This window comes from Camarhynchus parvulus, chromosome 3, assembly GCF_901933205.1.
Source record: "Camarhynchus parvulus chromosome 3, STF_HiC, whole genome shotgun sequence".
In the NCBI taxonomy this organism is placed as follows: domain Eukaryota; kingdom Metazoa; phylum Chordata; class Aves; order Passeriformes; family Thraupidae; genus Camarhynchus; species Camarhynchus parvulus.
Window position 1 is genome coordinate 88,770,315 of NC_044573.1, and position 72,089 is coordinate 88,842,403.

At 39.5% G+C, this 72,089-nt stretch overlaps 2 protein-coding genes across 3 annotated transcripts; one reads left to right on the plus strand and one right to left on the minus strand.

Annotated features, from left to right (window-relative positions):
- The first annotated feature begins 3,175 nt into the window (after positions 1–3,175).
- On the plus strand, positions 3,176–10,331 carry GJB7 (gap junction protein beta 7). The gene is made up of 2 exons (XM_030944580.1): positions 3,176–3,883; positions 9,417–10,331. Exons 1-2 carry the CDS (start codon positions 3,176–3,178, stop codon positions 9,537–9,539), a joined length of 831 nt encoding a protein of 276 aa, XP_030800440.1. The 3' UTR covers positions 9,540–10,331.
- On the minus strand, positions 10,234–59,454 carry ZNF292 (zinc finger protein 292). 2 transcript variants are annotated; one of them, XM_030944563.1, is made up of 8 exons: positions 59,247–59,454; positions 33,341–33,495; positions 32,782–32,860; positions 31,320–31,455; positions 23,781–23,983; positions 20,882–21,018; positions 19,549–19,690; positions 10,234–17,817 (listed from the first exon to the last, which is right to left on the minus strand). In XM_030944563.1, exons 1-8 carry the CDS (start codon positions 59,406–59,408, stop codon positions 10,648–10,650), a joined length of 8,184 nt encoding a protein of 2,727 aa, XP_030800423.1. In that variant the 5' UTR covers positions 59,409–59,454; the 3' UTR covers positions 10,234–10,647. The 2 variants fall into 2 exon arrangements, with proteins under 2 accessions (XP_030800423.1, XP_030800424.1); XM_030944564.1 differs by lacking the exons at positions 19,549–19,690; positions 31,320–31,455; positions 32,782–32,860; positions 33,341–33,495; positions 59,247–59,454 and having other exon boundaries at positions 23,781–23,920.
- Between the last annotated feature and the right edge of the window lie 12,635 nt (positions 59,455–72,089).

The window sequence follows — 72,089 nt, forward strand, 5'->3', positions numbered from 1 at the left end:
ATACCACAGTCATATTTTTCCTACTGCCCAGCTATGTGCTTACTAAATGATTTTTCTTTTTTCATTGTCTGAATCCTCACCTTGCTCTGAATTTCATACAGCCCACTTAATGCGTCTTCTCTAGCCTGAGCTAACTTGACCCCTCATCAGTCTTGTGCCTGTGCTGTCCCATAAATCAATTCTCTCTTGTTTACCTGTTGAGTAACTCCTTGTCTTTGAAGTCCATTTTCATTTTTTTTTCATTCCATGTGTTCTTTGCAACGCTTCAGTGAATTAATTGTATTTTCAAAGGATGCAAAAGCATCAGTTAACATCCACATCTATAGCAACAGTGGTCATAAAGCAAACATAACCTTTCCAAAGCACATTTGCAGCTCCTTTGAACAGGGGAGCTGTGCTAGTTACAAACAATTCTACAAAAGAGGCTCTATGGTCCTTTAGGTTTGAAGCTGAAGGTTGTTCTCTACAGCCATTTCTCGTTATCAAGTTAAGGCTGCAACTGGAAAAAATATAACCAAAGTTCTGCAGACCTCTGGCTGCAGAAGCACTGTGGGCCACAAGACCTGCCCTGCAGTCCTTCAATAAATTTTAGTTTCTCTTCAACCGAGCACACTGACCAGGAACCACTTTCAGTTCTGTGGAATCCCTGATGCCTCATTACTAAACATCTAGGTAACAGAATGTGTTGCTCTCTTGCAAATTAGCTTTGCAGGAATTTCATCCCTGCAGTCATCTGTCTGGCAGGAATTTGCCCCTTGCACAGGATCTGTTGACTTTAGTCAAATTCCTGGCCCCTGTTTTCTTTGGTCAGGACTTCTTACTCTCCTTTATATTGTTCTTCTCAATGTGGGATTGGCAAAGAAAGTGTAAAGTTGTTCTTTTCTAATTCCTCCTCCTGCTCAGTTAAGGAAGTAGCAGCTCAGCTTTGGGAAAAGGAGACCTTAAGGTAAATTTCTCAATCTGTATTTAGGTATAACCACAGCCTGATTTCCACCAGTGTTGTTTCCCATTGATTTTTGTGCCTTGCTGGTGACCCAGCATATCTTTCATTTCCGTTCACCTGGAGGCTCAGAACTGGTGTAACTCCAACCATGGATTGATAGGTGGAATGAGGCTTTTTTACTTTAGAAAAGGATGGTGCACTTATTGTGGCCACCAGCAAAAGCCCCCTTGCAACCACGCTTGTTTTACATGGAATAACAAAATCCAGAATTCCCTCCAACAGTCCATGTGCACATCTTAAAGCCTTAGAAGAGGCCTCTTAGGCTTTCCTTCAAATCTCCACAGGACAGCTCATCCACAAGATGCACGTGCACGCGCTAACATTGCTCAGTGAATGCTTTTTTTCTTTGCCTGTGATTTATTACATAGTGGAGTGTTCATGTTTGCTGTTCAGCTCCTTTGAGACTGTTGTGACTGTGTATGCTTATTTAGAAGGCATTAAAGCCTTGAAGCTCATGTCTTCAAAAGTTTGATTTAAACTTCTGCTTGAACTCTGTTTGTGGAAGGCAGGAATAGCTCTTTAATGAAAAAGTAACCACACTGCCAAACATATTTAAAAGCATAGGAGCATATGTCTGAAAGGATATAAGCTGGTATTTCCCTGTTGTCTTTTTATAAAGGAGTAGCTTGGTAACCATTCTTGGCAGTATAAATCAGGAATATATTAATTTCTGCAGCTGTCCCTCAGCACCTCAAGCTAGAGCTCTAATGGAATATCCAAGTAACCTTGCTTCCCTGCAGAAGCCTGACCATGGGCAGAGGTCATGAAGGGCTGCAGAACTGAGGGACAGCAAAAGAAGCACTGAGCTTTCCATGTGTGTTGAGCCTTACAGAATCACAGAATCATTTAAGTCAAAAAAGACCTCCAAGATTGAGTCCCACCTTTGACTGATGCCCACCTCATGGTCAACTAGACCATGGCACTAAATGCCTCATGCAGTTATTTCTAGAACACCTTGAAGGGGTGGTGACCCCACCACCTTCCTGGGCAGCCCAGTCCAATGCCTGAATACCTTTTTTTCCATGGAGCTTTGTGATGCTGTGGCCTGATCACTACTCAAACTTGCCCGCAGATGAACTTGTTCATTCCATCAGCAGTACCTACAGCTACAGCAGGGTCAGTGGGATTTGTGTGTGACCCTGCAGCCACAGAGGGGTACATTTTCTCTCCTGCTAGGCAGAGCTTGCAGAAGCAGAAGTTGCCATGAGGACATTAAATGACATAACACATGGAAACTTGTGATTTCTGTCCTCACCTCATGTCTCCCAGCTACTCCGTGTGCCAGGAATACATCCACTTTTTGCTCTTACAAACAAAGGAGCTTGATACCCCTAAGGATCTCTGGAGATGGGCCCAGGTGCAAAGGTGACTGTATATTCTGGGTGGATACCTCAGGTCTTCTTTTTACTCTGATAAGTCTCCCTGCCAGTGGCTCCTTAGGTAGCTCTTCCAAAAGAAGTGTTCTAGAGTTAGGACAAGGGAAGGCTTGTGCAGATAAGAAACTGTAACACACACACACACACAAAATATGCACACATATTTTGGGGTAATGGTAAGAAATACAATAAATAAAATCCAATGAAGCAGAAAAATATTTAAAATATTGCACAAGTTTACCCAAAAGTTAGACCACAGACAAAAATGAATCAATTTGCATTTTTGTAGTCAACTTAGTATGGGACACTTGGTTCCTATGCATAAATTTAAAAGTGAAATCTGACTTGACTGTGTGTAGTATCTGCATAACTGACAGGGCTAAGTTGAGTGCAATTCAGTGGTAGTGCTGGCCTGAACTTGCCAAAGAAAGCCCTACCTGACAGTCAGGAGACCCTCAGGGAGAACAGGCACATTTCTTACAGAGGACAGCTTAACAGAATGATTAGACTTCAACCTACTTGACAAAATGTATTTAAACAGCAAATAAATTTTCTTCAATAGCCTCAAAATGTATCAGAATTATTAAATTATCAGAAATAAGATCAGCTTGTTGTTCTTATTTAAATGCTTAATAATATTAAATTACTTCTAAATGCTTAATAATTTTAAATTGTTTAAACTACTGGTTATATTTCATGTTGAATGAATGTCTCATTTGTCTTCACCCAAGAGGATGCATCTCTCTGATCTTGTGTTTCTTTGATATAGCATTTCCATCTTTCCTTGATGAGAAAAATGAGCTGGGTGTTCCTACGTGATCTGCTGAGTGGAGTGAATAAATACTCAACAGGAATTGGAAGAATTTGGGTAGCTGTTGTGTTCTTGTTCCGCTTACTGCTCTATGTTGCTGCTGCAGAAAACATCTGGAAACATGAACATGATGAATTTGAATGCAATATCAAGCAGCCTGGTTGTGAAAATGTCTGCTTTGACCATTTCTTCCCTGTCTCTCACATCAGATTTTGGGCTTTGCAATTAATCATGGTCTCCACCCCTTCCCTCTTGGTTGTCTTTCATGTTGCTTACAGAGAGAACAGAGAGAAACACCACAACCAGAAACTTTACAAAAATCCAGGAAAGACAGATGGTGGATTGCTGTGCACTTACCTAATCAGCCTCATTTTAAAAACAGGACTTGAAATATTTTTTCTTGTTCTGTTCTATAAATTGTACAACGGATTCAAAATACCACATCTTGTGAAATGTGACATAAAACCATGTCCCAGTATTGTAGACTGTTTTATTTCCAAACCCACAGAAAAAATGATTTTCCTCTATTTTCTGGTGGCAACATCATGCCTGTGCATTGTATTAAATCTAAGTGAACTGAGTTATCTGATGTTCAAATACTCCACAAAATGTTATCTGAAGAGACACGTGAAGAAGCAGCAAGGCTCAAAAGGCAATTGCTGCGAATCAGAACTCATCAGGCACAACAGAGCAGCAGCTGCAGGACGACTCCACAACAGCTCATCATCTTTGCCTCTGAATATGCAAGATGAACATGAAAAACATTCCCCGCTGACTTGAAAGAAGGCTGGAGACCACCCTCCCATTACACAAGCTGTTTTTGACAAATTGCTTTTCCAATCAGTGCTTTGCAGAACTATCCTTTGAAAGGATAGTTACATAGGAAATGCTGTTTCTCTGTTAGTTCCCCATTACTTGAGCTGATAAATTTGGTTACATTATGTATGTTGTACATAGAATCATTGAGACCTTTTCATGTTGAAAAAAGAAATGTAGAAGTTCTGAGAATTCCATGAAGCTTTAATATAAACACAGATGCTTATGATAAATCATGCTGAAACAATTGCTCAAACAGTTGTGTACTGAATATTACACAGAATTGCTTTGGTACAAGAAAAAATAGGCTTTTTATATGCAGAGATAGGAAGAACCTGGGATTGATTAAGATGAACAGCAAGGGGTTTACAGGATTTGTCAGGTGGGTGGATCAGACCTGGTAACTGCTGAAATGGCAATGGGAAAGTGCTGGCATAGAGTGATTGCTGTGCCTTGAAGTGAGCTGGATAGTCACGAGTCCACTCCATTGTACTATAAAACATCTCAAAAACAGAAGAGGTAGACATATCTAGTTTAGGCCATGTGATAAATACAGATTTGGTTATTTAGCTGTTTGTGGAGCACCTCCTTCTGGAATTGAGCCTTTACAGATATTAGGGTGTTAATAATCAAAAAGTATCCTTTAACAAAGGCACTTGCTCAAACTTGTGCAAGCAGCATGTACCAGGGTACAGAGTTAATTCCTGGCCACCTGCACCAAGCAGCTCCCATGTCATTAGACTTGTCTTGTGCTCTGTGGCATTTAAGCGAAAAGATCATTCCTACTTCCCTAGGATCTGAATAGAGAAATGCAGACCACACAATACAGCAGAACAATACAGTAGCCAGTAGTCCCTGGTATTAAGAAGCCTAGAATCTGGTCCCTTTAGGAAGGCTGAAAATATGCTACTCCTTCAGTAGATTTCTCTGCTGCAGAAGAACACATGAAATCTAAAAATGTGAAAAGCTTCCAGTAGAAACAAAGTAAAAAAGAATCACCTGTTCCCTCCCCCAAATTTCAAAGTATCTCATAAACACCACACACCTCTGCTCTTTGTTATCTGTGTTGTTTGGGCTAACAGGAAAGGGACAGAAATCATCTAAGACATGTCTTCTGTTGAACCTAGGCTTCTAAGACAATGGAAAGCAGTGCCTTAAAAACTTCCTTCAGGGTAGTGTTCTCTTTCTGTTGCTGGAATGAAAGACCTTTGGACATACATCTGATACTGAGCCTGATCAAAATGCACTGTTTAGAGAAAAACCAGCTGAAGTGGAGCTGCCTGAATGCTGAACTAATTTTATTGTTAGTGCCAGAATAAGGAGGAAGAAACAGTGGCACAAGCAGGTTAACTACTTTTTTTTTTTCTCTGAGGCCCCCTCCAGCCCCGTAGCTTTGGTTACAATGCATTACATTTAATGAGTAGCAGTTACTGAACAAAACTTAGCAACTAATGAACAAGATATGCACTTTTGATGGTGATTTTCAAGGTAGGATTTGTTGTTTGTTTGTTTGGTTTTCCCATAAAATAAACGAACTTTTATCAAATATGGGAAGACATTTGCTGCTGCTGAAATTAGCAGCAACAGCAGTCCCTCAGATACCAGCTTGGGGCCAGATAGTTTTAACTCTTGATTGATGCTGAGTCAGTGCTTACATAGAGACAGGGCACTTTATATAATTCAGAACATTTTCTGTTAAACTTCTACATACACAGAAGGTGGCTCATGACAGAAATGCAGTTAGAAAGTCTTTTGCAGCTCCTGGACACAGCCCACCAAAGAGTGTCTGAAGCAAAACTGCCCATGAACCCTGTGAAACTGCAACTGCCGCAGCTTAAGTAACTGAGAATAAACCCCAAAATTATCTTGGCCTGTCATGCATAATTTTATAAAGACAAGGGCAAAACTATAAAATAAAAAAAATGTTTCTGAAATATCTGGGTTTTAATAACTGTGGACAGATTTTTAAGAGCACATTAATGAAAAAAAATTTATTGTTTTTAAGGTAAGGTTTATTTGATAGAAAATGAAGAGAAGCAAACACAGTTTAGCCACCACAGGTTTCTGATAAAATTAGTGCATCAGCAGCTCTCTAATAAAAAAAGTATATTAAGTCAGGGCTTGAAGTGTTTTAGAGACCCCCTAAAGCTCTGTGGTTGGTCAGAGATTACCACTTAGACCAAAAATTTTCCCATCAAAGAAGAACTCTAATTCTTTGGAATGGATATTCAAAGTTTATTTTTAATTCTACCTTCCAACAGCCAAGAAATTATAAATAAATTCCAAAAGCAACGTTTCGAGTCTTGGAGGATGCTTCAGATTTGACAAAGCCAGTACCTTACATGAGAAATATTATCAAAAATTATTATGGACCAACTCCACATAACCCGATTCACTCGCAGCAAATTGCCAAGTAGCCCTCACAACGTGCTGCAAAATCTGAGTGTTTGATATGGCTACTAATGAAAAGGAAATGAGCATCCCTTAACCTGAGAGAATAGAAACCAATTGATCTGCCTTCTGAACCCCTGCTCTTGGCAACCATTTAGTCTTTTACTGGCTCCTTCCCTTTCTCTGCTTTTAGATGCCTTTGTTCTCCAGTTTAAGTTTCGCTCATCCATGCACCCCTGAAGGCAATTGCTGCTACATTTTTGGTTCAAATGAGTTTACAGGTCTGGTCCCTAAACTTCTGAATCACTCAGACTAACATTTTAAAAAACTGAACTCAAGTGCTATGTTCTGCAAGGATATAAGCAACTGATAGGAAGCTAATCTGAGCCCATACTGTAATGGAGAAATAACATAATCACTGCATGCACAATTATACAAAAATATTTACCTCATTAGTATTTCAAAACATCCCTGCAAACATCAAAAGATCTGTGTCTTACGTAGACTCTCATTTTCCTTAAAATCCAAGGTTTCTTGCCTTGGGAGAGAAGAGGTTTGAAAAAAAAGACACAGACAAAATATTTCCCTATTTGCTGATAGTTTCTTTCCTCTATTCCCTTCTCCCGTACCAGTGGCCCCATTTCCTATCCCTTTAATTCTATCATCTCCATACCAAATCTCCAAGTAGGGCTGAGCAGCGCATGAGCAGGAACTTCTACAACCTAAACCCCAGTGTAGCCTGCCCCTGTCCCTGTCCCTCCTCCCCTGCACACAGGTGGGAGCCCCAACCAATTCTTTGGCACAGAAACTAATTGCAACAATTAGCCAATTACTTGCCCCTCACCTGACCCCCAACAACTGATTCCAGTGCTGTTTGTACAAGCATTGCTCACTTACTATCCAGCATCCTAAACCAAATGTCCCAGCAGAATGCTCTAGAAGCCACCGTCCCCCCATCCTGCTGAGAAGGACCACCCTGAAACATGTGGGCATAAACCACTACTCTTATTTACACTGAATTAGTGCTCAGGTAATAGCAGATTTCTTTACAGACATGGTTGAGCACCAGAGGCTGACTGTGAGTTTAAAGGTGTCTTTTGATCACAAAACAGTCCATGCTCTGCATTCAGACAGACCCCTCACTTTGGTTGCTTCCCTATCAGCAACACCTGCAGCTGTAGGCAGCACATTCCTGATGGCTACATGGGGCTTCAAAGAAAGGACCTTTGCTTGAATGCTCCACAGTTAATGGGTGACAATTCTGGAAGGCAGAGACACAGAGGAAGGAGAAAGAAAAGGCAGAAGACAGGGGACTGGGCAGTGAGGGCGAGAGCATCTTTGGGGCACCCCAAAGCAGGCTGAAGTGCTGCTGGTACATCTGGCTCAGCCATCTCAGCCCCATCCCACCGAGCAGCCCCGAGGGCAGGGCTGTGGCCTCAGGCCCCAGAGAAGCTGCCCATCCAGGTGTGCTACAACTGCTAGGGTGGGAGGTTCTCTGTATCACCCAAGGTAAAACATCTGAATGCAAACACCAAATTTATCTCCTTGGGAGTTTCTGTTGGTGGCTTTACAAACGAGAGTACCCTCTGCAGTCTGTGACATTTTGAATCAGACCCTGCCTTTGGTACATTTTAAGCTCAAAATACTCCTGTTTGCTATTTAAAAAGGAAACAACAAACCCCATACTAGCTTACCTGTTGGACAGCCTGTCAGTAACCACCTAAAAGGGAGTGTGCCATGGAATGTACTAACTATATAGGTGCAGCATCTGCTTCAATTGGATTGATTGGGATGAGACAATATTAAATATTTTATTCTTAGAAATTCAGATCCAAATCAGAAATTGCTTCCTGAATATTTATGGCATTGGATTTTTTTAATCCTTTTCTCTTTTATTAAATGGCATTCTAGTATAACACTGTGCAGCTAAATAGCTGTATACTATTCTCAGTCCAAGAACTGCAAATGATACAGTATTAACCATTGGGAATGTTGAAGCTATTCAACTTACACAACACAAACATTCTTCTAAAGACTAACAGTTGTGAGGTCTTTGACAGTGACTGAAGTGGTTAGGTACAGCTGAAAACAAGAGAATTCAGGTGAGCTTTGAGGATCCTCTCCTGAGGATCTCTGCCCTCTTCTCCCCTGCAGAAGTTCCCTGTACAATCACCATGGCTGGTATCCAATAGCAGCTCCATCCAGGGGGACCAGCGGCCTCTGGCAGGTAGAAAATGGCACTGTGTACTTGTAATGATTATAATCCCTCTTAGAGTCACAATGCAAGGGTTTGTTTTGGTTTTATCATTCTCAGACTGCACCTTTGATTTACTAACGTGGCATAATAAGAGTTTGGTCACTTGGGAGGGATGGAAAGTGAGAGGAGCTGACGGGCTCTGTTCAAATGGAAGCACGGGCTTTCTGCGAAGATAAGCAATTTAGCACCATGTAGCAAACCAAGGGCTGTGCCCCAGGTCCAATGCTGCTGCTGTTCACACATAATCCTCACTCTTGCAATAAGTCACTTCATTTGGTTGTAGGAAGGTGCCTTCTGCACCGATATTCAGGAAAACTGTCAGAGATTCCAGGTGAATAGCTTATGAGCAGTCAAATCTAGCATTTAATGCAAAAGCTTCACACAGCAAGACAAGTTTATAGAAAAAAAATCAAGCCAATCTCACCCAAGATAAAGACTGTTTTATATTACTGAAGGTAGGTCACATCCAGTAATGATAATAATCCAAGAAAAGTTTTTGGTACCACACAATCCAGCTGGCTGAGTCAAACATAACCACGCATGAAAACCAACACTGAAGATTCCTGGGTACTGACAGCTCCCACCAATGCATTCACACTTTTGGTTACTCAACAAACGGGATACCTGTCATTTCAGTTAGCAGCATACAGAGGAATTGCTCCAGTCCCGGGCACTACAAGCAGCACCAGCAGCTTCTGAGGCTCGTTCCAGTGTGGAAAAGAGAGGTTGTGACTGGTGCCACATGCAGTCAGCAAGAGGCAGAGGAGCGCAAAGGGAGCCCATGCCACCAACAGAGCACGACCACCGAGTTTATCTGTAAGATCACCATCTCACTTCCCTTTCAGAAAGTGCCTTGTTTATTTAGTTTTTAATGGTATGGCATAAGGACTCATGTATTTTATAGATAGATACCAAACTGGTATTATCAAAATAAACCCATCTGTTTTATAAACCCACTATTTACAAAAACGGTTTCTGAAGTTTTTTTGTTTTGTTTTGTTTTTTTAACAAAAATTAAACTATACACCAATCTAAGTTACAGAAACAAAAATAACCTTTATAAGATCACATGTATAAAACAAGAAATGAAATGTGTTTTTATTTAAGGCAATACTGGGCTACTTCACAAATCACCACCTCAAATATATACACTGCTCCACACTACTAATTTTCTATCACATTCACAACGGATTCTTTAATACCAAATATTGTTTTAAATCTTCAATGTAGCAAACTATTTTTATTCACATTTCCATTTTTATTATGGAATCATAAATGCTTTGTAACCAATTAAAAGCAATGAAAAATGTAGCTATAAGAAAACTATTATATTTATGTGTTAACTACATATGAATATCATCCATAGATACTGGATGTTAAAATTTACAAAAATGAGAGCGTGTCAGTACGTTTAACCTATGAAATGTGATCTTATCCAGCTTTTCTTCTGTAAATAAATGTTTTATGCAAAATAAACTGGATATGGCAGACTTAGCTAGATTTAGTTCAAAAGTTCTTAATTTAAAATGATTAAAGGACAGTTTTAAAAACTTGCTCACTTAGTTACAAATTAAAATTCCGAATATAAATGTGTCATTTAATAGTTTAGACTTACAGACTGCTGGTGGCAGCAAATGATTTACAATAATAAATATATACAAAAAAATGTATCTACAAATAAAGAAAACTGTTATACATGAGAAGTAACCTGGTGAAAGATACCAATCACAGACAACTCACAAAGATTTAGTTTATGGAAAGGACAATCTGATAGAAAGTTGAGGTCTTGATCAAGTATTTACAAAACTGAAGCAATTACTTTCTTCAAGTCCCATAGGGATAAAAACAAATAAGACATTTACATGACTCATGTCATGTTTTTTGCTAGATTAAATCACTTCAAAATAAAAGAGCTCCACAGTTACTAGCATGCTTGATGGCTTCCTATTCAAAATAAATTCTATTACAGGTCATGGTTAAACACATTAGGTTTTCAGTGTTTTGATTCCCCTTCCTCAGTACCCAAAACAATTACTTTTGCAGCTATAACCTCTGGATTATCCTCCCAACATCCTTCGAGCTTTCTCAAACTGACCACAGGTTTCATTTCCTGAAGCTGCTTCAACACACGCTCAGTGCAGTCTTTAAGAGTTTTGTCTAACACTATCTTTACATTATCACCACATGGAAGCCGTGATGGGTTGGCAAACGGTACAAGGGTTTCAGTTTCAGAACACAACCCAGCGACGGTATCGCTTGCTACGGGGGCCTTCTCGCTGGCTTTCCGAGAGTTTGAATGGGATCCTTTTTTGGTTCCACTGCTATGGTATTCTCTTTCAGAGTTTTTCTTTTGCTTCACAGCAGATTCTTCAAGGAACTTGAGGAACGACACTTCAAAACCCATTGGCTTGAACGAGCTCCAGTCAAAAGCCGCAGGTTGCTCCTCAGCTGTTTGAATGGCAACAGCAGTCTCTTCCTCCTTGTGCAGGCTACTCACACCACTGGGCAGTGCATCCTCTGTTTTCTCAGCTCTCTTTCTCTTACTCTGAGATACATTTTTTTCTTTATTTGCTCTTTTCAGGTTGTTTGATTTTTGCTTCTCTGAGGGGCAGGAGCTGGTCTCCTGCAAGTCACTATTTACACTGGAAGAGATTTTTGCTTGGTTTTCAGCAGTTGAAGAATCCTCATTAATTAGTTTAGTAATGAATAGTTCTGTCAGTTCATCTACTTCATCCTTCTCACCTTTTTCAGTTTCCTTTTGTGATAAGGTAGTTGTGCTTGAATCATTATTGCTCGCTGTCAAACTTGGTTCAGGCTCTTTCACGTCAGTTTTTTTATCAGTTTCCTCCTGCTCACAAGAGGCTTCCTTTACTTGGGAGACAGAGTGTTTTTTAGATACAATAAGAAGATTCCTGTGTTGGGAAGTAAAAGCTTTGGACAGTTTGTGACATTTATAATGCCTTATAATGTTACTTTCACTTGTGACTACGGACGAGCATCCCTTTATCATACAGGGATACTGAGTTATGAACCTGCTGGTACATTCTGATAAGGCATCATTTCTGGCCTTTATTAAATACACGTACTTGCCGCGCTTCAGTGAATAAGCCTTATTTTCCTGAACCTGTATTCCTTTTGAGTTTTTATTTTCCAAATTCACATTTTTCTTTCGTTTTGTTTTCACTGACAGCCTGTTACCCTCTTTTCCCGATCTGTTTTTGAGTCCTCTCTGTTTAGACCTCAACGGTTTCTCCTGATTTGCTTTGCTTGAAATGTTTTCCTGGCCTGGTGTCAGCCTCCTGGGTCTTATTAGATGATCTTTATGCCTGTCATTATGTTTGTTAAAAATATGCCTCAAGAGGTTAGACCTAGTAGCATAAATACGGTCACAGCCTTCACAGTCACACTTGAACATGCCATCATCTTCTACTTTGTTTGGCTTTATCTCAACACTGTGCTCTGTCTCAAGATGCACAACATAATTAAGATACGCTGTAAACGAAGACTTACACTGAGACTGATCACAAAAAAACCTTCCCACCTCTGGAGCTGATTTCATGCTTCCAATTTGCTCTGGGGTCATGTCATGAAGCTTCATATAATGCTGTATCAAGCTGGTAACTTCCTGGAAGATACGAGAGCAGTCATTCACCTCACACCTGAACTCTCTGACAGCAGGTTTGGTTTCCACCTCCTCGCATTCCTCTCTGCCTTGCTCATTCTCCTCCTCTACTTCAGCAGAGAAAGCAGGGAGGTCTGATTTGTGCACAGCCTGGTAATGAAGAATGAGGTTTTGTTGTATTGTGAAAGCTGCAAAGCAGCCCTGATGGACGCACCGGTACGGCCGGTAAGGGCTGTACCTAGTGGGAAACTCCAGAGATTTTGTTACAGGCTTTCTACCATTCCTCTCCTCTTTCTCCTTCCTGTGCTTCCTAGCCTTGCGTACTTTGGTTTGTTCCTGCATACCATCAAAAGATGCTGGATTGTGCTGCTCCAGTGGAACAGAAACCACCTGGGGAGGTTTTTCCAGTCTTTCAGGAATATTATTTTCTGGTAGAAGTTTTTCCAATACTTTTACAGGCTCTATAGCTTCCTTTATCTGAGTTTCTTTGACCAGTGGAGCTACAGTTTTGTTTTCTATTACTAGTGTCTGCACAGTTTTTATTTCAAGAGGTTGTGGGGCTGTGTTTACAGTTTCATTTTGAGATCTTCTGCCATAAGGCCTCTTAATTTTTAATTTTACCATCTCCTCTGTTGTAAAATGATGTACAAGCTGACAGTGTGCTCGGAGATTAGAGTTTCTTGTGAATGTTTTTGGACAGGTAGCTACAACACATTTGAATGGGGCATACTTCAGTTGATGTTTCTTTATTTCTAGTATCATTTCTGCAGTGTACTGATGGATCTTGCCATAGTGTTTAAATAATGCATCTTTTGTCATAGCACTGTAACTGCAGCCAGGATTCTGACATACAAAAGGTTTATTAACTCTATCACTAAACTGAATGTTACTTGCCTCTGGAGATAGCTGGATGAGGGATTTATTTTCAAGTGAAACAACAGGAACTGCTGGTGCTAGCTTATCTGCTGGAGGACACTGAGAAACAGTCTTAGAGATTGGAATGGGAAAATCATCTTCTAGCTTCAGTTTTTGCAAGCCTTCCAAAATTTCTGACATTTGAGTATCATCCTTTTGAGGTATCTCAGCCTGAGCAGAGCTACCCTTTGCAGCAGTAACATTCCCTGTGTGCACAGCAAACTGTGTAGAAGTGGGTAGTTTTACACTGTGTGCTGAATTTTCTGAAGCAGCCTGGGTGTTATTTACTTGCAAGTTCTGTCCTGAAGCAGCAACAGTATCCTGAATTTCAGTTTTTACCTCAAGCATCTGTGAATTCATAGCAGTTTTAATTATTTCCAGGGTTTTTTCGAAGTTCTGCATAACACTGTCCTGTGAAATCCGTTCTTCCGAATTTGCTTGCACACAAGAATTTGCAGCCATCATTTGGGAATCCCCATTTTCAGTTTTTACTGTTAAAGGGGGCAGAACTGTATGAGCCTCAAGGTTTGTTTTGAAATTATCTTTAATACTGGCCATGAATAACTGATTGTCAACATTACTGAGTTTCTGTGCAAGGTTTTCCACCACCGTTTGAGAGCCACAATTTGCCAGCAAGTTGGACTGAAAACTTTCTCCCTGTATTTGCATGTTTCCTTCAGTGCTTTTGGTTAGAAGTCCCATTACTGTTGCATTGTTTACTGTTAATTTCTGTGATGTATTGGGCACAAGCAGGGGTGTAGGTGTTTTTCTCTTCCTCTTTGAGGAGCTGGTTCCCTTCTTATTCAAGTTGCTTGATCCCGAATTCTTGGGACTACTTATAACTGAAACTCGTGAACTGTTCCCTGCAAAGTTTTGTGCTGCTGCAGCAGTGTTAGAATATGAGCTAGGACACAAGCCATTTTCAACAGTCTTTAGCATTAAGTCCTCTGTTGCAAAACCAGGCAAAGTCTTGCATTCGTTTAGTGGAGGAATTTTGGCATTGAGGGTCCTGTTTTGGTCTGACAGCAGGGTACTGGGGTTGCAGACTGTCTGCAGCAGAGAGGGCGTGGCTGAGCTGGGGAGAATGGCTGCGTTCATCTGGGTTGTACCAGAGACACAGCTTGTTGTAACCACACGTGGAAGTACTTGTGTGTTATCAAAGCTACTCGGGATGCCTGCAGTTTCCAAGGCTTGCTTTATAATTTGATTACCTTCCTCATTCCCACTGGTATTAAAGTTAGTCACATTGGCCCGTGGAAACATAGTCTGCAGTGCAGAACGATTTTCAGCTGCAAGTAACTGGAGGAATGATGGATCTTTAAAACAGGTCTCTGGATTGAAGGCAGACTCCTGAGGTTGCTGCAAGTTTAATGAATTTGAAGAAAGAATCATACTGGCAAGCAAAGACTGTCCATTAGCCTGCAGAGCTTCTGGAGAAATTTCTGATCCTTCAAGAGGCTTACAGTAAGACCTCTTAGATAAGTGACCACCAAGTGATCTAGGATTAGTAAAAACTCTGAAACACCTGCTACAGATAAATTTGCCATCTCTAATTATTGCTGGCCACTTTGCTCGCTTGTTATGCTTTGGCTTCCTTTCTTTCCCATTTGAGCCCCTGCCACGATCTTTTTTCACCTTTTCTGAAGCTGGGTGCTGAGAACTAGTTTCACTGAAGTTATTTTCATTACTCAGTTGTGAAGGAAATATTTGATCAACACTCTCCTCTTTTGGGAAGGCAGAACTAGCGTTTCCTTCTAGTTGCAAAGAAAAGCTATTTGTGTTATTTTCCAGTTGTGAGAAGACTGAATTTGGAGGATTCTCTGCTGATGAAGGAAATAGAGACATTGGACCATTTTCTGCAGGCAAAGGAAGAAAAGGATCTGAACCACCATCAATATTCAGAGGCATAACTGTTTTTGCCAGATCATCCAACTGGGAAGGTAAGGTTGCAGCAGACAGATTTTCCATTTGTGAACACAAAACACTCTCAGGCTCACTTTTAATACGAGCAGACAAATTTGGATTTATGACACTTTCCACTATAGGCAACATAGGATTCGCCAGATTTTCTAGGTGGGTTGGGAAAAGAGTACTTGAGACATGCTGCACTTGACTGGAAGAGGTGGGATTCAAATTTGATTTGTTCTGTGCAATAAAAGCAGCACCACTGGGATTGCCCACCTGTGATGGCATAAGATACACAATCTTCCCATCATTCGGCACGTTTTGCAGATTGCTGGATTTCCGCGGTTTCTTATTTTTGCGCTGCATTTTAAAAGCAGCATATTCATCAGGGTGGGCTGCCTTCATGTGTTTGCCAATGCTCTGTGATGAATTGTACGTTCGAGTGCACCCCTCAACCTGACAATTAAATTTCTGAACTGGGGCTGCTGGTGACACAGCTGGAACTAAAGAGCTATTTATATTAGGCTGTGATGGAATAAAAGTAATACTTTCTAAAGTTTTTAAAGGCAGGTTATACAGATTAGCTGCAGCTTTAATACTGTCTTCAATTTCAAGTTTGGAAATGGGTACACCATTTCGATACCCTGTCTGATTCTGCATGCTGAATGGATTTACGATGCTCACTTGTCTTTCTAAGCTTTTTGATTCAAGGGCTTCTGGTTTTAATGTGTCTGAGGTCACAGTTTGAACATTCTGAGTCTGACTGAGACAGCCTTCCTCATTTCTCTCTTGGAAAACCGGAAGACAAGAGTCAACTGATGGGCACAACTGCTGGACTCCAGGTTTAGTAGTATCTACTTTACTGGCAGTAGCAGCCAATTTACCTCTTTTCACAAAGCTATCTCGGATCTTCTGGTTAACAACAGACATCTTAATGCTGCCTGCTGGAACTGTTTCTTCTGTTTTTATTGAACTCATAGGAGACTGCTCTGAACCAGCATTAGGCAAGGAATTGCTTTGCTGCAGTACACTCACCGATGCATTTACACTTTCATTCCCTACTGGTTCTTCTTTGATTTGGTTCCAGATGTTTTCTTCTTCAATGAAACTGCTTCTGTTTTCAGCTGGAGGAGATGTCAATTCCTCTTTAACTGCAACTCCATCAGTACTTTCATTAGCTTTAGGAGGCTGACTAAGATCAGGCTGATCAGTTTGGTTTTCAGGCTGCTCTTCTTTTTCAGGCTGCTTGTTGTGATCCTCAACATGCTTCTCCAGTTCGTTCTGTGAGCGGTACACCTTCCCACAGCCTGTGACTCTGCAGGTATAGGTATTATAGTGTTGTGCTTCGTGATCATAGAGTAAATAGGCTTCAGAAAACACTCTGCCACATTTGGGAAACATACACTTAGCTCTGAAGACTTGATGCTCTCTCCTATGGGTGAGCAGCTCAGCGTAACTGTTAAAGCCAGCCTTACATTTCATCTGTATGCAGATATAAGGCTTGCTGCCACAGTGCATTTGTAAATGATCATTCAGGTGAGTAACACTTACAAAATGTCGTCTACAGTACTGGCAAATCACTTTTTTGCTCTGCATTTCAAGAAAACGTTTAGCTTCTTCATTATCTTTATGGCCCTTTGCATGTGCTATTAGATTTTTAAAATATTTAAAGCCTTTTTTGCAAAATGTTACAGGGCAAGTGAATTCATTAACAGGGGGTGGCTTTTGAACTGGCACTATCTCTGGTATGTAAGGTTTATCTTTGTCATCATTTTCATCATCTGAGCCATCATTATCATTAAACACAATGAAGTCTGTTGAATAGAGGCTGTTCTTCTTAATGGGTCGCTGCTCCTGTTTGGATACAGAATTAGTTTTCTGATTCTCATTGGCAGTTGCTATTTTTGGAGGTCTTCCCAGTCGCCTCAGTGGTTTCATAGCAGCCAATCTCTCTTTGCTAGATTTTTTCACATGCAAAGTTACATGGGGAACAAAGTTTTCTTTAGAATTAAAATTTTGGGCACAGATAGGGCAACTGTAAATTCCATCTTTATAATGTTTCTGTGCATGTCTAACTATTCTATGACCTAGGAATTCCTTGTCACATAACACACAATACTGCATGTAAGCTTGCCAGTTCCTAAATCTAGCTGATATGAACCCCCTCTCTCTGAGTTTTTTGATTTCTCTCTTTTTCTGCTTTTCATCTCTGATACCCCTAAGAAGGCTGGTAGCCTCATCAATGCCAGCAAGGCCATTCAGAGAAGTTTCTTTATTATCTTCTTGGTCATCCTCTGCCTTCTCATAAACTTCACTGTCGTTTAGTTCGTCTATGGATGACACGATGGATGCCTCCTCTCCCATAAGTGCCAGACACTGACGCTTCAGAGTTTTCCAGTCCCAGAACTCTGGATCAAAAGGCCACTGAGTTTTCAGTACAAGTAAGAGCTCACAGCGCAAAGAATTTGGTATTGGAAGATTCTCTTCATCATACTTCTGGTCAGGCTGATTATATAGCATTTCAACAGCATAATATGCATCCACAGTGGGTTCCAGAAGAAATTCACTCAGCTGACAAGCACGTTTCACCTCCAAATCATCTGGAAGTAAGCAGGAGATAGTCTTGCAAATAGATATCTTGACATCTGCATTTTCACTGGATTCCAAGCGCAATGCTTTCACACACAGTTCAATACATGTTGCAAGTCCAGCACCATCAATCTGCAAAGCAAGACTAATTTTAGTAAGTCATTTTATCTAACTCTTTCTATAGTTTTAAGTAAAAGATGTCATTATTCAATCGTAAGTGTCAGAAAAAATGCACCTGGCGTTAACAGTAGTACTTTTTACCTCAAGAAACAGAATGGATTTTCCTCAGATGCTATTCCTTAAGTTGCATAATTTCTCTTCATGCTACTAAAAATGTTGAAGTTCACATACAACTTAAAGACCAATTAATTGTATGTCCTGTCTAGTTTGAGCACTTTTGGACTGTATGTTAGAGGTGTTCAGTTTATATGAGAACAATATTGAGCCTTTTCCTTGGAATAAAGCCTATCAGTTGTGCCACAGGTATTTGAGATGAGCTTCTATGAAACATCAACTTAACACTGGGTAGAAATCAAATGGCAGAAACTGCTACAGTTAATGAAAAAACACATGATCTTCAGAAAGATCTATAACTTAGAGATCACTTAAAGTAAAAGCTTTACTCTTATTTTTAAAAATTATGTCACTTCAAAGTCAACTGACCTCAACTGCACAAACGGCTTCAGTCCAACTGAAGGCAGTGAGTGTAGTTACATTTTGTTAAATGTTCCATCATTTGAATGTTCTAAAGGTCATGTGGTCTTTACTCATTCATACCCTAAGGCAACACTATTTACATTTATATTGACTTTACAAGCTCTTTATGCTGCCAGGGATGCATGAGAGAGGCTGTGGCATACATGAGAATAAGGTTCAGCAAATTTATGAATGTACAAGTCTACTACCTACATGGTCTCCAATTTCTACCAACAAGTAAATGCTCACTGGAGAAAAATCAATATGGCACAGAGCAGGCAGAGATCTTAATATCACAAGACTCTGTGAAAGTTATTTTCCTCCCCCTCTCTAATTCCAATTTATTTCACATCTTACAGGGCGGGAAAAAATCTTTAAATTTAAAAGCCCATGATTAGCCGTACCAGAACACTGAAAAACAAAACCAGGAATTTTTATTCTTAGAATTAATTTCCCAGCTTACAGAAATCTTCATAGGAGCTCAATTTAGCTATCAATATTAAATATTGCAACTACTAAAGAAACTAAGAAAACTAGATGACAAGGTTGGCTGAGAAATGTAAGCAGAGTTTTAATACAACATTGGACCTAAGCCCACAGGTGACAAGCATTTCATTTATCAAAATAAACTGCATTCATAAGTGGCAATTCAAAAGGTTTTGAGTTGTAGTTTTTGGGGTTTTTTTGTAGTTTCTTCTTTTCTTTCTAATTTCCTGTAATTTTCCTTTTCGTATATATTAACATACACCCTTCATTTCCTTTCCTCATAAGCTGGTCCTCTCAATTTTCTGTAATTTTTGAAATATGGAAAATAATGGTGAGGAATGTTAGGGCCTTCTTACAGAAAACTACCACATTTAGAGGACACAGACAAACCTAGAGGCCATAACCTCACCTTTGCTTCTTTCTTCATCTCAGTTGTGGCATCCAGCTTTTCTGTTTAATCCTACTCTTTTTGCAAAGGAACCAAAGTTTTAATGATTCAAAATGAATCAATTTATAATTTACCTGCAGCAGGAAGTTGCTATGGCCATTCCTAAAACCAATTAGGATTGCCCTGAAACTGATACTATACAGAAAGACAGGATGTCAAAGAAGTTTTCATAAATTTTCCTGATTACCATTCCATTGAAAGTGCCAAAAATATTCTTTCGGGAGTATCCTTACCTCTGAATTAATTACTTTAATCAGGAAGAAAATGTGATAAACAGTCTTAGTTAACACAGAAAGTTGACGACATCTCTCTAGATACACTTGAATAGAAGGCTCTACCCTTTGCTGCAGTTTACTCCAGAAAAGAGTCAGTTCCCTAGAACAAGAGAACAATATTTCAGGGCCATCAATGCAACCACTAGTCTTATAACAAAAAATGCAAGTCTGAGAACAGTTTCCATTTTGTCTTTGAGAAAGGAAAAAGCCTGAAATTTATTTATTTACACCTTATCTTTTATTAAAATATCCACACTACTAAGTATCTAAATTTCAAAATTATGACAATGGCTTAATTCCAGAAGGACAGTTCAGAATAAAACCTGTATTACCACAATTTATGCTACATAGTTTACTCATTATGTGGCCTTGGAAAAAAAGAAGCCTTGTACAGTAATTTACTATTCACAGATTGGAACTGTATACTTCTGAACTCTTAGTAATTACTAAGAGTAATTACTACAGAAGATTGGCTTTTCTCTGTGGTAGATATACTTTTTCTAAAGCTACTCTGCTTTAAGAGCTGGATGTGACTGTGATTTAGCAAGGAATTAGCCCCCAAAGCCAAACAGTATCACAGCATCTACATTATCTTATTTGTTGATTCCTCCTCGGGTGCAAAGAGCCTAGTACCTTGTAAAATGCTGTATCACCCAAAACTTTAGAAGAATCTCTTAAAGCAAAATGCTGCATTAGCAGTTTTCTCCTGCTGCTGCACATAAAACAGAGATGCACAGACAAAGCAAATTCTTCAAGAATTATACAGGTTTGCTAGTGAGCAGAAGGAAATTAAAACTCTAACAGCTCAAATATCTGCCAACAAAGACCAGTTACTTGTTCCCACATTAAGAAAGCAAGCCCTAAACAATAAGTATCTTCATCTAGCTTATTATTGTGGTTATAGTAGTAGTAAAGAGCTTCTTCCTTTCTACATTTGTTAGAAAAAGAAACACTGTGTTATTACAGGACAGAAAGAACAGTACTTACTCATTAAATGCTGACATAATGCTGACCAGTTGCCTGCAGTTATTAAATTTCTTATTTCTATGGAAAAATTATTAACCAGCTATTGGTATTTGCCTCATCATACAGATATCCTTCAAATTCCTGCAATGGATGCTTATCTTGCAAAATCCATTTATTTTTTATTTTTTAGTTTTCCAAGAGTCTTATTATCTCCTTTCTGTTTAGCTCACAGATTTTATCAAGGTAAAGAAAGTTAATTTATGGCTTATGTATCTTCCCCAGACTAAGTTTTTGTTCTTAGATAGAAAATAAGATTCAAACTCACCACGCACAGTACATCTCCCCTTGCTGCAGCTGGCGAGATAGAAATGCTGCACATAGAATTAGAGCACTTTTTTCATCTCCATCAGATTCCAGGTTACAGATCATTTCTAGTGCATCTTTACAATCTACTTCTGCAATCTAGAAGAGAAGAAAGAGAAGAACAAGACTCAGAAAGTGCTTGCATTTTCAAACACACAGTCACATTAGCCTTTGCAAGACAATAATTCAGAACTTTAACAGTTGGACAGAGATGAGCTTGAAAGCAAATCAGTATATTTCTAGTATCAAAACTCATTATGCCACCAGAAAAACTGTCTTATTAGAGTGAACATAAGCCTTTTTCTTAGACATTACTTATTTGTATCTAGTGTCCCAGTCACCTAAAAATTTTAAAGTATATTAATTATTAATATATATCACATACATATGGTAACAGTGATATGAAGACTTATAACTTTAAATTGCAGCTTAACACAAAAAAGAAAATTACTTGTAATTCTAATCCAGTTTACTTCTCAGTGATGTCACTACTGCTTTAACACAATGAGCTGGATGATTAATGAATCTGAGGTTTAACATGACTGTTCTAGTACTTTTTAAAAAACCAAAGATATGAAGAAAAGGAAAGCTGTACAGTAAGAAGCAGGTCATCTGAATGCTGTTCTAGAGGAACACTACAGTCTGTGCAATATAAATTATTTGTCAAGTACCAATGGAAGTACTTAGTTTTATGGCAAATCAAAGGAAAAATCACAGCTGCCCAGTACTACTAGACAGCTATCAGTACTGAATCAGTGCACTTGCTGTAACAATACTGTCTAATTTGATTCTCAGCAGACTGGTTTGATTACATCCATTAGTGCATCTGGCAGGACATGCTGGTATTTTTTCTTTGACACCAGCAGCTGAAGAATAGCTTGACTATGACAACAGCACTGTTGGAAGTGTCTCTTGAGAAATCACAAGACCACCCAAAGCAAGAAACAGAAGTGCTCACCCAAACACCCAGCTGGTCCGGCACTCTGGGTAAGGCGGCAGCACAGCTGGATTGGGTACCACGGCATCCAGCAATCAAACTACAATTTTGAATAGTACAACTACTTATTTTCACACCTCTAAATTGACACTTTGTAAATATACTAATAGCCCTTCACTGAATGTCACTGGAGGTTTAATAATCTCAAAGTCATCTTCTAGAGAAAACTGCATTTCTTAACATGGAACAGTATAAATGTAATAGCAGTTTAGACTGAAGGTCTGCTTTGCTCAGTGCCCCATCTCAGACAGGGACTATCAATTAAAAGCTTAGAGAAGAATACAGCAAACCGAAGTTACAATAAGGGAACTTCATTAAAAGCTTTTCCAGCCTGTCACATTTCCTAAGAGACCCCGTTTCTAACAAAGGTTTCTACATCAAGTTTGTCAGTCTAGCATTTCATATACTGCAGGTCTGAATTCTTCACATTATTGCAGGAAACTATTAGGAAACCATGCTGAAAACTTGCTTAGATGTTACTTTCCTACCTAGTCTGAATGGATATAAAAATTTCCACACCGATAATATACTTTTTTGCACCTTTTTTTTTTTACTATTTTCTTGCTGTTCTCACACTACAAAAATGACAGCCCTTCTCAGTTTTTAAGTCCACCCTGACATGTTAAAGCTTATCTGCCTTCTCTTAGTAAGACATGATCTTTCCAAAACTGTTAGCAATACTGCAAACAGTTACCCGAAGCTGCTAATCTAAGCAATCCAAAGCTCAGAAACACCTGGATTAGGTTCTCTCTGATAACCCAGTATGAACTTATCTGTATGTTATGGCATCCAAAGAAACAAGGTTAACCCATTCCTTTTGTCCAGAGGATTCACAGTTCATTCACTGAACCAGCCCATTCTGTGTTGGGGCTGAGTAATGAAGGAAGCCTGTTTGCAGGGTCATAAATTCAAAGTTCCATTGCATGTCTCCAGCAAACAAAGGTAAGATCACACAGCCCTGTCACAGCCCCTCCTGAGCCTGTTCTGACAGGGTCTGCAGCAGCCAGAGCTGGGAGGAGAGCAAGACTGATCCAATTCTACTGAGTATCTGAAGAACACGCTCAGTGAGAAGCTGTCATCTTAGAATTTCATCTGTATCTAGGGCAGGAAAGTTTTCCAGCTCTAATCAGTGCACAACTCTTTTCCCTCTAGCTTCAATTGCAATATGCTTAATATTTAATATTAAAAGATGACAGCAATAAAAAGCAGAGACACTGGCAGACAAGAAAAGCGACATTTGCAGTTTGTTTTCCTTCAAGAAGGAAAAAGGCTCAGCTAAAACTTTGGAGTGGGATGAGAAATGAAGATGCCACCTGAAAGAATGCAAAAGAGCAAATCTGTCATCTCCTCTCTGACATCTGTATTTAAATTAGAAGGATTTTATATTACAAACCAGATCAAAGATCTGATTTCACCTTCAATTGCACCCAGGAATTTCGGCGAAGTTACATTTATTCTCTGAACTGCAAGCAGCATCTACAGGGCCCCATTCTATGTACTAGGTATACACAAAAAGCAATATAGTTCAAGTAATAAGAGTGGGAAAATTATTAACTTCACTTTACTAAGGAGGTCTGAGGCAGAGTTTTAAAATACTTCAAGTAAAATCAAGCATAAAGTTATGGCACAGCCAGAAAATGTCTATTAATGACCTAATAATACACTCACTTCCATGAGTGCTTTGAGTCATTACTACTCAGCTTAAAAGTGACTTGAATGAAAAAAAAACCCCAAAATATTTTAGATCATATTTTAAAAGAAAAACCTATTCTACAGAACACCAGCTTATGATTAGTGACTTTACTACCATTAAAGAAATAAGTCTAAGACGTCTAAGAAAAAAAGTTTTTTATTATTTACTTACTTCTTCCATTAGCCTTTCATTTGGTGATCCTGAACAAAGACAGACCAGGTAGGTTTGTTTGAAATTGCCTTTCCCACTGATTTCTGGATGGTCAGAGCAGAGTTTTGCCAGGGCGGTAGCTTGTGTTAATTGCTTTGTTTTCATTAGGTGCTTAATACGCATATCCAGCAGGACAGGGCCTTCCGACACCAAAAACTCATTCACTAAAAAAAAAAAAAGAAAAGGGAAAAAACCAACACATTATATGCATGTTACAGAGTTAACAGACTGCATTTACTCATCATGGTTGACCCTAAAATTTACACAAATCAAAACAGATACAAAAGATACGAAGCAAAGATGAAGGAAAAGCTTCTCAGTGAACTGCACTTCTTAATCATAAAGATTCCCTGTCACAGACCTTTTATATACTTGCAGGTTTTAATTCATTCTAAATTCTTGGCTAAACAGCTGCACACAAAACAGACTGAGAGACCATATAAATATTAAAATATTTAGATACCATTTAATTATAGTTCTACAGAAAGACAACACAAAGCCACTACTCTCACATCCTCTGTACACTTGCGCTATGCCTTTGCTAACGTTGCCTTTTAAAGATCTTGCTATTGAAGGATATATGTGACAAGTACAGAAGTTTCTGAACCTGTTTTTATTGGTGTGAAATGTTTCGTATTATACACCCACAGAATACAGTCAAACACTTTATGGTTCTTCAACCAAAGAATTTTCCACATTTGAAAAAAGAGGCATATCTTGCATACATTTGACTGTGCATAGTCTAAAACTCAAAAGAGGTGAGTACTGAACTGGATTTTTCAAACATGCTCCCACCTGAGTTAAACTCTGTAGTCTACACTAACAATCCAACTCTAGGTAATCAATAGAAGGCATAAAAATTTTACAAAAAGGGGAACACAGGTTAATGTTCTGAATCTTAAATATAAATCTCATCCAGATCTTCAAGATCAAAATTGTTTCAGCTTTGAAGCATGCGGTTTAGTACTACCTCTAGAACATTTAAAGTCAATTATTAAAGCTAGATACATAGACAATCACTTTTCTCTAATCCTTTTGACATCATCCCCTCCTTGTTTTCACAAGGTAGATATATACTGCATAAAAAACCCCTTGGTTTTCAATTGCCCTCACTTCAATTTTGTAACACATTCTCACATCTTTTAAAATCAGCAGACTTTTTCTAATGATTTTTGTTTCTTTTGTGAAAACTAGCACATTCATGATATGCTTTCAGTATTAGAAGTAAAATCTTGATCATTTCTGAATAAGATTTTTTTCCCGCCTTTGAGTAGTCCCAAAGTAGTAGTTCTGGTCATCTACAGTGCTCACTTTCTGACACATCTTGATAGGAACTTTCATCATATACCTTTTAATTTCCTCATCCTCAATTTCACCTAAATCATGTTGCCCATTCACTTAATTTATATTTTCTTGACTTTTCAAATCCTGTTTCAATTTGATGAAGTAAGTACTTTCAACATCTAAAAAACTAATTCTCTCTGTAATACTTGAACTAGTATAACACAAAACATGGTTTACTTAATTAAAAAAAAGCTCATCTCATTCTTTGCTTCTTCCCATACTATTTAGTTTGATTCACTACTGTCCTCATTTCACGATTTCTCCTTCTTCCAGCTGCTTATATGGAACACTGCTAAAAGTCTATCTTGAAATCAGAATCAGGTCAACTGTTTTCTTTACCGCTTTAATGCACAAGACTTTTAGGCAGAAAATGTTGCCTTTTGCAGAAGTCAGGCCTGTTAAACCCCATCATCATCCTGCAGGCATTTTCAGATTTATGGTTGAATTTTCATTTCAACCACCTTCTCAGTTATTTGTCCTTATCCTAGTACCCTGTTACAAATGATCAGCACAAATGACCAATGGCTAACTGATGTGTAAGAATATTCAAATCAAATGAGCTCCTTCTTCCTTTCCCCATGGCAATGAAGCTAAGACCAGATTTGTATTTATGCAGGAACAAAGGAACATCAGAGCACACTAACAGACAATGGGTAGACAGTAAACATTTTTTGTTTCTATTAGAGGACATTCTAAACAGCAGATAAATGTTCCTTTAATATCATTACCAATGCATTATAAAAGACATTCACACTCCTGCCAACCCACAAATGACCCTGTGACTAACCACATTCAATAGCCTAGCCTTGCTCTTCCTCTACCAGGTACCAATAATCCCTTCGCCCACAATGTTTAGTCCTGGACAGTCTGCCTGGAATAACAGTGAAACATTTTACCTTATTTCTGTAACAAGATACAGGAAGACCTTAGACTTTAAGATATATTGGTAATCCAAGATGTTTCACTCTGATTTATTACTATAATTGCTGCACTGAATATTGCAAACATTACATTCTATCTGCTAGTGTTCAGTAATCCCCTTCCTTTTGTGTTTACTGCTTCAGCCAGCCTACCTTGCATAAGCATCAGCACATTTTCTGTTATCTTCTCAACAAGACACAGGAAGACCTCAGGGTTACTAGTTACATATTAGCTCTTAAGCCTTTATTCTAATCCCAGTGATTATAACCATTATGTTTAACATCTGAAAGCTCATTCAAAACATGAATTTTAATACATTTGTTTTGTAACTGAACTAAAGCTGACATTTTAAGACAAAAACCAGTGCTGGGGTTACAGGACTAAGTTTATGGTGGGGAACTTCTTCCCAAGGATGAGATTCTGAGGTTACTGAGGAAGGTTTTGTTTATTTTTAAAATATTGGATAAATATATTTTATCATGCAATGTCAATTTCAAAAGGTATTGTGGACAAATTGCTAGCCTACCATAACAATAGAAATTTCTAAAAATGCTTTGAGACAAAAGTGCTTTTCCAGAACAAATCACTTAACTTTTGAGTGTAAACCCTGACATATTTAATGGGAACAATTACTGGAAAAATATTGAATGTAATTTTTGTGCAACGCTTCCTCATCCATTAAAATCGACAAACACGTTTGTGCAAGGTATGGGCAAAATATAAAATTACAGAACATGAGAGAAAATGAAGATTAAAAAAATTTAAAAAGCATCTGACAGGTGGTACTACAATCTACTAAGTCTAGCAAATTAACTTGGACAGACTGGGATCTAACCTTTTCACTCTGAGAGAGTTTCACTCTGATTCCCTTGAATTCCATAGCTGGCATATCAGGCCCTACTACCAATTCCATGCCAAGTTCACATGAAGGATATCAACTTTTACTACAGGTATTGCTCGCACCATACATGGACTAAACCAGAGAAAATGTAATCCACAGATTAGTGGCACATGAGAGCAGGAATAAGCTCCAGGCACTAACAGGCTCTCTGTGGAAGACAGTCCAGATTAATGCCACGTTTTAGCTGACTTAAAGACCACAAAGAATATTTGCCTTACAAAGCACTCATAATCCTACTACCAGACCCCTCATCAGATGTAGCATAGGTACAGATTAATCCACCACCTTTATGTCTTATCAGCCTTGCTTTAGCCAGGGAGGATGAAGCCAGGAGATGAATATACACACGGACAATCCATCTCCAAGAACTTCAGCTGCTAGTCAGGAAACAATGTGGGTTTGGCTGGGGTATGGTTAATTTTCTTCACAGTGGCTGGTACAGGGCTGTGTTGTGGATTTTTGCTGAACACAGTAATGATGATGTGGAGATATTTTTGTTATTGCTGGGCAGGGCTTACACAGAGCCAAGGCCTTTCCTGATTTTTGTACTCCCAGGCTGGTGGGGAAGCTGGGGGAGCTTGGGAGGAGACACAGCCCAGACAGGTGACCCCAACTGACCAAAAGGACATTCCAGACCATGGAACATCATGCTCGGTATATAAGGCAGGGGAGGAAGGAGGAAGGGGAGGACGTTTGCAGCAATGGCGTTTGTGTTCCCAAGTGACCCTGAGGTGTGATGGGGCCCTGCTCTCCTGGGGATGGCTGAGCACCTGCCTGCCCATGGGAAGCAGGGAATTCATTCCTTGCTTTGCTTGTGTGCATGGCTTCTGCTTTCGCTATGTGCGATAATCCGTGGCTCTCTGGGCTTTGTATGGGTCCAATCCAGCCAGCTCGAACCCAAGCCCAACACAGACTTGCACAGATGAATGGATAAAAGACGAGAAGCGCTCTTTCCCACTGGGGACAAGTGTCCAGTTTATTGGCTTGGGGCAGGACACTGCTAGCACAGTGACCACCCAGGCAGAAAAGAGGCTGAACCTTTACCTGCAGTGGGTTTTATACCCCAGGGGAGAGGGGGCGGGGAAAGCGGACCGTGGCCAATGGGATGCCATTGGGGAGCTGTCTTTATCTCAGCTTATGAGATTTCTACCTGTGCCCTTCCTATTCTCTCCCCAGCGCTGCTGGTGGTGGAATGAGGGAGTGGCTGAGTGGGGCTTGGCTGCTGGCTGGGGTTGAGCCACGACACCTCCTCCGTCATCTTCAAGTGTTAGTCCACATATGCATTCACACTACGGGTGACTCAGAACTGACTTAACGCTTTCCATATCTACCAGGAGCTAGGACTCAGAATCCTTCATGCAAACATCTCAGCACAATTCTGCTGAATACAGCATCAATCCTGGATGCTTCTGTGGTGGCACAGTGTCTAGAGAAAGGGTACAAGAAGTTCCAGATGGCTGCTTTGAATATACCCAGGATGAAAACAAGGTTTTTCTCCTCTCAAAACTGAGGCTGCTGGTATCATTCAACCGTCCGGTGACAGGTGCTCTAATTACTGAAAATAGATCCATGCTGGCTGTTACAGTCTGCCTGTTATCCACCTTGACAATCTCTGGATAGTGATGGTTGTATCCAGATCCCCCTTTCAGTGAGATATTCTTTAGATGCCTCCCTACTACATTTAAACTTATGAAAAATTCAAGAACCCAACTCTTGGCATCCAGGTTTAAATCTCTAAGGATAATTAGAATTAGATACCAAAAAAGCAGCAGCAGTCTGGCTTTTCATAAGGTTACCAAAGGTCCTTTTCCTCTAGACAGTTCCTGCACTCACCCTCAGTATCAATAGAGAAGATATCAATGACAGTTTTGAAGGATTATACCATCACTACAAGAAAATTATAACCTCGAGGATGGAAAAGCAGGTTCATGCTAAAGAGCACAAGCCACACTGCCAGAAATTGAGGATGGAAGTGCACTGTTTTTACGTTGCATAGGCTATGGCATAGCCTTAAACACTTTGGTGTACTTCAACTTTCAGTCTTTGGCACACTGAGCAATAAGGCTGCACAGACAGCCACATGACTTCAGGAAATCTAATTTACAGTTGTCATTAATTCAGATCAGTTTTAATTCTAGATTAATATCAGTCCTGATCTCACATTAAGCTAGTTCAAGAAGAGGCAGTAAGACAAAAGATCCATTATGATGTGACAAAATTAAGACAACTTTACTAAGGTTTCCTTCCGTAACCAATTAATGAAGTGGAGAAATGTAGAAAATTCCTCTTTCCAAATACAAGTGCTTCTTGTCTGTCATCTGCAACCTTGAGAAAAAAAATCATGCAGGTGAAACCTGAAGTAATAGCAGGTCCAGTCACCATGCAAATGCAATGCAATGCAATGTCTGACAGCAGTGCGGGACCTGTTCCCATGGGACTCTTACAAGAAATTCCTTAAAGATGTTAAAGATAGCTCTCCTGAAGTCCATGGTCACAATCTTACTTACTGCCCTGTGTCCTCTTCATCCATTCCTGAACTCATGTGCAAGGTCTCAAGACTCAAATACAAGGCAATTAAATATTAATTAAACCTCTCTCTTCCAAGTACATTACAAGTTACAATGGCTGCAGTATGGTTGAGAGGAAGCTAGTAAAGGAGTACTCTGTGAGACTCAGGACTACATACAAATCCAAAGTCTGTATTAGGTGTATAATAAGTAATTAAAAGAAGCAACAAAATGCAAATCTTGAGAAAGAGTACGCCCAACTTCTGGAAAAAAAATTGAAAATCATATTTTACATTTACTGGACTTATCCAAGGGAGCTGTGGTAATTTGAATAAAAGGAGATCCAACTTATTTCCTAAAAGCACTAAAAGAAGTCCATCAAATTCCCAAAGATACCAAGCTCTCTTGGCAGTAAAAAGAAGAGCCTTGTACAGATAAATTATCAGTTAATGAAAAGTTAAAAAAAAAAAGCCAAACAAACTTTCAGTGGGTTTCTGTAGATCTGTACAGGGACAGCCTACATCCAGCATTTTTATAAACATTTGGAAAAGGGCAGAGAGCCATGACAAAATATGCTGACAAAAGCAGGGTAGTAAAAACATGCCAACAGTCCATAACACAGCATAACAGATAAAATTAAAATATTGATAAAACCCCCAAAATTATTTTCATGGAGGAAAAGAATACAAGCCTAACTGTACATACAGGCATGATAGGGGAAAATCCTAACATTGAAATAGGTACTAGTCCTCAAGAAAATGTCTTGTTTAGTTCTGATTTAAGAAAAAATTGGTTCAATGCTCAATCAAGAAGCAAGGGTAATGTTATGAAAGGATTATTATATTATTATTATTATTATTAATAATAATAATAATAATAGTAGTAGTAGTAGTAGTATATATTTTTGAAAGGAATGTGGCAGAAAGCAGAGAATCATATTGACTGCTGAACAAACCTTTAGTTACCCATACAAGGAATGGGACAGTAAATTTGGAAGACATGTAAGACACTACAGAAGAGAGAAGATGAGATATGATAGCAGTCTATCGAATCAGGTCTTGTGAGGCATTCATTAAAAGATGTGAGAAGAGTTACCTTGTTAATAGATAGAAAATATCATATGAAATAAGCAGGCACCAGGCTAAAAGGATGCAGACACTAAGCGGAACTATTTCACTTCATATAAGAACTGTGCAACTTTGGCATAGATGCTTATGTGTGATGCTTTACACAGATTCTAAAACCATTTAGACAAAGAATCAAAAAAACAACTAAGATTTACTCGCACAAGGATACCACTTCTGAATTGCAATGACCAAAACAAAAATAATCTATCAGGGCACTATATCCTTGTAAGCCTCTGCTGATCATATACTCTTCCCTATGCAACTACTGTTAGCCATTCTCAGAACTCGGGTCTAAATGAACTTCAGTAAAGTTTCTCTTGGCATTTCATAACAGAATAAATGACATTTTCATTTAAAAATATATATGCAGGGTTTTTTTGGGTTTATGTCAAATAAATTTTGCAGATTAGTATTGAACTTACCCCACTGTAAATTAGCCTGTATGTAAACTCCCTTCACATGACTTATAAAGAAAATGGCAAAAGAATTTGAGGCATGATTATGTTTTATGCAAATACCAACATTAAATTATTTGTATGTTACCATGAACATACTATCTTAATAGTTCAGAAAATGCTACATGAGTATTTATTTATATAGCTTATAAATTACTACAAACTGTATTGAACAAAAAACTTCCATTGATCATAATAATATTTCAATGCAGCACAAAATTGAAGTAAATAACTCTAAGTTTTACCTTTATCTGGGTCCAACTGTTCCTGGGACAGAATACCACACAATACTGGGTTCTTCCACACTCCCTTCTCCTGTGTAAGTGTTGTTAAAATGTGCAGTTCCTGGCTGCCATTTTCCATCAAGTTTTTATGAGCCACCTGAAAAATATATTTTACAAAACAAGGTAGTGTTTAAAAAAGACATAATGTGTCTTTCATACCCTTTATACCTTATGTTATCACATTAACACCTTACCAGATAGAGAGTTAAATGTGTAACAAAATAATCTTAACATTCAGCCTATACAGGTTTTACTTCTGCCTCTGTTGCCTGAGATATAAGCTGAGAAACCAAAACAACTGAGTGCTTCAAACTCACCTTGAGATTTATTAACAGGGCTACTTCTGAAATTTCTGAAACTAAATTGTGAAATAGGCCTCTCTTTTAAAAATGGATGAGCAATTTCTCTAGTCCACATACTGTTCTGGTACCAGGTGCCTAAACTTTATCTTCTCAAACTCTTCAGCAGCTCAATTTCTATGTACTGGAGACAGTGAAAAAAATATTTTTATAATGTCAAAAGATTTTAGCTGTTAAGATCTCACTGCATAGTTCTATGCAAATATGATTAAACAGGCTGGGGTCTTAAAATCAATTGAAAATATCTTCCATGGCACTTATATACTAGAATAAATTCTGTGAGCAGATGTACACTTGGAAGCAAAACAAATACCTGCAAAAATTTGTGGCTTAAGTAGCAACACACAACTTACACTGGTCCTTTAAAAAAACCCAGCCAAGAAATGGCTCATTTTTCTTTTACTTTTCCACCTGCTCTCAAGGCTGTGGAACTTCTCAGCATCAAACACATCTCTTCAGAATTGATTTATATAAGGCAATTGCTAGTCAAAATTCACTCTAAAATAATCAGCCTTTCATCTTCCTATGTTATTTAGGCTCAGAATCCTCAGGTAACTGTAGCTGTCTTTCCATTATTATTCTTTTCTCCCCCCTCTCCTTTCTTTTTTTAAAAAACTGTATGCTGGACCTCCCACTACGTATTTCTGATAAATACTGAGAAGCAGAACTTGTTCCAACACCCTTCTTTAATGCAGTGCTCAAACCTTAACCAGTCAGTGTCTTGTGAGAGATTTAAAACCCTTCAGTATTAACTGAAGTACATAAATTTCAAACGTACAACAGTATAAAGAATTACTTATATGATAATATTTCATTTCTAAGAGTGTTTACAGTCAACTATATTTTAAAACACAAATTTTATTTCAATAATCTGTAGCTATTTTTTCTCTCCACAGCTGCTGCATGCAGACAGATGATATCACCTTCAGCAATTACTGCAGAGTATGCAGGATTTCCAGCTGAAGGCCTTGCTCCTTACAGACAGGCTACATACTTAATATCCCCTAAGATTTCCAAACCATTCTGAAAAGCTATTCAGTCTTTATTTTATGAACTAAACTCACCTGTACAAAAGCCTGAAATTCTTCCCATTTATTTTCAGGTAAGTCCAGAGGCAGACACAGTAGAAGTTCAATACAGCTTCTGGAAGTCAAAAAGGAATATTATTTGAGGAAATTTTTGACGTTGAAATTGTATAATCAACAATTCTTTATTCTAATATCAAAACAGTTGTTTGAAACACCAGCCACAAAACAGTTTGTTTCCTTGAACACAGAAAGAATAAGAGGCCATGAACACTCTTGCAGAAACTGTAAAAGCAAGCTCTCTAAAAGACACTATAAAAAAAAAAAATCATCAAATCCAACTCTGTTAAAGCCTGTGCAAATTGATGCCCTTTCAGATTGTATGCAGATCAATAATAACAAAGTGTTTTAAGCCAGGAATGTTGGCTTGTCCTAGGTCAGGAATCCTTGCCTTAATTCAAGCAACCAGATATTCTCCCTTACAGACAGCATACAGCATGAGGAAGGTAGGTGCTCATAACTGGATTGGGAAAACATTTAGGCAATGAAAAGTTAATACCATACAGACTGGTTTCAGTAACCAAAACACCATACTCACAGTGCTAAACGTTCAAGCACAAAGGCAACGTTTTCACACTCAGAGGTAAGGTAAGGTCGTGCTTTAACATAACTTCGGATAGCCACCGTGTACACCTCCAACAGAGGCAGAGGATCTTCTGATGTCTTCCACTTTTCTGCATATTCCAACAAAGTCTATTTAGGAAAAGGAAAAAAACAATCCAAAAATCAGGAACAAATGTAAGTTTAAAATTTCAAATTTCTCACTAGTAGATCTCCTTAATATGAATTACATATTCTCAAAGCATGCTTTTTTTTTCCTTAAAATTTACTGTTTCATTAACAACTGACACTTAAGACCCCACACACAATCATTCTCTGATCATATAAAAACGTTATGACTGACACTTTCTCCCTGTGGTAACATCATATGATTCATTTTACATTCCTATTTTCCAAATAGAGAAGCCTGAAGAGCATATCATAGTTAAGGGACTGAAAACTAATTTTTAGACATTCATCTCTACAGTTCAGCTTCTAAAGCAAGTAAACTTGAAAGTTTTAAGTCTTTATTTTAATCTTCTACTTCCAGGAACAGTTTTGTTTTTCCCCTGCCTTGCCACCTTGAAGATACAGGTATCTTCAGGCCATTGCTTTTTACAGGCTCTGAAATTAGTATGTTCTAGGCATTTTAAAGATACCATTTGTGCATCAAAAACTCATTAGTAAAAAAATTGTTTTCCTACTTGCCCCATGAATACCTACAAATCGTGATTTCAAACTAAAACTCATGCAAGTGATGAAATAAACATCAGCAACCAAAGTGCAGAAGACTTCTATTCATTTCAGTCAATGCCAGGGGACTCAGACACACATTTAGGCAAAGTCATCATCCCAACCACATCCCCCATGGATCTTTGCTATCAGGCCTAGGGTAACTTGATGGATTGCAAACTAATCCCTACACCATGGCAGGTTGCATGGAATCTGTCATATTACAATGACCAATTTTGCTGTTTGCTTCTTGAGAGGCAAGTGCAGAAAGTTGAGAGTAAGAGAGAGCAGTTTTGGCTGTCTGACGCCCTGCCAAAAGCAGGGCCATTATGATATATGGTTTGGAGGAATATGTTGATGGAGCTGCGTGTATCCTGAAGAACAGAGACTCTACAGCCTTTTTGGGCAACCTTTTTCTGAAAGTTTAGAATTCCATTTATTAGGATTTTTCTCCACCAGTACCTAGAGAAGCAGTCCCACGGGTTCTCAACAGAGGGATTAATCCCCCTCAAACTGGTGCTAGCACATCTGAGAGTGTAGCAAGTGCTCAGCCAGGGCACACTGGAGCTGCTCAGAACAGCTCTGCTGCCCCAGAGCTGGTCCCAAGCCTCTACTGGTGCATGGGGCTACACTCCCTCCCACCCCCCAGCTTTGTGCTCACCTCGGCCAAACTATGTGTCAGTGCATACCCCCGGATGCTGAGCTCCCTCCCAACAGCCTCTCGGATCTCTCTCTTACCTTGCTTGCTCCCACCAAATCACTATCATCCACAAAAGTGCTGAAGATATGCTCTATCCCTTCATTCAGTTACTAATAAAGAAGTTAAGAGACTATTTGCTCCAGTACTCAGCTTTGAGAGGAAGCCACAAGCAGCTGGCTGCCATCTGGACTTGGTACTACTAAGTGTTTGGGACCCACACTTCAGGCAGTGGACTATTTAATAGATTTGTTTAGAAGAATACTATGGGAGATGAAATACTAGGACCTGTTGATGTCTGGCAGAAAAACATCTGCCATTATCCCCTTGTCTGCACAGAAGGAAATCAGGTTTGTCAGTGTGAAAGCATGTTACAGAGCTCATTGTGTCAAGGACATTTAGCAGAAGTCACAGTTCTCTTTTTTTTTTTTTTTTAAGGTCAGCTGTAATTAAACTGATTTTGACAACATTGTTTCAATTCTGACAAGGTTTGTTCTGGTAAGGAAAATCAGAGCCCTCTGAGCAACAAAGCTCTTCTGCTACAGAGTTTCCCACACATCTAAATAAGAAACAGAATAAAGTGGTTCTCAACTCATTTAACAATTAAATGTTGAAAATTTGTTTAATTTCTAACATATTAGTACAACTATCTAAAAGAACTTGCTATATTTGGGATACAATGCAACTCAAATGATAAAACAGAACTTGGTGCAAATTCATGCATCAGAAAGTAAGAAAACCAATGTTAACTATTTGAAAAATGAAAGCCATCATATTAAAAAAACAAGACAAAACAAAACTAGATTTATTCTTGTCTTCAAATCTAGTTTAGCAAAAAGCTAAGCTTAAGTTAAATTCAGCATTATCTGTCTGTACTGCCTTAGTCAGTGGTAATATTAAGAACATACTTTAAATTCTTATATTTTAATATCCAAATAAATCCTCTCAATAAAAAATGTCAACTATATTGAACTGAATCAGAAATCTGTTTCATATGGTCATTTGCAATTACAATACCATCACCACATTATATATCATTCACCCAAAACAAAAACCCAAAAATATCTCATTCAAGGACATAAAAGGTAAGAAATATGCAAGCTTTGGCAAAGCGCTGCATTAAAGGTTTGGTTTTAAAGGTGATCTTACGTAAATCAACACGTAAAGAAGTTACATACTCTATCTCTCTCCTGCAGCAGAAAATGCTTCTGAGCATCGAGTGCTTCCTACTGGAACCCTTAACCTAACTGGAATATTGTCTGTTTTACTGTAACACTCAATTTGATGCTCTCCTAAGAACAGCAAAAAAGCACCACAGATCACAGCAGAGAAAAGATGGAAGAGCAAAACAGAGACGAAGCATGTAAGAAAAAGCAGAGGAGGACTAGATAAACAAGCTAACAATATTAGCAAACAGTAGTTCAGTACCATTTGGCAATTTTGCTCAATGCACTAGAATAATCAGATCACAACAAAGCAGTTGCCTTCAAAGAATCTTGAAAGAAACTCCAGCAAAAAGTCTCCCTTTGTCTTAATACTCTCATAAGCAGAAGTATACTGTGATTTCCATTACTGACTTGTCATATGCGACATGTTTAAGGATGCTAGTGGCAAAACAGCAAAGTTGAACAAAAAACAGCCCAGGAAAGTATACTTTATATTCTTCAGGTTTTGGGTCTTGGGGCAATGTTTTGGACAGAAAAGGCAATAACTTCTGCCCCTTGTCTAGCTGACCAAAGTAGTCACATTAAAAGAGTGAATAGCATAAGCTTCAGTTTACATGAAAGCCAGAGACCTGTAAAAGTAACCCTCTCTCCTCAAACTGATGTTGTTTCTTGTTAAGAATTCGCTAGAGCAATCAATACTGCACCTTTCACGGTATAGTACTTGCAGAAAATTTAAAATAGAAAGCACAGACATATAAAATCCTTTTTCCTTTTGGAGTAAACTTTTTCTTCTTTTAAGTGCTTTGGAATGACTTGCATTTTTGTACTGGAGAAAACACCACACAAGTGCTTTTTGTTGAAAGAGTATTACAGCTTAACCGATTTCACACTTGCTTAAAAGATAATTCTCCCTGTAAAGAGAAAATGTGAAAACAAGTTGCTGGTGAGACTGAATAAAAGAGGGACAAACATGCTCATCTGAAATTCAGCACAGCTTACTGTTCATATTGATTCACAGATATGCTGGGAAAATTCTTTGCATTAGTTTGGAATGCTACTTAGCTCAGACAATTAGCTTTGTAATTGGCGACAAATTGTTAAAACTAACACTGTCACAGAATTACTTCCCTTTCTGATTAATTTGAAAAAACATGCTTCTCTTTTTAGACTAAATATATATTTAAAAAACCCCAAACCAAACCACAACAATAACTAACCTCCCAAGTGGTAGCTAACATATAATACCAAGGCAGTAACACCTACTTTTACTCATCCCCTCTTCAAAAGATCACAGCAAACAGCAAGATTAATGTAAGCTTTGGTAAATTAAGGATATTTCCAACTTTGCTACCAAGCCAAGAAACATATCCTGGAAGTGTCTCAAAGTGTTGAGGACAAGAAGAAAGGGTAAGAAAAAAGAAGGAGGCAGGAAAATATAACTAAACAATTGGTTGTCTAAGAAGTGTGACTGAAGAGTATCAAGAATATTCTCACCTGCCATTGCAAATATGAGAACCTAAGGAAAAAACCGTCAGGCTCAGTAGAGAGACCCTGATTAATAACATGGCAAGTGACCACTGAGACCTGTAGCAACAAGATCAGGAGATCTCAAGTTTCATGGTCAGTGGTCAGCACACTAAAGAACCACCAGCCAGGTAGTATCACCATCCAATCTGCACATGGGGGGATACCAAAGACTGCTGACCCATTATGACACAACCAAGCAGAAATTCTCCCAGACAAACAGGAACTTTGCAGAAATACCATGCAGTCATTAATACCAGAAAATTGGATGAGAGAAGAATTATAAAAGCACTGGCAGAAACTATGATAGACCAATGAAGACCACCTCAATCTGCATTCAGATTATTGAGAACAAACTGAAGCAAATAAAATCTCATTTTTAAGATCTGAAGCTCATCAGCAGTTAGTCAAAATAGACATAATCAACAGATTGGCAAATTCTCAGAATACACCATCTAACAAAAAGTATTCAGACTGTTGGTGACCTGTTACTACCATCTTTTTAAAGTGACAAACACAATGTAAAAAGGAAGAAATTTGCACTATAACACAGTGGCACTAATTTCAGCATTAAACAGTGCTATTTTTATCTCATATATATAGACCAGCCACTTCCAAGCCATTATGTGAACTATATTAAGCATTTACACCCACCACACCCTTCAAAAATATTCGTTAGTATGACAGATCTCCTTGTCTGAATGTCTCTAGACTATACAGCACTGCCATTATACAAAGAAAATCAAATTCATTCTGCTTTGCTTAATGAATCAGTTTTGTGCTCTGCTTACAACCAGAAGAAGAAAGAATTTTACCCCCAGCCCTGGGCCTCATTAAGTTATTTATCTCCCTAGTCAGGACATGCTTGTTAATCAAGCCAAGTACTGTATTCTGAGCACAGCAGCAAAAGTTTTGCTCCTCTTTGAGACTGAAACAGGCATTTTATTTTAGCAGCAGCTTACACAGCCAAGAATCCTCTAAAAGTGGAATAATCTTGACCTGTACAATAAAAATATGTACTATACCTGTGATTTAAACTGCAAAAAAATATACAACCACAGGTAAGGTTCAGACCTTACTTTTCAATCTTTATCAGAACCCTTACAAGACTGTTGCTGTAGCAACCCACCCACCAGAGAATGATCTACTGAACAATCTTCTTTGCTAAAACTAGCCCTACAACACCAAAGCAGTGGTAAAATACATTTCACATTAAAAGGCAGCATTATTAACTGTTAACAGGAGTTACACGTGTATGGTCCACACCTACATGTTTCTTCAGCTCTGAAGAACAGGTTCTTACCTTGAACACACCTGAATAAGGGTAAGTTTACTTAAATTTATGTAAGGAGATGCCTGGGACTGTCATTTTCATTCCCTGCTACACCCAAAGGACAAAGAGGCTGGGAAAGTGACAGACAGTGGTCACACAGGTAAGCTGCACCTCTCAAACAACTGCAGTAAGTAGCAAAGCCTTTATTTCAGTGACTTTCTTCAAGCACATCCACACAGGAGGAAATCCAAACGAAATGACACAACTGTATTATGTGGAGATGAATCTTAGGGAGCTGCACACAAAGAGTGGCTGAAGGAACTATCTCCATGAAATAAACTCCACAGTGGCAGAGGCAGCAAAGCAATGACAGAGCTCCACGCACACAGGCAGGTGCAGGAGCTCCAGCACCTCTCAGTGAGATCACTCTGCCTCTTGCTGTTCACATGGAGCACTCCCACAGAGGCAGGGCTCCCCTTGACACAACCACACCTCTCACTCCGCCGGTACCTGCCAACAACCACCTGATACAAAAGAGCAGCTGCCTTCAGAGGAACCACCAATGGCCTGATTCAAGAAAACACATCAAGCTTTATTCAAAGCTGGTGAGGAATAGCTTCTGCTATCATGAACAGAAATTTTGAAGGAAAGTGAGGGTTCCAGTCAAGAAAGGGTAACTGAAGAAAAGCAGTAAAGCAAGCCTCCCATATAAACCATGCACATGATTTAAGAATATTTTTCTTGGCCTAAGAATCTCCCGTGTGAAGGTGACAGGTATGTTCTAATAACCAGTCACAGCTTGTGTCACTAGATGACGGATCATGAGGAAATGAAAATGAATTGGAGATCCTGAGTTTGGTATCACCATACAGAGGAAGATGCAGAGAGATGCTGTACACTGTAATGAGCCAGATAACATAACCACTTGAGTCAAATCAAGTTCCACTAACTGCTCTGGACTGGTTTACAATTTGATGCTTAATTTTAAATGGACTGAAAGGAAGAAGACATACAGCATAGTTTGATCCAGAGTAAGCGTCCCTGAGGACTTTATCTTGGGATCAGTGCTTTTCAGTATCTTCATCCATGACCCAGACACTGAGATCAAGAGTACCCTCAGCAAGTTTGCAGATGGTACAAAGTTGAATGGTGTAGCTGACACAAGAGAAGAAAGGGATTCTACCCAGAGTGACTTGGATAAGCTTGTGAACTGTGTCTACAAGAACATCATGAAGTTCAACAAGTCCAAGTACAAGGTGCTGCCCATGGGTCAGGGTAACCCCACATGTGAGTATAAACTGGGAGAACTCATTGAGATCAGCCCTGAGGAAAAGGACTTGCTTGTTCTCATGGATAAAAAGCTTAACATAAGCCAACAAGGTGTGCTCACAGCCCAGAGAGCCAACTGCATCCTGGGCTGCACCATAAAAGGAGTGGCCAGCTGGTCAAGGGAGGGGATTCTCCCTCTCTACTCTGTCCTTGTGAGACCCAGCCTGGAGTGCTGCACCTGCGGTCCTCAGCACAAAGACAGACATGGACCTGGCTGAGCAGGTCTAGAGGAGACCACATAGATGATCAGAGGAATGGAGCAGCACTCCTATGAATAAAGGCTGGGAGCTGAGGTTGATCAGCGTACAGAAGAAAAGACTTTGGAGAGACCTCACTGTGGCCTTTCAGCATTTAAGTGGGCTCATAAAAAGGAGGGGGCAAGAAATTTTGTATGGGCAGATAGCAAAAGGACAAGAGAAACGCTTTTAACTGAAAGCAGGTGAGTTTAGATTAGGTGTTAGAAAGAAATTCTTTACTCAGAAGGTGGTGAAGTCTCATCCCAGGCACTGCTCAAGGCCAGGCTGGACGGGTCCTGCGCAACCTGATCTAGTGAATGGCATCCCTGCCCATGGCCTGGAACTAGATGATCTCTAAGGTCCCTTCCAACCCAAACCATTCTATGATTCAATGAGCTTTGTACAATCAGGTTCTTCAGGTGGTCATGAACATGACCTTCACTTAGAAGTGATTTTGATCTCCCAGACCCTGACTTATGGTGAGACAATACATGAAAATGATTTCTGCTATCTTATTCCACCCTACAAGATTATAATCTAGAGAAATTAAAAAGCAGGGGAAGAGATATAACGATGATTTCTTTCAGTATATGAACATCTGAAGTTTGTCTGTTTAAGCCTTCAAGTTTACTAGGCTACTAAGGAAAGATCTCACACAATTATTCTGGCCAAAGGTAGTTCAAAAACATCAAGTGCCAAAATCTTTAGTTTTCCTTTCAAAAAGTACATGAAAGTACATGTTTCTTGTCAAAATCATATGTCATTTTTCAGATACTCTGAAAAGCAAACAGTTCCGTTAATTTAGTTTGTAACAACAGAGATACACACATCACAATGAATTAAGTCAATGGTCAGCTCACAACCTGAAAGACAAGGACTTAGGTTTTTTTAAGGAATAAATCAGCTTACCATGGCAATACTATTATCTGACAATAAGACACGGGGAGTGAGATATGATTTAAATGGATGTTCTTTGTGAACAGTTGTCTTCTACATTAGATCGTGTTAGAAAATCAGATCTAGTGCCAGACATTGCCTGTTAAATACATATAACAAAAGAGAAAGGAACTATTTTATAGTACCATATACTGTTTCTACCACATACGTACGGTTCAAGTAGAACTCATCATCTAGAAGATGTTTTCTTTTTCCATGCAAACTGAGAAAAACAAGGCTGTATTTATTTCCCTCAGGTCATGAAATATATTGCCTGTGGTCAGCTAAGAACAGCACAAAAAGATAATGGCAATTCTAATATTGACCTGTAAAAGTTCCACACTACTGTCTACTTGCAATTATTTAAACTCTTGCTTCCTCAAATTTCCTGTGTAGTACTACAGATGAGCATGAACAACCTTTCAAATATAGACAGTTGTGTTTTAAGAATGTAATGCACAGTAATAGTCTCACTCCTGCTTGTCAATGTGCAAGTTACTAAAACATGCAACAATGAGCCATGAGAAGCTGGCAAAGCAAGACACTGGAGCAGTAAGGGTATGAAAATACTGACTGAAATTCTTCCTATGCTGACTGCTGCTGAATGTGAAGAACACTGACAGTGCAGCCATGCCGACCTGTGAAGCAAACAGAACAGATGATGCCTCCTGGTTTTGTATTACCGGCACAATCCTCTCTTTGTATTACAAAACAAAGTGTGGCCCTGAAGGTAAGCTATAAGACTCTTACCATTTAAACCTGAACTGAAATTAAAATGGAAATGTACCCCAATATTCTGTACCCTATGCAATTACTTGTTCCTGAACTGCCGTCTTTCTGCTTTTGACACTTATAAAGTAATTTTACTGAAGCTTAGAAAAGTGAGATTTACTACATCTCTAGCAAAAAATGTTTTCCCCTTCATGATTCTGCACTTCATTTTTGTTGCCTTTTGCACTGATCTCCACACCTTGAAGATAATCACTAAATGAAGACATGGATTTGGAAGTCTGACTAGTAGAGGCCCAGAAAATTTCTCTCTGCTGTATTTTTTCTCCAACAAAGAAGCTGTCTACTATTCAATTACCAGAATAACCCAATTAGTAAGATTAAAAACACCCCCCAACCCCCCCAAATCCTAACTCCAAGGGTCTATAATCTTAGGTTGCAGTTTTGGAACTTATCTGCTTCTCTCTGAAAAAGTATTTCCCATGCATGTTCTTCACATTGTTGACCTTTCAGGTATGGTAGTAACGAGCAACAAGTAACCGCTTACATTTAACTGTTACTCAAAAGAAAACAGAACCAGATTTGAAACTGCTGGTTGAACTTTCCTTTCCCAGGGAAGTTAGGAGCACCATGAAATATTCAATAAAGTTCTCGCAGTATCCATGGTTCCCCAAGGACTGTTCATCAGTGCTGCAATGTGCATGCAGACACAACTCTGCTCGAACTTGAGAATCTCCACCAGTCACATCTTGCCAGCAGATAAGCTCACTGACAACTGACAACAACAGGAAACACTGAGCAATCTCAGATGTGCAGCGCTCCATCGCAGAAGCATGCAAGGCAACTGTGCACAAGCACAGCTCCCAGATGGTGTCACATTAAGGGTGTGCACACATCCTGATACTAGGGTAACCAAGTATTTTGAGATCTACAATTTGTGCAGCTAAACCAGCAGATACAGAAACTTCTAAAAATATTTCATAAATATATAGGTTTATGCAGTTGCTTTGAGATATCCAAGATGAAGACATTTCTTTTAAAAAATGAATATACTGGTGCTTTTTAAACCAATAAATTCACAACCGAAATACCTACCTTAAATATAGATGAACAAAAAGTTGTTTTTTTTTAATCTGTGAATTATATTCTAACTGCAAGGTAAACATAAAGCTGTTATAAATAAATTTATTGTACATGCATAAATTCTTCAGACCAAGAACAGAAGACTACAGTGAGAAATAAAGCACCTTTAAAAAAGGAGTAAAAAAAATGCTGAATGGCCACTAAAACACTGCTTTGGGGAATACAAACAACAGAATTAAATGCTCTCCAGTCTTTTTAGGATAGCCAGGAAAAAAATTCTCAAATTGCATGCAGAGGTGACAAGTCCTTGAATGGCAACAGATCATGGAGAAAGTGCTAGAAATTGCAAGACAGCTTAGTCCCTGACAAAGGCCCTGAATCCTAAGTCATGAAACACAAGGAACATGCTGACTTGATGCGGATTCTTGATCAAGCCACTAGGTTTAGTCATGATGTTGATGCTATCTTCTGACTTTACAATGGCAGAATAAAAAGTTTTGGTTTGTTTGGGTTGTTTTCTGGGAAACAAACCTATTACACTGAATCTTGGGCTGAGACTAAACATTCATCTCATTCAAGACAAGTTCATTTTTGAAAGCCGTATTTTTCAGAGTAAAACTGTGAGCCTGATGCATAATCTCACTGACTACTACAACCATTAAAGAACTGAGCACATGATGAAGACAGCATTGTTCAAATTCCTGGAAAGCTGATAATAGTCTGCTTTTAAGATCAATTTATGATAGTTTACAAACTATGCCAGGCTGCTGGCCTTGAGTCTTTTGTGCAATTCCAGCCCTGTGCAAGTATCATTACCGAATCACATGAAGTCACAGAACCAGACTGGTAAAATAGAAATGAACATGTAAGTGAACAGATCTCCCCTTCCATGTAGAGCATCAGTCTTGGCTTGCAATAGTAAAATCATCCCCACCCCAAGAATTCAGTGTCAAAAACTCAATTAGAAGATGACTAGGATGATAGCAGGCATGACCAATGAGCACAACACCATGCACTGGGCAATCGTCCTCACAGCTTCTAAAAAAGAATTGCTTCAAGAAGCATTTCCAGACCATCAGAACTTAAGAGAACACAGCAACATTGCCTGTGCTGCCTCTCTCCTGTAAGGAAAATGAACGACTGGTTCAGAATAGCTTCATAACGTGTTCTTTTTAACAAAGTATTTGAGACACTAAAAATAAATTAGAAATCCAAATTTAGACATATCTGGAGTCAAGAAAATTTCCTACCAATACATTAGTACCAGATGAAGTTACATCCTAAAGGGACACACACAAAAAAAATCTTTACAGTGTTATACTACAATTGTTCTCAGCCTTGATGATCTAAAGCTTCTAGACATGAAAACTATCTTTTACTTTTGTGATTTCTCTTTGCCTTTCTCTCCTCCTTGTTGTTCAGTGTTTTACCAGAAGATGGAGAACAAGCCCTTCACCACATAAAATGCCAACTGCTGCAACTTTTTTTTTTTTTAACTGTGAGGTTAAGGTTCCCCTGAAAGGTCCCCACTTTATTTGAGGAAAGTGCAGGCAGCTAAGGAATCACTGGGATGCAATCAGCATTTACATTCACTTTGTACAAGGACAAACTACCCAACTAAGATGTCAAATGAACAAAGCATTCAAGCAAAAACTTGAACAGTTCTTCAACTAGTTCTGCATGTTAAAAAAGCCCCTTACTTCTATGTCTAATTTAAACCAAGTCTACCTCAGGCTGCCCATGAGATTTTACCATTAGGCATTAGAAATACAATAACAGATGATTTTTAAAGCATTTAAGAGTAAACTAAACGGTTACATAGTACAAACCCCATCTCTTGCCCATATAAAAAAGCACAGGGGAAAATGAGGGAAGAAAAAAGTATGAGTACCTATTGCTTTTGCTGTGGTATGACAACCCTCTGATCAAGACATTCTCCACATCACCATGATCATAATCAATCTTTATTTTCCTTTCACCTCTGTGTCCAACAGAAAAGCTCAAACATAAATGACTTGTTTCTATTTTGTTTTTCAGTTGGGATACTGTACAGGCTATTTTACAGATTTGTAGGTTAGAACAAAACTTACATAGTAAAACACATATTTTAAACCGGTCCACAAGCATCAGACAGAAGAGCACCCATCTAAAATACTACTATCACAGATTTGCCATAATAAAATCAACAAAATCACTTTTTATTTATTTAGAACTGTACACAGAGAGGTCATTTTACATCAAAACAACACAGCACTGTACTTCTAAATAATTTCCAAAGCAGTTCAATGATACAAATTAAAACTGGCACTACTTAACTGATTCAGTATTTGTTTACCAGGGCTTAGCACTGTTACCTTGATTTTGTAGCTACACAACTGCTGCAAGAATATTAGCTCTTATGTGTTATAATACAAAACAATCCAGAATCAAACAGCAAAACTCCAGTAGGTACACAGTATCAGACTGCATATACAAAACTATGGGTGACATAAGCTAATGCAATTGTATTTTCTACAGGACAAGTACTATTTAAATTATGGTACTGATCAAAGAACATCATTCTCAATTTGTACTCAATTTTCATTTCTAAAGCCAATCAAGATTTTAAGTTGTTGATATGCTATTTTTACTTGAATGTGTCTTCTGAATTGTTTCACAATAAAGTTGTTAAGCAAAGTATAGCTCTAGAAAGCCAAGACTCCTTTGGCTGACAAATCGGATGATGACGCTTTAATTCTAATGGAGATATTGAGTTGAGCCCAGAAGAGAAGACTGAAGCCAGACTCTTAATTCCATCACTTACTGCAAGATTGTATTTAAGCAATTGTTTTCACTCTCAATTTCTGCAGGCATGGTGCAGAGCTATCCAATTTTTTTCCCATTACAACTCCTCTCCTCCACTGACAGGCTGCAGTTCCAATCTTTGCTGGTTTTTTCCTTTCCCTTCAAACAGAAAACTCCAGCTGCTCTCACACTTTGCAAGCCTATCCTAACATCACTGGCTTCCCTACCCAGCAGCTGAAAGCGAGGGAAAGTCATGTCAAGATTAGCAAGCACTGAATCAGCGAGTCAACACTCATTCAGAGATGAATTTCAAAACCAGAATCTGAGTTTGCCAATTAGGTTCTGGTCCACAAAAAGCTCACAATGACTATATCATTCCAGTGCAATGCACAAGGAGTAGATAATAGAGCAGAAAGGAGGGTTCTGAGAACCCAAGTCTCCAGTGAACCCATCACAAGTGGTTGTATTTCAGACTAGCATTCAGCTGGTTCCATTAACTGGATACTCGTTAGCAGCTGAAGTAGACTGTCTGCAACTGCTTCGGGAGCACAGCTTCTGGTTTAGTTTCATCCAAAAGACATTACAATTTCCACACTACAAAGCTGTTCCACAATGTAGAAAGAAGTGTGCTAACAGGGATAGAAAGAAGTGTGCTAACAGGGATGATCAGATCACTTTCAAAGCAAGCCCTGTGTCTGATCCAGAGTATTAACATATAGGAACTCACTCTTTTGGTTCACACTTCGAAAACTGTTCTTTCTTTAGTAGATGAATTGAGAGAGATGGTTGAGAGAATTTCAGAACACTAAAAGCAAGTTTTGTTAGACTGTATGAGCAGCTATGTTTTCATACTCTTGTCTGTATAACGTGTTTCTCCTTCCACAAGCAAAAAAATAGTCCACCCAAGTTCTGCTCACCCATGTATTTGAAGTACCATCTACAAGGTAGCACTGGTTTTTATTACTGGTACTTTCAGAACCCAGATACACAGGTATGCACTCTGTGATATAGATACCCATCACTTATTAAGAACTGATTTTTTTGGTGTTATCTAACCAAAGAAAACACGAGCTCAAATACCTTCAAGTACTAGTTTCCTGAACAGTTTTAAAGGTAATCTGTAAAAGTGTTGCAAAACTCTATCCATTTACAAGCCTTTTTTTAATAAACATTCTCCCCCCATCATCCTCTTAATTTTTTTTATTCTCAGATTGATCAAGTAAATCTAAAATCTTGCCTATCAAACCAGAATACAGAGAAATAACTGATCTATAACTGAACTTTTTTTTGTGGTGAAACTGGAAAAATTAACTGGAAAAATTAATACACATCTAGGTTTTATGTTCAAGCTCCATCAGAAAAGGAAAAGGAGCTTCACAGAAACAGCAAAAAATCAAGACATGCAGTAACTCATTCCTCTGTTCATACTTAAGAAAAGCTATCCTCCCTGGAGACTTTTTAGAGACAACAGTTAAGTTCAGAATACAAAGAGAGAAAGGGTTAATTGTTAAAGAACTGATACTACTTGCTGACTAATTTTGATTTGTTAGAAAGAATTAGAATATTTTTGAAATCCAGTGAACGTAACCAACTACCCTGCAATGAATGATTCATTTTCTCAGTCTGTTCAACCACTACACATTCATACATATATTCAGTAGCTTGTAACATAACTACATATTATATTGTTTATCATTCCACAAAATTAGAAAATAAGAAAGTTGAACAAACATAGAAAGTTAGTAAGAATTAACATTAGCTGCTTTTTAACTCTTGCCTAAAGAGATTCGCCTCAAATAACCACTTTTACTTAGGTCACTTCTGTGGATTTTTTTAAAAATAAAACTCACTGCAGCTCTAGTTACCATTAATATGCAATTACTAAACAGATTTCAATGACTCTGAAAATGCAAGAGTGCACTGAGTATTTGAACTCCCCTCTGCTCTCCCTACACATATTTACACCACCTAAGGTGTAAATGACCTTGATGACTTCTTACAACTCCTTGATAGTAACTCTCAGGGTTGTACATCTCTAACTGAGTTAACACAGATTGTGGGAAGAATCCATGTCATAATCTTAAGGGTAAGTTTCTTTATCAATTTCTTGAGGATTTTTTAAAACTATTGTTATAATTCAATTTTCAGGAACTTTAGCACCCCAACTCTTAGGCACACAAACATAAAAAGTTACCCATGCCTCTAATCCAGCTATTTATACATCACTAGGCAGATAATGTAACAACAACAACAACAAAAATCTCAGGTTTGTTCTCTAATGCATATAGCTGAGTATAGGGGAAGTACCCACTACCCTCAATTTACAGATACAAAACCAAGAGAGATAACTATGCTGTTGGAAAATATATTTATATTTTTAAGGCAAAGTCTATGTTGGAGGAGGGTTTGAAAAAAAAGCACCTCAGCAACTAGAGAAGCAGAAATAGAAGAACAGTTTGTGGGGCTCTACTACAACTCTCATAAGTAATTATGTCATATACCATCCATCACCCAGAAAGTTTAAAAAAAAAACCAAAACACAGGAAAGGGAGACAACTGAAAGTTAATTACTAAACACAGAACCTTTCTTAATTGACAGAGAGATATTTCTCTCCCCAAATATAAGTTAAAAGGCACAAGCAATTTGCATGTTTTTCATCTGGGCATGCTGAACACATAGTGAAGGTGCTCAGCTTGCTAATTATTAAACTGAAAGAGGCAAAAGCAAAATTACCTTGGTGCTATTTGTCCTATTATTTTTTAGGCACTATTTTGCTTAGAATTCAAACCCCAGCTAGTTTTAGAAAAAGACCTAGAAGAAAAACCTAGAAAATTAATGGAGAGCCTCTGGTTACATCCATAAACTATTTTAGAACAAGTAAGTTATTTAAAACACCAGTAAATAATTTCATTAAGCCTCATGCTTTGTCACACACAGTAACAGAAATTACCATTCTTTAGGCTTGCCTTTAATCTTTAAACATTTTGCATTTAACAGGCTCTTTCTAGTCACTGGTATCAAATTTCTCTCTTGCATCCTAATATAAGTGAACTTGCTATAGTTCAAGGCTATATTTCTTTCTAGTCAGATATTCAATCATGTCTCAATTCAATGTTGTCATCCCAACACTCATATTTTAGTCTGTTTACTTAAAAAGAGCATTCAGCAGTTGGCTATTAAACAAGCATTTCATGAATGTGGCGGGATGTTCATTACAGTAAACTTTCATCCACTGCCAGGAAATCTAATTTACCTATTCTTTCAATTATCAGACTGGCATATGGGCAGATTAAAAATAGGAAGACAGCCAGAAATAACTGCGTCTAATCTGGAAATATGTACATTTCCTGCAACATAGGTGACTTAAACTTGCTCTCTCATAAGTGAAATGAGACATTACGATACTTCTATAGTTCAACTACGTTACATTTTTGCATTAGCCATCTTTATCAACTTCTCCCACTGCTACTTCAAACCCTTTTAATTCTGATCATAACTTAACTGATAATCTTCATCCTCAGTAGAAAGATTACTCAATTTTCATTTTAGACCTGTCTACTCAGCACAGTCAAATTGGCAGCCCAAAGGATGCCTTCCATCTGATTGACATTTCCAGCGAAAGAACAAGGCAACATGTCTCACACTGTGTCTAATAACCACCCGTGTCCTTTTACCAGTGTCAAAGTACTATCACGATGTCCACATGTGGGAAAGGAGAGGAGCCAAGGCCATACTTTCTCCTGAATATGTTGGCAAACCTGAGCAGAACTCTGAGTTCCTGCTCTCACACTGACATGATGACCAATTCTGGCTAGGTATCCAAAAGCAGGGTTCAGTCACTGCACAAGTTTCACCAAAAACATTATGTAAGCTCCCAGTCTGTAGAATGGGGATTATGAAGTTTTATCATCTTAACTATTACAGATTCATAAACAAAAGCTATTTTTTATCCCTGCAATTCTCTTCATAAGACCAACCCTCCAACGATTTAAAAAAAGAAGTTCAGATTGTGTCTTTTGTGATTCTAAACATTTACTCTCTACTCATACCTATCCTTGTGTTCCCTGTGTCACAAACCAGTATATCATCACAGGCTCCTGAAACAAGCACTCTATGACAGGACCAGCACTGGTGGACAGGGGCAGAGCAACCTGGACTTCAGGAGTGTTTGATGCTCTGCTGCACTGACATGCTTGTTTCCAAACGGGAGAGGCATGGATTGGATGGATGGACCACACTGTGAACAAAGAACTAGCTGGATGGCCACATGCAAAGAGTTGTGGTCAAAGGCTCATTGTCCACACGGAGACCAGTGGTGCCCCTCAGGGGTCAGTACTGGGGCTGATTCAACACCTTTGCTGGTGACAGGGAGAGTGGGACCAAGCGCTCCCTCAGCACATTTGCTGATGACACCAAGCTGTGTGGTGAATTCAACATGCTGGAGGGAAGGAATGCCACCCAGAGGGACCCTGGAAGGATGGAGGTGAGGGCTGTGCAAACCTCATGGAGCTCAAAGAGGTGCTGTTGTTGCATGGTTCTACAGCTGGGTCAGGGCAATCCCAGACACACCAACAGGCTGGGCAGAGAAGTCACTGGGAGCAGCCCTGCAGAGAAAGACTTGGGTGTGATGGTTGAAGAAAGACAGCATGAGCCAGCAGGGTGAGCTCACAGCCCAGAAAGCCAGATGGAATCCTGAGCTGCATCAAAAGGAGCATGGCCAGCAGGCCAAAGGAGGCGACTGCTCCCCTTTATTCTGGTCTTGTGGGACCCCATCTACAGTACTGCATCCAATTCTGGGCTCCCAACATAAGGAGGACATGGAATTGTTAGAGCAATTGTTAAGAGTTCAGGGCCAGGAAGCTGACAAGAGGACTGGAGCACCTTCCCTATGAACACAGGCTGAGAAAGTTGGGGCCATTCAGTCTGGAGAAGAGAAGGTTGTGTGGAAACCTCATAGCAGCCTTTCAGTATCTGAAAGGGCCTACAGGAAATCTAGAGAGACTCATGATCAGGAACTGTAGTGATAGCACAAGAAGTAATGGGTACACAGTGAAATCAGAAATGTTTAGGTTAAATATTAGGAAGAAATTCTTTACTGTGAGGGTAATGAAACACTGGAACAGGCTGCCCAGGAAGGCTGTAGATGCCACAAACCTGGCACTGTTCAAAGCCAGGCTGAATAAGGCCTTGGGCAACCTGTTCTAGTAGGAGGTGTCCCTGCCCATGGCAAGGGGGGTTAGGACTAGATGATCTTAAAGTTTCATTCCAACCCCTTAACATTCTATGAATCACAAGACTGAGGAGCTCCTTATTCATGATTTAATGCCCAATCACTGAATGTACTTTACCAATTCACAGAAACAATTATTTGGTCTGTTAGATATACAAATATCAAACATGATTTGTCTACTCGACAGAACCCATTCTCTCCATTATTCTGAAAACTGAAGAGGAATCCTTCCAGATTCTGAGGGGTTTTTTTAATATACATGACACTGAGAATGCTACACCAGCACAAATGTAAACTGCTCTATTCATCCAAAAGACAACAGAGAGTTATAAATAAAGACTGGTCTTTCTCCTAAAGAATTTTACTTCAGGGATTTAAGGTCCTCAAAGCAGCAAATGCACCTGTCCAGCAGTTAGGAGAGAATGAACATAAGGAGTGAGTCAGTGTTTGAAGATGGATGGAGCTTTGGTAGTTGTCCGTGTAACATGAGTTCCTATAAGAACAAAGAATTGTATGACTGGTTCAGAATGAGTAACAATCAAGTGAGAGTTACATTGGTTAGCACAGGATTTTCCTATTTCTCTGATGAATGTTTAGTTTACTTTACCTACATACAGGAAATCATAAAGCTAGAAATATTGTATACCACAAGACTGTACAACAGTTACAGAAGAGAAGATGGAAGAAACATTTGATCAAACTATTTTTACCAAAAACAGGCACACATTTTTCCAAGTTTGGTCCAATTACCCACTGGATCAGGTCTACTTTCAGAGAATAGTTTTATAAAGCTCCACTACCTTTTTGACATTACATATATCTTCTTTCTGAAAGTCTTTGCTCTGCCAAGTATAAGGTGTTATTAGATTAACTCTTCACAAAGGAAAGCAGTGTACTTCATCCTTAGAGATGAAAGACCTGAGAAATAATACCCTGGAGTTGTCTTTAATGCATACTTGGAAGAATAAACATAAAAAAATAATTCATACCTCAAAAAAAAAAGACTTGCATACTTCCTAAAACATGACACACTAAGTTGTTAACCAGTGCAAAAGCACAGACCTAATAAAATGGGAAATGCTATCTCAAAAGACAGTTTCAAGCCATACTGTTTACCTGTCATTTAAACTAAAATTTGCAAATTGTTATACATCATCATTGTAAAGAAGCTGGTGGCCTAAGAACCTCAGGCTAGTTTCCCTCTTGAAAATAAACACACTGTATTATAATTGCACAAGGATATGCATGGAGGCCTTTAAAAAACACCAATTAAAATTTTTTTGACCTCTGAGTATTAACTTTTCACTAGAAGTGTTTCGTAGAGAAATGGTGGTTTGCTGATAGAAAGGGTTTTCTCTGTAACTTCAGTAAAAGCATCAAGTAACTTAACTCTGCAAAATATGTGCATCAGGGTAACTATGACACTAAGCATCTATTTGATGAACTTACATGGAAAGATGAGCTTTTGTCAACACACTGAAGTTTTCATAATTTTTATCCCTCCATCTACATTTTGTCATGTTCTTAACTGCCTTAATTTGTTAGCTTCAGAGAACTATCACTTTTGTCTTGAATATCTGTACTTGGAAGGGGAAATGTTTTAAGTTAAATCATAAGTCTTAGATAGACTGTCACCTTCTTACCAAATTCCTATTAGATTACTACCTTCCCTGCAATTAAGAACTCAAAAAATCCCATATGTTCCAAGGATATAGCAACAAAGCAAAAAGGAAAGAGGGAAATAGGAAAAAATTAACATCAAGAACTGCAAAAACTGTTCTCAAAAGTAAAAAGTAGAAAATAACTAAAAATAGCATTGAAAATATAAGAGCTGCTTCCAACAGAAAGAGAATACGCTACTTTCCATTATCTACATGGGATACAATAAATCACAATAGTCTTAAGCCACAACAAGATATTAAGTTATACTGCAAGGGTGGCCAGAAGAAATTACTGAAGGCAAAGAAAACTAAACTGACATGTATTATGCAGAGAACTTTTTTGAATCTTCTTCAATGGATAGTTTTGAGAACAGATTAAACAAGCATTTGTAGCTATGGCCTATCAATAATCAATGCTGCTTTGGAATCATGGTCTACCCGGCTTATTTCAATACGGGAAAATCTATTAATAAAACCTTACAGTACAGATCTCAACAGTTCTAACAAAGACCAGCTCCAGCCTAGTAGGATGCTGGGGCTTGATGCCACTATTGAGGACAAGGATTAGAACATTTATGGTCACTTATCAGATTTACCCTAAACAGCAAGGGTGCTTTTTTCTAAAAATTTATTACGCATATTTTAACTGGATAGGTACACTCACTGTTTTATTTGAAACCAAGACAATTTCCCTAACTCCATGCAGTTTAGCTAAAAGAAAAAAAATAAAAATCAGGGGGTTTTGCTTCTATCCACCTTCTATCCATCCAAAGAGATAATGTGATTGTTTGACATGTCAGGTCTCACAGTGATGAAGTAGCACAAAAATGCCTGAGGCAGCTGAAAGTCTGCATGATGACACAGTGGTGGCAGGTGTTTCTCTTCATGCACTTGGGAATCTGTGTGATGTACTATATTTTAGCAGATTCCTTGCTATTTCTGGCAGGTGTACATCTCTCCCTGAATACCAGAACATCTGGAGGTCACAGGTATGAAAGTAAAATCAAAAGTATTGGAAGTTATAATGGGAATCTTGCACTCATGGTAATGTATTTAGAAAAAAAAAAGGAAGTGTGAGACCAGAAGCAATGTGGAGTGGAAGAGGCAAACGAAAAAAGACAGAAATATTGTAACAGAAACTTTTAAGCGTTACCTCAGTGTAAAAATCCCTCACTGGACTCCACAGAAAACACTTTCTATTCAAAGAAGTGGAAGCTGTGGAATCCATGCATACCCAAAAGAAGAGACACAGACTTGATTAGACAGGGCATAATTGAACTGAAAGCTCAAAAAATATCAACTTACCAACAATTACATCCCATCAGTTTGTGCCTGTATTATGTAAACATCGCTGTTAGCAGTTGAGCTAAACAAAATCTAAGATGGACATCTACCTATCCACTCAGTGAAGAGTCTGCTTAAAGTTGTCTGGAGTAAGAAATCAGGCGTGATATTAACAAAACAGGAAATGTCTTCTTACTTATATTAAAAAGGCACCTGATGTTTTGCTGGTGGTGTTTCTCACCATCAGTGAACACTAATCTTATGGTTACATCACAACTACAGGTGTTCAAGGAAACAGCAAAAAACATCCTTCAAAGGCTGTTGAAGTCTTTAGACACAGAATTACTCCTGGCAAGGGATCATACTCTAACTCCTGCAGGAAAAAATAAAGCAGCCTACTGAAACATTTCCTTGTCATTAGATTGAGACAGACTCTGGGTTTGGATAAATCCAGAACATCTAAGTAAAAGGTTTAAGAAATGCTTTATTTTAAATTTTATGGATAGAACTGAAGATTATTTCTGTCATCTTGGGTCTGAAAAGGAAGTTGAGAATACAGAGATTAAAAGTGAGGAAGACAATGACAGTTGAAAAGGGTGACAGCACCAGAAAGCTGTCAAGTCTGTGAGGGATAAAAACTGAATGCCAATTATAGTAAGATTATTAGGAGAATTTGTAAGAAAAAACATACGCCTAACCTCCAACAGGAACAAATAATTAGCAGAAACCTGTACTATACAGTGATTACAAATATGTAATAATAATAAAAAGGTTTTTATGTACAGATATGCAGGTCTGCTTTTAGGAGGGACATCTTAGATTATATATCCTTGAATACTACCAAGATCTACTCTAGCATGACAGCACACCCAAAAAAATAGGGTAAGACCTTAAGGTCCCAGTACTTCACTAGAACCTCAACACACAGTAAAAATCAGCTTAAAACAGTAGGAACAAACTGTACAGGCAGAGCTGTTAAAAACAATTTTTCTTTATAAGAAGCTTTGGGGCATCTTTTAAAATGCCCCCCACCCCCATTTTCCTATCATCATTACACCTTTTCTGCTACTAGTGTTAAGAATATTCAAGGTTACTACTGGGTAAACTGCCAGCACTAGAAGGATATTAATGCATCTACTAACAGCTAAGCACACTTTTAGCACATTTTAACACATGATCTTTTTTATAATAGGCAGACAAGACAACCAAGAAATGAACCAGAAGTGCACTCAAAGTTATCGAGGAAAGGCCACACAACCATCCAAATTGTATCTTATGCTTTTAATACAGGCCACTTTATGCTCACAACTTGTACATCACTAGAACAAACCAAACTGTTTTACACTTTTGGAGAATTTGTACCACAAAGTACAGCAGGAGAGAAAAAACCCAACCCTTAGAAGTAGATTCAGGAAAGAAATGAAGTGTCAAAATAACAAAGGAGGGAAGACTCAAAACATGTCAAACTACAGAAAAACAGTCAGAAGAGGTAGAAGCACCACAAAGATTTCACAACCACCTGGTGACAACAGAAAATTTGTTACCAGTCTGCAATCTGTTTTTATTTATACAAAATAAAATTTTAAAAAAGGGGCACACCGTGTAGCGACAACTAGAAGCGAACACAGCCCATAGTGAGGAGCTCTGACATACCCACCAGCAGCACATTCACCTAGCTCTCAAGCACAAAAACCTGGACATACATTTTGGTCTTCTCCAACTGAATATAAACAACTGGTCACCTTTAAGAGCCAAGTCTGAAAATAATCTAATCAGCCACCACATGGTGACAAGAACAGCAAGCTTCTTCAGATCATTCTGAATTCTTGCAAAATTTACACTTGCAATTTTTAGTCACTACAACTGAAGACACTTGTTTTGTCTGCCACAGTCTGCACTCATATAGTTTGTGAAAACATAACTGTTTGTCAAGGATTTGCTCATTAGTGAATTGCAATGGAAGAGCACAAATCAAAATTTAAAAATCATTTTACATACACCCACATGGATGTGAATTCCACTTGATAACAATGAAAATAATGCTCTCTACTGCAGGCTGACAATGGAGAACAGAACTACAATCACACAGATCTAGTACAGGATTAAAGTCCAGTCTATAATCCCCTTAAAATTTAAGAATAATTGCACCATTTCACAGAGCAATCAGCAGCAACACACAAACATATTTATAGCTAATGAAATGCTGGATATAAAATACATCAAAATAAACTTTATTCTTACAAGAGAACAGGTCTATAACATTTTCTGTCAAGGTACAAGGGTCTTGTTTTTCTGTGTTTTTAATAGTTATTCTACACTGTTGGGTTATAAACAATAAAGTATTTCAAACTGAGGTATTTCAAAACCAGATAAAGGACTTGGCTATACAGCTCCCACTTCATTTAATAAGAACAGAATACTTAAATCCATTATTTGCCTTTGAACCTAAGGATCTTTCCATGCTTTACTGCACATTCTTTAGCTTTCATCAGTTTGACATTAAGCTTATTTCTTGAACGCTGTTACCCACTTCATTAAAAAAAATAAAAGTTAATTTATGGCAACAAGCTAGGTGGTTGCTGGGCTCCAGAGTGACCACCTGGCAAAACAAAACAAGGACACCAGACCTTTCAAGATCTGTGCAGTTATTACATGAGTAGAAACTAAGAAGGAAAAAAAATCATGTGAAATCATACTGAGAGAAATACTAAAATATTTCTTCATTACTGAGCTTCTAGACCCAAGATATAAACAAGCGATATATATTCAATTTATATATATAATAAATAACAACTCTCAGTTTCATATATTTGACCAAATCCTTCTTTCATGCATATATTTTCAAAGACTTGATTCTAGAAAGCATGGCAGATACCTTTAAACTGTTATTTGGATGAGATTTCTGAGATGGTTTTTATATTACATGGTTTTTCTACAACTCGTGTCATGCAGTGCAAGCTAAGTAGCTAAGCCTACTCTCTGAATCACGAATACTATTTTGTGTTAGCCCAAATAAAGGATTAAAACTGCAGAAGAGGCTGGATAAGTATTCTGGCACCACAAGCACAGGTGAACAGATTTAAAAAACGCCTGCTGAACCAGTACAAAAACGCTTGCCTAACAACACTTTTTAATACATTAAGCATCTGTTTAGTCCTCTGTTCAAAATTTGAAAAGCAGGATCTTTCAACACTGAATGGCACGTCTCAACCCTCAGGGTTACACATCAGCCTTCAGCCTGCAAAAACAGATACGGCCGTACTATAAATCTTGGTATGGAAGGAACAGTAACTCATTTCAAAACAGTATGATTTCTATGTCAGTTTCTACACAACTGATTTGCTCAGTGAGACTAGTTTTGAAAAGGTGCATGGCTAAAAAACGTAGTAAACTTGGCCTTTACAACGGACTTTCATAACGGTCATTAAAGTAATGACAAGAATATTCATACTTGTTAAACTTTAAATCAATCAATCAACTCTAGAAGCCACTTGCTAAGAACACATAACCACGATTTCAGTGATAAATCTGCTTAGACATCAGTAATCTACTCTGTACGTGTCAAGGATGGTGTCTTCATTCCCACCTACCCAACACTACTTCAGTTCAATGAACAGCTCATTCACAAGTCGAGCCGGAGCCAGGAAAGGCAGATTTCCACCTCTAAGTGTAAGAAGAAAGTAGACACAAAGATAAAATAGACTAGGAACACACTCATCTGAACCAACATAAACCAATGTTTCTGTGCATCAACATGGACATTCTAACCAGGCACAATATGATACATTTTGACCAGAGGAAAACGAACCTGACATATGAATACGGTATATACAAAATTAAATAAAACTATGCTTAAAATATTTAGTATCAAATCTTCCTGGTTAGTAGGAAGTAGAGTCTAGTTTAATCCAAAAGTGACAGATGCAAAATTAGCATGCTACAATGGCCACCAAGAATCAACTACTTAACAAACTAGATATAAAATCATAAATAAAACACATTTCAAACTAACCATGTGAATTCACTCTTACCCATTCCACCTTTTAGTAATTTGCCTGACCGTCCATGAATGGGTGACAGTAATGCGTAAACAAACACTATCACTTGTGTCAGCCAGACTACTAAACAAAGTAAAGCTACACAAGTAGCGGTTTCTGTGGCCTAAAATATTTGAGAACTCGTTTTATACATTGGGATGCACCTAATGCTGTCCAAGAAAGGATATCTAAGAGAAATCAAGGCCATGTATAGACACATACGTGACTAAAATGGTCTGCTTTTTTAGCAGTCCGTGAAGCTAGTACCACAAAGTTTGTTTAGGAACAAATACTCCGCAGGTTTACCAGCTCAGAAGAAACACCTGCAAACAAGCCCTGCCTCAGGACCAGCCCAAGCTCCGGGAAGCGGGCCTTTTCCCGACGGCTGAATAATTACACACAATGGTGCTTCAAACAGTGCCGGCTCGGGAGCCCTCTCCCGAGGCGGGGTTGCGCTCCCTTGATAGGGCAGGAAAACGGGGAGCAACACCACAGACCTGCCACCACCACCGGCGACTCTGTATAGTCCACCACCACCGTCACCTTCCCAGCATGGCAGAAACTCTATCCCTCCCGTGTACGAGATAGGGAAGGGAGCGGGGGAAGGAAAGGGACATAGAGCAGGAGCCCCGCGCCGAGGGACGCGGGACGGACTCCAGCTCCTGCCCGGCCCCTCGGAGGAGCGCCGGAGCCCCCACCTCGCGGGCCGCCGCCTCCCTCCCTTCGCCCCCAGGGGAGGAGGGGTGTCGGAGCCACGGGGACGGGGGGGCCCCCGGTCCGCCACCGCCAGGAACAAAGGGCCCTTCGATAAGCCGAGCCGCAGAGCACAACAAAGGGGCCTGGAGACCGCGAGAACCGGGGCGGGGGGAGGCGAAGCGGGGGATGGGGATTACGGGCCGGGCCGGAACGGCAGCGGGCGCGGGGGCCACTCCGCCTCAGCCCAGGAGGAGCGGCGGCGGCGGCGTCGATCGCGCGGCCGGGTCCCGAGCACCGAGTCCCCGCTCCCCCCTCCCGCGCCGGCCGCAGCACCGGGCCGCCGGCTGCGGGTTCCCCGCGGCGGGGGCGGCGCTGGTCCCGCCCGGCGCCCGCGCTCCGGCCTGGCTCACACACACACACACACACACACCCCGGCGCGGAGGGGAGGGAGCGGGCGGGGGCAGGGCACGGAGGAAGGGAAGGGAAAAGGGAAGAGGCGGCCTGACCTGGCAGAGCTGCTTGCAGTACTCGGTGGCCGCCTGCACGGCCGGCTCGCGGCTCTCCCGCAGCCCCGTCTCCAGCTCCAGCAGCCGCTCCCGCAGGCGCCGCAGCTCCAGGAGGTCGCCGCCCGGGCCGCCGCTCTCCCGCTCGGCCTCCTCGTCCGCCATCTTCGCACCCCGCTCCGTCGCGTACGCAGCCCCCCCGCCCCCCTTTCCTCCCTGCCTGCCTCCCCCGGCTCCCCCCGCTCCGCTCCGGGTCACGTGATTACACAATGCCACGTTCCAGGGACGGGGGGTCACGTGCGGAGGAGATGGAGACGCGCGGGAGCGCGCGGCGCGCGCGCGCGCGCACCGCCCGCCGTCCCCCCGCGGCGCAAAGGACTGGGGCCGGGGAGGGGCGGGGCCTCCGCGCCTCACGTGACGCCACGCCACGCGCGCCGGGGCGCGCCCCCGCGCGGCCACGTGACGGAGCCCTCCCCCGCCCGCGCGGCGACGCGTTTTGGCGGCAAAGCGGCCGCAAATGGCGGCGGCCTCGGGGCGGTGAGGGCGGCCTGTATCTGTCCGGTTTGGTCGCTGTCCCTCGAGTTCAGGATCATAGAATCGATTAAGTTGGGAAAGACCTCTCAGATCATCGAATCCAACCTATGACTGAGCACCATGACATCAACTAGACCGTGGCACTAAGGGTCACATCCAATCCTTCCTCCCACCTGAGAGCACCATGTGGCACGAAGCACTGCTGGATGGGCCGTGGCCCACACCACCGAGGTTTCTTGGCTTGTTGATTACCTCACCTTTCTTCCTCTATAGGAAGTGTGTTAGCCTGAAGGATGCCACTGAGTTGTCTTCACATCTGGATCATCCTGCTTTTGTAATTGGAAATGGGAAGTGTAGCTTGGCTGTTCAAATGAAGCAGTTGAGATCTGGAGGTCATGGAGGGCTTTGTTGTCCTTGCATGCTGGGCCAAACACCCTCTCACACACTGGTGATGTACTCACAATAGTGCAAAGCTCCAGTGATGGACATTGTCCTTCCCTGCCTCTACTGAATGAGCTGAGGAGACTCCTTTGTCTGTCACAGGTGTTGGAAGTACTGGAGATGGGCCTGAGTCATTGATTCTGAGAAGGAAAACATGGATCTGATGGACACTGAATTGGCATGGATACATGTTTTGCAGTCTTCTAGGTTGCACCAGTTGACGTGTGTTGATGGCTTCACGCTCCTCATGTTGCCAGCCCTCATTGAGGGATTGAGGAGGAAATGTGTTACAGCACCGAGAGCCCTGCCTGAACTGAACTGAATCATTTCTCATAGCCAGCCAGTGCTGTCTTAAACTGGGCATTTCACATCATCTGAAAAATGAGGAACACTGGTACGTTACACAAACTTAAATTGGGTGTAACAGTATTTTGACTGGAAGAGGCTACCAGCAGAGCCCTGATCATGCCTTCCAGTCTTGCACTGACTCAAGTGTAACTCAGTATCCCACACCCACTACCTTGTCTTGTATGACCATGGGATTGATTTGATGGGGTTTTTTTGTCACAAAAAGACAAATGGCACTACCTGCTTCTTGCACACAGTTGAAAGCTGAGGCATATGGTGAAATGAACACTAAATCAGAGCTGAGAAGAAAAGAGGTTCTTCCAGAACTGTTAGTTTGCAAATGTAGACATTAACAGTGAGAGCATTGAATATGCAACATTTTGGAGACAGGCTTGGGAATCTGGTCCAAAAATGACCACACTTTGGGTCATAGCAGTGAACTCAAAGTGGTATGTTTCTTGTTTTCCATACAAGCATCCAAGTAGATATCTTATTTGCGACTTGTAAGCCTGAAACATTTTTAAGTTTCTTGACTTTTTTTTGCACAGGAAATCCATTCTGTTACAAGCAGAAGAACAGAAAACTTCCAGCTTTTCCATTTAAGGTTAATGTAGCACTGGGTAAATCTGGTTTGTGTGTATCCCTCACTACCGAACCGCCTATAACACCATTATTAGTCAACCATGCAAATGCTAGAAATGGCATGAAGACCTGTTTGTTCTTTCTCAATCACTTAATATATCTGCAGGATCTAAAATACCTCCTCCTCTGGATAACTCTGTCCTATACTGTGCCGTTTGCAATTATTTTCGCTTAAGGGTAAACCACAATACCCCAGTTGATAGTCTGTCCTTGCTTTAGCTTGCTGTATTGTTTCTGCCTTGACCAGGGGGTGTTCTGAATTGAGCCCAGGCCAGGAAGGAAGGAGGAAGGGAGTATGGGTTTCTCAATCATGCCAGTGGTTAGCACTTGGAGAGGATAGAGTAAGTGTTGTTTGTTTTGTTCTCCTCAGGGTCAAGCCAAAAGTAGCCTGTCCTTCAGTCCTTCAGTGCTACCCTGAAGAGGACTTGCACTTAAGCCTCCAGGAGCTTTGTGCAAGGGTGGACTCCTGTCTTTAATCATGACTCACAGGAGGAGAATTGCCAGTCTTATATCTAAGAGACCCAGAAAATAATTATTAAGTAGAAGGAATGACCACAAACAGTGGTGAAAAACAAAGGAGTTGGTTTTTTTCTTGACAAAAGTGAGAATGTGATGACAGCTACTGATTCAAGTGTGGCAATGGCCTGAGAAAGAGGAAGAGAATAAAGAACAACTACAAAGCCTTGCTATTCATCCTGTATTTGACTCCTGACAGAAGCTACACTATGGTGGATAGAGCTCATGGAAGAGAAGAGCCGTTGCTTAATGTTGACAGGAGAAAGAGATTGTGCAGAGCAGAGGTTCTTTTCAGATACCTGTTTTCCTCGTGGACCTGTGGGGCAGGCTGTGTGACAGTGGAAGAATGTGAATATAAGAGAGAGGAGGCTTATATTGCAGAAGAAGAAACGTTGACTGTAATTGTAAATATAGTCAAATAATCCACTTGCTGTTAAAACGGAAAAGACAGAGAAGAGAGAAGCAGATGAGGAAGATGCATGTATTGGGAAGGACAATTAAAGGAGGGATGAAAAAAATGAACTCAACCAAAACAGTCCAAGAACAAAGACTATGAAGATGGTGAGAAAGAACAAAAAAAGGATGGAAGACTGGAAGGGAAAGGACCTGGCTTTTACACCAGTTCAAAGACAGAATTTTTTGTCAAGAAGACAGGAAAGGCTTATTACTTGGGTGTGCTAGAAATAAAGATTTAAGATAAGGGCTTATAGCAGTAAGTATTCCTCACCATCAGAAATTTCTTTGGGGTTCAGTTACACTCTTCCCTGTTCTCTTATTCTTGCCTCTTCCTTGACTGATTCATTATTTCCAGTTTGGTGTTTTCCTAGCTCCATGCTTCTATTCTCATATCTCAAAGCTGTCATTTAGAGGAGGCACATCAGATACCCTTTATGTTTTGGGATGCAGGGCCTGGTTAGAAATGGAGAAATGGTTTTTAGAAGAATAATTAGGAAAAATACTACTTGGAACAAAAATAGATTGATAATTAAGGTTCTTAATTTCTTAGGTCAAACTTTGAGAAATTAGGAGAATGAGCTGGTGATGACAAATGCATGTAGGTGGTTGAGGACTTGCTTGTGGAAAAAGTTTGGAAGCTGACAAATCTCTCTGAAAAAACATATCTGTAATTCAAGTCTCAAACAAGAGCGACAGTCAGTCCCAGCTTGATAAATAACCACTTCAAAAGGATTACTGGGAACAATCAAAAGCTTGGAAGGAAAGGAACAATATGATTACTTGAAAAATATTAAGAAGGGTAGGAATAAAGTGAGAATTTTGAGAAGCTCAGCTTCCTTTACAAAGGAAATTAAAGCAGGGGCTAATGAGAAAGAAGATATTAAATGTTTCCACATTTGAGATGAAAGAAAAAAACCTATCACGTACCCGTCTGAAACATCAGAAGATCTTTATTCATCCAGAAATTTCCATTAATGGTGTATGGGGAAAAAATAAGCTATAATAATGAAATGTGCTGATGATAAAAAACAGTGAGACAATTTCAATATGAGAAGGATCAAGACTAGATGACCTTCAGAACCTTAATAACAGAATGGATTAATTTTAATAACACAACATACAAGGAGACTGATACCAATACTTTCTGCGGGAGAAGAACCTCATTATTTGGAAGCAACAGTGGGTAGGAAGTGCTCGTTGCATTAGTTGAGGATGACCAAGTCATAGACATAATCCAGCTGCAAAAAAAGTTGCTAAAATCACATAACATACCAGGTCAGCTATTTCCATTAGATATTGCAGATAAAAACATTGGTCTCACCTCATCTGAAATGATTTATGCAATTCTGGTCACTATTATTCAGGAAAGATGAGATCGCACCACAGGAGGTACAGAGGGGACTCAAAGATCAGTAAAATGGAGAATCTGTTTCATGAGAAGAGAATAAAAATGGTTCATTTAGCCTAGAGAAACAAAAGGTGAAAAGAAGTGTAATTTCAGTCTGGAAACAGTAGAAGTAAGCATTAGTTAGGACAAAAGCTTTTCAAGCTGCAGGGTGGTAGTGTGTGAAGAAAAATGGGTTAACTGATTACTGAATATGTTCAAGTAGACATGGCTATCATGTTAGGCAATAAATAGTGCTATTTCTGAGGCATGTAAGTGTTCCTTCAGAAGGTTACAAAAGAAACTTCATGAAAGTGGTAGAATGGTAGATTTGTGCAAAGGGATCTGATAATGAAAATTAATTGCAAATTTAACATAAAGTCCAAAAGAGGCAAGAAAATGAATCTTATGTAGTCACATTTTCCTTAATGATGCTGCTGCCTTCTGTCAAGGCTGGGTCCACATTCACCTGTATTCAAAATCACTGATTTAGGTCTGTATATCACTCAGTGATCAACATGACCTATATGTCTGACAGCAAGAAAAAAACCAACTGAGCAGAGTCTTTGCATAAGCTGGGGTAAGAAATGGAAAAAGTTTTTGCAATATCCATTTTCAGGTTGCAGAAAGGAGCAAATTAATGATGAGGGAGGACAGCACATTTGAAAATACAGCCTGGGTTATGGCTTGAGCTGTTTTTTCAGACGGAAATATAACAAAATATTTTCAGAGCCATTTTAAAAGCGAGGGAGTGGATATGTTCTCATTTACATAATTTAATACAAACCACAGTGCTAATACCTATAATTAATGGTGCCTTTCTACCTTTCCAATTGTGTTTTCTGTTTATCATTTTCCTTTGTTCGCTTCCCAGTGCACACTGCCTGAACCCTCAATAGTTTAGTTCTCATTAAGAGAATCTAGCAGAGTTCTAGCTATACCTTAAAAAGTTATTAAGAGAAAGAACGGTGTCTGGAGATGGATGTGTTTTCCCATCATTGTATTCTTTTCTTCATTCTCTTCCCCATTTGGTAAGATTTGGCTTTTCACAGTTAGGAGGATTCCACAGAAACACTTGTTTTTTTTGGTGGTTACTTTAATTTTATGTCTACATGCTGAATCTTTTTCATGAGTATGGAGGAAAGAGATTGGGCACTAACATAGGGCTGTTCTTGTGAACAAGTTAGGGAGGGAGAAGGGAGAGTATATTTAAAATAAAAACAGATAATCCTGCTAATAGGTAAAGGAAGAATTTACTTTAGGTGTAGGTGTAAGGTCAGTTAAAAGAACATTTTGTTTTTCATGTTGATCTGCATTCTGCATGATTTCTGATTCTTCATGATATAGCTGTTTTATAACCAGTTAATTACTTAGTGTTGACACCCAGCTCTTTGCTATGATAAAGTGTAAAACTGCTTCTCAAGAGCATGTTTTACAGCAACACATTTATTTTTAAAAAATATTTCATTGAATTTTTCAGCAAATTAATATTGAAAGCCTTTGATAAAATATAGATCCCTGTTTCAATAGAGGGAAAAAAATGGTACAACCTGCAAATGACAGGAGGAGGAGGTAGAGGGATGGACTTTAAGAAGAGATAGTATAAATGTTCTGTAATCCCTTACCATTCTCTGACTGATGATGAACTACATATACTGCCTGTTACAGCAATATTGATTGCAATCAGATGATAAAATCATTGCACAGAAGAAGAAACCACTACAGTGAAAATGAAAAGATGGCAATTTAATGAATTCTTGATTAAAAAATGATTTCTTGGAATTAAATCAAAATCTCATTCTTATAGCTGAGAGTTAGTCATGGAAATAACAAAATGCTGAAAAAATATAGCCAGTTAAGAATTTGTTTCTGAGTATGTATTTATCTTCAACAGCCATCCCACACTTTTCATCTACGTTCCTTATGCTACAAATTTTCCTCACTCAGAGCCTTAGATTTACTTACAATTAATCCACTGGTATAGTGATGGAGATTCTTGCTGGAATGCATTAACTTCCTCTGTTAAATCCTCCCTCAGGCAAACCTCTTGAAAAATATTTCCTTTGTCTAGTACACACAGTTTAGTAGCTCCTTTCTTATAGTGAGATAGCAATTCTTTTGCAGTGATTTATGCATACTATTCAAATACAAAACCTGCATTAAATTATGTTACATTAAAAGATCTGAGATGTGCATGCCATTACTTAGGCACCATTGTGCAAGGAAAAATGTGGGTCTGATCCCATTGCTGTTCAAGCCCATGCTTACAGGAACAGCAAATCATTGTGATGTGGACTTGCGATGATGTAGCAATACTGGGTCACTTTTACCTTACAGAGACCAAACAGCCTTTCAAACTCACTGCTGACCATGTATGTACACCTTTAGTATTTTTATTAATCACACAAACAAATTTGTTGTGTGGCATTTCAAAAGATGCAGGCTCAGGACTAACGTAGCTTGTTTAAATGCTTTGCAATCTGAACTGTTTGATTGGATTCACAGTATTCTACTTAAATCCCTGCTGGAAATTCATCTGATCTTTGTTCTTTCTCTAGTTGTCACGGTGGAACAATAGCCACCATATCTTTTATGGCAGCTTACTACATTTTTGAGTGCCACTATAATACCTCTCCTTGAGCTCTTTATTTCGCAATTTACCGCCTTATTTCTAAGCCGCATAAACCTCATTCCTTCAGCTTTCCTCACAGTTGGTATTTCCTACTTTCCTTGCTGGCATACGTGTCCCTCACCCTCAGTGATGGACTGCAGTTTTTATTTCTTGGAGCACAGTGTCCAGTGCCCAACTCAGTTCTCCTTTGCTGGCACTTTGCCAGAGCTAAGTGGAATGATTACTCTTTGTGTCATCTATTACATTGTTGGCTCTAGTTTGTGATCTCCCCCATTGTTTTCTGCCTACACAGTCGTTTCCTATTCTGTATTTAAATTTCTGCCCTCATTAGATTTCTCTTTCCAAAGAGTTGCCTGGTTTGTATTTTGTCTGATTGATTTTAGGCTGATTCTTCAAGACCCATTTTTAGTGCTATTTCCATCCTTCACAGCACTTTGCCACTTTACCCAAGCTGCTATCGCTGCCTAGCTGTGTCAGTGCACTCACATGCCATCGCCCAGGCTGCTAAATGGATGTGGGGTATAAAACTGTTCCCAGGATGACGTGCTGTGGGACTCCTCCTGAGAAAGCTTCCCAGAATGACAACAAACCATCAATTACTGTGCTTTGAGAACAATTTTACAAATATTGTGCACCTACAGAGTTGCTACTTATCTCTGGAATGCACTGATGTGGCTTACTTAGTAAAATGCTGTGTGGAACAATGTCAAAAGCTTGTAATTGTCATGATGCATCATATCTGCTATTTGCACTTATTTGTTAAAGCAATTATCCTGTCAGAGAATGAGATTAGCATCAATTGATAACATTTTTCTCATGACTAACCCATTTCAACTGGTTTTTAATAATCGTAATCTTCCAGGTATCTACCGATTTTTTATTTAATAATTTGTTCCATTTCAGAGGTTAAAATTTAGGTTGACAATATAAAATGCTCTATGTCCTCTATTCTTTCTGCTAAAAATAAGTATTGCATTTATACTTTTCTACAGTTTGAACCTTCCTTGCTTGCTGTTACTTCTTGAAAATCATCATTAATGATTCAAACATTATTTCAGTTAGTTCTGTGAACATTCATGGTTCATTTCATCTGAGAGCAACCCCTCAACATGCTAATAGCATCCAGACCCAATACAATTGATCAATGGACCAAGCTGCCCCAGGGATAACAGTGCAATCTCCTCCGAGAGTCCGTGTGGACGGGGAGGTTTACGAACTCTGTGTTGGCTCAGGACATCCTAGTGCTACAGCCGCTACTAAGGGTTCGTTTGTTCAACCATTAACAGTCGTACGTGGTCTGAGTTCAGACTGGAGCAATCCAGGTCGGTTTCTGTCTGTGATGAACTCTTCCCAGTACGAAAGGATAGGAAAAGTGAGGCCAATAGCACAAGCAAGCCTTCGCCTTAGGTAATGAAGACAACTAAATTACAAAAGGCTATCACACCACACCACACCACGTCCAAGAAAAGGACCAGCTAGCGTGGCAGAGCTCGGAAAATGCAAAAGCCCACTAACAGCCCACTAAAAATGCAACAGCCTGCTAACTTAGCCACCTCTAACTTTTCCCCTCCCTAAGTATTGTGAGATCAAAGGTTGGGCTGTCTAAACTTGTGCTTGACAATTCCAATACCATTCTGCAACGTGTGCTTAGTGTCAAAAAATTGTTGTAATCAGCAAAGCGCGTACACTTTTGTACTCCCCGCTCAGCCAACGTGTAAGTACATGATTAAATGCCTCTGAAATCGCTGGGACTTGCGACACTACCGAACTTAATGAGACTTCACACCAGCGCCTGCTCTGCACACAGTGCAGACTGCTCGCTGGGGAGCGGGTGTGATCCCCCGCCCTGCGCTGTGTTTGAATGCTGCTTGCTGTCGGATGTTATCCCTGAGCACACCGGGATGGCTGGGAAGGGGTGTTGGCCGGGCGGCAGCGCAGAGGCGAGCGGAGGCACGGCTGGCTGCTGCGAGGTGCTGAAGCCGGGCGTGTGCCAGCGTCGCCTCAAGCACCGAGTCCTGGATGTGGCCGCGGGCACATCGATCGTGTCAGCTCCACCCGAGCGGGGAAAGCTGTGCGGAGGCGCCTGGAACGTGCTGATGCTGAGTACAGCAGCAATCCGGCGGCACCGGTGTTGCTGGGACTCCCGTGGCAAGCCTTACTTCTCAGCTGAGCGCAGTAATTCAGATGTGGCAGCACGCTGCCGAGTCTCTGCTGCTTTTGTGGCTGAGCTGGTGTGTTGATCCGGGGCCGTATCACAGCGGGGGATATCCTGGGGCCGTTTGGTGCCTGCAGAATGCCTCTGGATCCTCTGCTGATACCTGCCTTGGCGTTTTTAAACCTGTTTTCAGAGCCTTGGTGCCTGTAGTGATGCTCTGACAAAAACTGTAGTGATTGAAATAGGGAGTAGATAGAGTAAATTTAGGTGGGACGCTAAAAGGTGAAGTTTTGGTATTTTGGGGCTTGTTGTGAACCTTATCTGGCCAAATGTAAGAATCTGAAGTGCAGCTGCACATGTTTACATCTGAGATAGATGTCTAGGTTCCCCTTATAACCAAGGAGAGTGGCCAATTTGTCTTGGCCTGAGATAGTTGTCAGAAATAGATCTTAAAAGTGCCTTTTCCCCCACTTTTGATTCTGAGGGAGTCTAGAAAGTCAGTTCAGGTGTCTGTCTGGAATTGCAGTTGCCTCTGTCTGATGAGGCAAATCTCAGGCTCATTCAAGTAAACTTTGCAGATTATGTGTAGCCAGAGATCCATTCCAAATACGGTAAATAATGAAAGCATAACTTAATATCCGTGTATGCTTCCCCCCCCAGTTTCCTTCCCCACTCTTTTATCTGCATTAGATTTCATTTTGTTAGACTTTAATTTGCTAGACTGATGAATCACTTACTCCATGGTTAGCACTTGCTCATTCCTTGTTTGTAACTGGCACTGATCACAACTTTGTATGTAGGATTTGGTTGAGTGGGAGGGATAGCATGTGCATAGGATTCATATTTCTTGGAAACATTTGCTAGACCACCACCCAGAAACTTGTGACCCAGTACTGGTTCACAGACAGCAAGATGAGTGACTCCAACACAAACTGATGGTAATCACAGAGGACTCTTTTGTACACCCCAGGAAACTGAACTCATCACTCACTACATTCCCTCTCCTCCCTGTTTGCACTGAGCAATTCTGCAAGTTGTGTTCTGAGGAATACTAATCATATGTTTGTGAGTACTAATTCATTATTTGCTTCATATAGGTTTTTAAAGCATACTGCTATGGATGTCAGTGTGAAAAAGTTGCCAAGAATGTTTCTTCCTCTGTTTTCTCTGCACATTAAAATAGCATTGGTGGAAGACTTAAACAAACAGCCAGGAAACTGTTAAAACACAAAGATATTGGCACTGAGCTTTACTTTTCCCTGTAAGAGTGAGCTGATTTCACACACACAACCCTTTAAACCAATAAATCAATGATAAACTCGTGACCTTATTTGCTGTAATGAATCACTTGTATTGCTGTGTTCTGCAGCATATCAAACAGCAGCAAATCTGGTTTCACTGGCCAATGCACTCTGGTTCAGTGTTGCAGTGAATCTCTGTTTAAATTAAAAATGTATGTTTCAGCTTGACAAGGCATATCAAATGTTAACATTTGTTTCCTAGTCATACTTTGCTTGGTAGTATATATATGCTTGGTCCTAGCCAGTAGAAGTAGCAAAGCTGTACTATCTCTGAATTTCCCACCTAATATCTAGGTATGGCTTTTAAAATGTTTTTTTTAAAAAACAACAAAAAAATGTAAAGGATATTAGCAAGAAAAAAAAATACAGTCAGTTAACAAGTGGTGACATTGAAATGTTTTGATTAGCTTGCTAGCCAAACAGTCTGATTGTCTTCTTAGAGTAGCATGTATTGCACTCTCAGATATCAACATCCTGAGGCTGGAGCTGAAGGTTCATTTTAAAGATTTTGTATGCCAGCATGATTTTTGCCAGTCTGTAAGTGTCTGCTTCTACTAAAGACTCTACCAGCTGACAATCCTCAATACGTATTTCTATGATTTCAAACCTGATATTGTTAAATGCATTTTGTGTTAGTCTGTGGACTTGTCTATGCCTATCAGACTCTAGGTCCTGGTGAAGTTACTTCTACCTGTGAATAGCTCTGGGAAGGTGATTACATTTCTGAAAGTCTGCTGCACTTGCAGCACCATCCTTTCAAAGGATACAGAGCATTCCCTTCTCAGTATCAAGCAAGCAGAGTGTTGGTCTGTAGTTGTTTTACTGTCTAGGACCACACATCATGGATAAAAATAATTTGGATAAAAGGATAGCCTTTGCTTCAGAGAATTTTCAAGTTAAGTACCTACTAAAACAAAAGGTTACAAAGAACACATACAAAGAGAAAGAATCTGGAAGGCAATTAGAAGATAAGATCAATCTTCACTTTCTAACAATCCTCCTTTCTAACCTCCAGGATATGTTGTGGGAAGTTACAGAGAACTACTTACAGTGTGTCTCTTAGGTTATCTGACTGCAAAAGAAAAAAACATGATTATATTCATTCCAGCACATTAGACAAAACATTGAAGATGCTTTGCACTGGATCTAGTTCATTCTGAATATCTTAAAAAATGGGTATCTTAAATTAATATCTTAAAAAATGACTATCCAAGCCAGCTTTCTTGACCTGTCTGTAACCAGTGGAGCAAGCAATTGTAGGGCATCACCCATTTTATTCTAAGGTGAGAGCTGGCAGCCTATGCCTGTGTCTTTCAACTGACTGCCAGAGCAACCAGCATGGGCATTGGCCATATGTACTGCAGATGTCTAAAGCTGAGGGGATTTGAATCCCACTGTGGTAGCTTTTTTCCTTATGTGCACTTGTGCAAGGGTAAAATATCAATAATCTATACTTCTTGACAGCTTACTACTGAAGTGCACACAGAATATTGCGTGAATAAAGTAATTCCTGAGTGTTGAAGCAGGGAGTGATCCCCTGAAGCATTTCCTACTGTATTTTTGTGTCTGAAAAGAGGACACACACACCATCTAGACCATCTGAACAGGAGACTTCATTCAGTCATTTCGTGTTCTAACTTACCTTAAGAAATAGTGTTGATCACAAAATAAGATAAGATAGGAACTTTAAAATTTTTTCTGGTTTTCAGACTGCCTTCCCTGCCTTCTCCCTCCTCCAAAATTTACATCTTAGACCTTTATAGTCTACTTAGATAGATATTTAGCCTAAACTTGAGATGTAAATTTAATGGATTGCTGGCCCCTGAAGACAGCCATGCAATATTGTTGGCAGCAAATGGTTACTGTTCTGCTATGTGAGAATGGCTAAATTTCAACAATGTGGGAAATAAACTCTAAATAGCCAGCGTTCAAAGCACTGTAAGTTCTATTTTGAAGTGTTATTATGTAAATTAAGCCTTTTTTATTTCTGATAGACAACTGTATGGAGGTGGGCAACACTGGCCCTCTTTGCTTTCCAACATGGCATTAATTATATCTCTCTAGCCCATTTTCCATGTGCTGACTCACACCAATAGCCAAATATCATGTCTAATTTCCTTTATTAGTTGCTCTGATAGTGTCTGGCAAATGTGAAACAAATGCTGTGCACAGTTCCTCCAAAGGGCAGGTGGCTGTATGAAGGGATGGCTTAGACAGGATCAGAAGAGACCACTGTGAGTGAGGGAAATGATCTGCTGCACTATGTAGACCTAAGGCCACATCTGAAAATTCTGGTGAAGCCCAGAACATCATTTTGACATCTGATGGCTTAAGAAAAATGCCCAAGTGGGTTGAACAGAAGGAGTTTAGGGGAAGGACTTTAGTCCCCCAAAGCCAGTATGAGATGGTGAGCTCTCCAGGGCAGGGGGCCATTATC

What these genes read in the sequence shown, in the direction of transcription:
- GJB7 (XM_030944580.1), top strand. Translation starts at nt 3,176, where the DNA reads ATGAGCTGGGTGTTCCTACGTGATCTGCTGAGTGGAGTGAATAAATAC. An exon ending in TCATCAGGCACAACAGAGCA is followed by an intron (nt 3,884 to 9,416) that starts GCAGCTGCAGGA and finishes AGCAAGAGGCAG; the next exon opens with AGGAGCGCAAAGGGAGCCCA.
- ZNF292 (XM_030944563.1), bottom strand. Translation starts at nt 59,408, where the DNA reads ATGGCGGACGAGGAGGCCGAGCGGGAGAGCGGCGGCCCGGGCGGCGAC. An exon ending in ACTGCAAGCAGCTCTGCCAG is followed by an intron (nt 33,496 to 59,246) that starts GTCAGGCCGCCT and finishes TTTCCTAAATAG; the next exon opens with ACTTTGTTGGAATATGCAGA. An exon ending in AATTTCAGGCTTTTGTACAG is followed by an intron (nt 31,456 to 32,781) that starts GTGAGTTTAGTT and finishes TATATTTTTCAG; the next exon opens with GTGGCTCATAAAAACTTGAT.